General features: G+C 44.6%; 1 protein-coding gene and 1 long non-coding RNA gene across 2 annotated transcripts; one reads left to right on the top strand and one right to left on the bottom strand.

Moving 5' to 3' along the window:
• Positions 1–1,970: 1,970 nt before the first annotated feature.
• On the top strand, positions 1,971–29,584 carry LOC144678877 (nucleoporin NUP42-like). Its single transcript, XM_078538878.1, has 7 exons — positions 1,971–2,410; positions 6,105–6,336; positions 7,369–7,463; positions 7,701–7,777; positions 9,513–9,599; positions 26,591–26,672; positions 27,815–29,584. The coding sequence occupies exons 1-7, from the start codon at positions 2,311–2,313 to the stop codon at positions 28,426–28,428; spliced, it is 1,287 nt and encodes a 428-aa protein (XP_078395004.1). The 5' UTR covers positions 1,971–2,310; the 3' UTR covers positions 28,429–29,584.
• An 8,142-nt stretch (positions 29,585–37,726) lies between these two features.
• Positions 37,727–39,993, bottom strand: LOC144673189 (uncharacterized). Its single transcript, XR_013574270.1, has 2 exons — positions 39,713–39,993; positions 37,727–38,032 (listed from the first exon to the last, which is right to left on the bottom strand). It is a non-coding gene; the product is annotated as an uncharacterized LOC144673189 (long non-coding RNA).
• Between the last annotated feature and the right edge of the window lie 14,172 nt (positions 39,994–54,165).

Here is a 54,165-nt window from a genome sequence, read left to right on the forward strand (position 1 = left end):
ATAAGATCCTGAGGGGCCTTGACAGGGTGGATGTGGAACACCTTCGGTCTGTCCGCAAGCATGACCCAGACCTTTGTTGCTTGCCATTTCATCACACTGCCCTGCTCTCATGCCCACATGTCCGTCCTTGGCCTGCTGCAATGTTCCAGTGAAGCTCAACGCAAACTGGAGGAATAGCACCTCATCTTCCAATTAGGCGCTTTACAGCCTTCCAGACTCAACATTGTGTTCAACAACTTCAGATCATGAACTCTCTCCATCCTCATCCCCTTTTTTCTAATAATTATTTATTTTTAAATATATATATTCTTTTCCCACCTATTTCTATTGTTATTTTTACAATTTATTTCCATCCATTGTTTTATCTCCACCTTTTAGCCTATTTTGATCCCTTCCCCCCCACCTCACCCCCACTGGGGCCATCTGCTCATCCTGCTTTCTACCCTTAATGTCACCATTAGCACATCCTTTAGCTAATATTACTACCGTCAACACCCCTTTGTCCTTTTGTTTATGACATCTTTGGCAATCTCTCCTTTGCCTCCACCTATCACTGGCCCTCTTTCCAGCTCCACCTGTCCCACCCCCCTTAAACAGCTTATATTTCACCACATTTCTTATTCCTCTAGTTCTGATGAAGAGTCATACGGACTCAAAATGTTAACTCTGTCTTCCTTTCCACAGATGCTGTCAGACCTGCTGAGTTTTTCCAGCAATTTTTGTTTTTGTTTCAGATTTCCAGCATCCACATTATTTTGCTTTTATCTATGGATGTGGAAAGGATGTTTCTTCTTGTGGGAGAATCTAGAACTCGGGGTCACTTTAAAAATAATGGGTCACCCGTTTAAGACAGAGATGAGAAATATTTTCTGAAGTTCATGAGTCTTTGGAACTTTCTCCCTCAAAAGGTGGTGGAAGCAGAGTCTTTGAATATTTTTCAGGCAGTGGTAGATTTTTGATAAGCAAGGGGGAGAAAGGTTATCGGGGGTAGGCAGGAATGTGGAGTTGAGGTTGAAATCAGATCAGCCATGTTCTTGTTGAATGGCGGGGCAGGCTCAAGTGGCCCACTCCTGCTCCTAAATCGTATGTTCGTTTGTATGTAAGTGTATTCATAATTGCACTTGAGCGTACAGAGCAGATTTACGAGGATGTTGCCAGGACTGGAAAACAGTTACTGCTATGAGGAAAGATTGGATAGGCTGGGGTGGTTGTTCTTAGAACAGAGGAGGCTGAGGGGAGATTTAATTGAGATGTACAAAATTGAGGGACCTGGATAGAGTGGATGGGAAGGGTCTATTTACCTGAGCAGAGAGGGAGATAGATTTTAGATGATTGGGCAAAAGATTAGAGATGAGATGAGGAAAAACCTTTTTCACCCAGAGGGTAGTAAGTGTCTGGAACTCACTGCCTGAAAGGATAGTAGAGGCAGAAACCCTCAGTTCATTTAAAAGCATCTGGATGTGTACCTCAAGTGCCATAACCTGCAAGGGCTATGGACCAAATACGAGAAAGTGGGATAAAAGCAAAAAACTGCAGATGCTGGAAATCCAAAACAAAAATAAAAATACCTGGAAAAACTCAGCAGGTCTGGCAGCATCTGCAGAGAGGAACACCAGTTAACGTTTTGAGTCCAAATGACACTTCAACAGAACTAAGTAAAAGTAGAAAAGAGGTGAAATATAAGCTGGTTTAAGTAGTGGGGGGGGAGCTGGATTGAGGGCCAGTGATAGGTGGAGATAACCAAAAGTGGATAAGACTGGAAAGTGGGATTTGGCTGGGTGTCTCGTTTTTCAGCTGGCGCAGACCTGGGCAAGTGACCGCTTTTGGTGCCGTAAATTTTCTATGATTCAATGCCTTCATTGGGCGAAATGCTTCTGACTGGCCAAGCGACTGTTCCGTTCTGCTGCACAACAACAACAATTTGCAGAGCTCAGCATGGAAGCCCCGCCCTCTTCGCCTCCCTTGGCGACCGCCCTGACGTCATCAACGCGCGCCACCAATTTGCGATCCATTCGTCGCAGAACTGCAGAAGTTTTTCAATTTTGAAATTTAAACTCAAACGGAAAGTTTCATGATCGTGCATGTTCTAATTTTAAATCAAATCCCAAACTGCTCTACGCTAATGAAGTTGGCAGTCTAGGTTCAGAGGTCCATTTTCCAGCTATCAACAAAGCGCAGTGTCTCCCTCCCTCTGGCCTCGTCAGTGAGACCGCGCCGGCTCCAGGCACCGACCTCGCAGGCGGCTGCAAGTGTGGGGCAATATCGTAGAAGCCGCAGTAACGTCGGAGAGTTGGCCCTGAGATAGCCAGCATGCCGGTGTGCAAGTACTTCCTGGAGGGTCGCTGCCGCTTCGGGGACAACTGTTGGAATGAACATCCACGAGGTGCCGGGCGGGCACAACCCAACACAGGTAAGAGGGGGGCTGAGGGAGGGAGAGCGAGGGGGGAGGGGGGAGGGAGAGCGAGGGGGGAGGGAGAGCGAGGGGGGAGGGGGGAGGGAGAGCGAGGGGGGAGGGGGGAGGGAGAGCGAGGGGGGAGGGGGGAGGGAGAGCGAGGGGGGAGGGGGGAGGGAGAGCGAGGGGGGAGGGAGAGCGAGGGGGGAGGGGGAGCGAGGGGGGAGGGGGGAGGGAGAGCGAGGGGGGAGGGGGAGCGAGGGGGGAGGGGGAGCGAGGGGGGAGGGAGAGCGAGGGGGGAGGGGGAGCGAGGGGGGAGGGAGAGCGAGGGGGGAGGGGGAGCGAGGGGGGAGGTGGCTGGGGGAGGGGGAGCGAGGGGGAGGGGGGGAGGGAGAGCGAGGGGGAGGGAGAGCGAGGGGGAGGGAGAGCGAGGGGGAGGGAGAGCGAGGGGGGAGGGGGCTGGGGGAGGGAGAGCGAGGGGGCTGGGGGAGGGAGAGCGAGGGGGGAGGGGGCTGGGGGAGGGAGAGCGAGGGGGGCTGGGGGAGGGAGAGCGAGGGGGGCTGGGGGAGGGAGAGCGAGGGGGGCTGGGGGAGGGAGAGCGAGGGGGGCTGGGGGAGGGAGAGCGAGGGGGGCTGGGGGAGGGAGAGCGAGGGGGGCTGGGGGAGGGAGAGCGAGGGGGGCTGGGGGAGGGAGAGCGAGGGGGGCTGGGGGAGGGAGAGCGAGGGGGGCTGGGGGAGGGAGAGCGAGGGGGGCTGGGGGAGGGAGAGCGAGGGGGGCTGGGGGAGGGAGAGCGAGGGGGGCTGGGGGAGGGAGAGCGAGGGGGGCTGGGGGAGGGAGAGCGAGGGGGGCTGGGGGAGGGAGAGCGAGGGGGGCTGGGGGAGGGAGAGCGAGGGGGGCTGGGGGAGGGAGAGCGAGGGGGGCTGGGGGAGGGGGGGACTGGGGGAGGGGAGGACTGGGGGAGGGAGAGCGAGGGGGGGGACTGGGGGAGGGAGAGCGAGGGGGGAGGGGGGACTGGGGGAGGGAGAGCGAGGGGGGAGACTGGGGGAGGGAGAGCGAGGGGGGAGGGGGGACTGGGGGAGGGAGAGCGAGGGGGGAGGGGGGACTGGGGGAGGGAGAGCGAGGGGGGAGGGGGGACTGGGGGAGGGAGAGCGAGGGGGGAGGGGGGACTGGGGGAGGGAGAGCGAGGGGGGAGGGGGGACTGGGGGAGGGAGAGCGAGGGGGGAGGGGGGACTGGGGGAGGGAGAGCGAGGGGGGAGGGGGGACTGGGGGAGGGAGAGCGAGGGGGGAGGGGGGACTGGGGGAGGGAGAGCGAGGGGGGAGGGGGGACTGGGGGAGGGAGAGCGAGGGGGGAGGGGGGCCGAGGGAGGGAGAGCGAGGGGGGGTGGGGGCTGAGGGAGGGAGAGCGAGGGGGGAGGGGGGCTGAGGGAGGGAGAGCGAGGGGGGGTGGGGGCTGAGGGAGGGAGAGCGAGGGGGGAGGGGGGCTGAGGGAGGGAGAGCGAGGGGGGTGGGGGCTGAGGGAGGGAGAGCGAGGGGGGAGGTGGGCTGAGGGAGGGAGAGCGAGGGGGGAGGGGGGCTGAGGGAGGGGGGGCAGGGCTGAGGGAGGGAGGGGGAGGGGGCGGAGGGAGGGGGAGGGGGCGGAGGGAGGGGGGACAGGGCTGAGGGAGGGGGCTGAGGGAGGGAGAGCGAGGGGGGCTGGGGGAGGGAGAGCGAGGGGGGCTGGGGGAGGAAGGGGGGCTGGGGGAGGGAGAGCGAGGGGGAGGAGGGACTGGGGGAGGGAGAGCGAGGGGGGAGGGGGGGACTGGGGGAGGGAGAGCGAGGGGGAGGGGGGGACTGGGGGAGGGAGAGCGAGGGGGAGGGGGGACTGGGGGAGGGAGAGCGAGGGGGGAGGGGGGACTGGGGGAGGGAGAGCGAGGGGGGAGGGGGGGACTGGGGGAGCGAGAGCAAGGGGGAGGGGGGGACTGGGGGAGCGAGAGCGAGGGGGGAGGGGGGACTGGGGGAGGGAGAGCGAGGGGGGAGGGGGGACTGGGGGAGGGAGAGCAAGGGGGGAGGGGGGGACTGGGGGAGCAAGAGCGAGGGGGGAGGGGGGACTGGGGGAGGGAGAGCGAGGGGGGAGGGGGGACTGGGGGAGGGAGAGTGAGGGGGGACTGGGGGAGGGAGAGCGAGGGGGGAGGGGGGGACTGGGGGAGGGGGGGACTGGGGGAGGGAGAGCGAGGGGGGAGGGGGGGACTGGGGGAGGGAGAGCGAGGGGGGAGGGGGGACTGGGGGAGGGAGAGCGAGGGGGGTGGGGGCTGAGGGAGGGAGAGCGAGGGGGGCTGAGGGAGGGGGGCAGGGCTGAGGGAGGGAGGGGGCGGAGGGAGGGGGAGTGAGGGGGGATCTGAGTGATGTGGCTGAGGGAGGGGACGCTGAGGGGCTGAGGGGGAGGGGTTTGAGGGAGAGATCGAGGAGTTGAGGATAACTGAGGCTGGGGCTGCATTTGAGGGGGTAGAGGAATGTGGGAAGGCTGGGGAATGGAGCATGAGGGAACTGGATAGGGAAAATTATGAAAAGAGAAAATTATGTGAACAGGGGAAAATAGAAACAGGAGTCCACCATTAAGCCTCTTGAGCCTGTCCTGCGACCCTAAGTGATCTGTACCCAAACCCATTTAGAAGGGGCTGGGTTACAATGAAGGGGCCACTGAGCGGACTGCTAAGAAGAGAGTGGTGACATGAATGTGGGAAGAGTGAAGTAATGGGGTACGTAGCTGGGAGGAGAAGAGACGAACTGATTGGAGAAGAAAAAAATATTTAATTTTCTTCACGTGAATTGAGTCCCAGCGATCACATATTGCTCATTATTACTGTTATCACCATGACACATAACAGGAGGCTTGTTTTAATTTGAAGCTTTCAATTCATTGGGAAAAGTTACAAGTGGGCACAAATTTGGAGAACTGAAATGAGCTTTAATTAAATTTATTGATTTGTTTTTAGAGGGTTTTTGTATTTCATTCTTTTCCAGCTGCTCTTTTACATTATAAGTACATATTCCTATGCAATTGCTCTATCATGAATTATTTATGATTTTTAACTTTTTTGTTAATCTGTTTAAAAGAATGAAACATGTTTTTGCATAATAGCCACAAAATGGAACCTGTGTGAAATTCCTGATCTTGGTTGTGCCAAGGAATGGAGAAATTCAGTTTTAGAAAGGCTCTGTTTACTTCCCATTTATGCTGAGTAACTTCAATATATTAAAGGATTTCAGGAAATTTGTGTGTTTTTGTGTCAATATTCAGGTCAATCATGAATTATCATTGTTGTTGCAGCAAAATGTTTTGATCTTGTGCATTTTCCAGTAGTTCTGACAGGCATGTCATTTTTTAAATGGTGAATTTCTAGCTTATTAGATGTGTTGAATATAATAATTGTAAAATTGTAAATTGTAAAACAGAAAATGCTGGAAAAACTCAGCAGGCAGCATCTGTGGAGAGAAAAACAGAGTTAACATTTCAAGTCCGTATGACTCTTTTTCAATTGTAAAATTGTATTTATTTAAACTTGATTATTGAATGACTTGCATTCAGCAGTTTGAAAAATTGTACAATTACAAGGGTATTTCAATTCTGTGTAACCGAGATAAATGTTTAACTATTGCATTTGATAGTATTTTCTCAAGTTATCTGACTCAGCATTTGGATATTAAATTCAATCCATTCTTGGTGCATTTGCAGCTTACAGAGGAACCTGGGGAAATCAGTTCCAAAAACATCAATCTAGTTATATCCAGCCATCAAATTTCTACAGACCGGCAACATGGGGAGGTGGTGGCAGGGATGTTGACAGAAGAGGATTTGGATCTGGAGACACCGGGAAGAAAGCACCTTCGAGTTCTGGAAGCTTTCTGCATAATAGGTTTACAACTCTCTCCAGTGATGATCAAGATCGTGATGTGGAAAATTTATTGTGAGTGCAATTGTTTGTTTTATGCTAGGAAGGCAGAGAGGTTTAGATAAGTAGTTTGAATCTAGGGCCAATGGCTGAAGTTTCACTAAAGGTGGTGCGGGAAAGGGAATTATGCAAAGAAGTTGGGTGTGAGCTGACACATTGGGTTATAGTAGATTGCAGATGAGGGTTGAGGCATAGCTTTGGAAATAGATAGTCTTAGTGATGGATAGGTTATGGAGTTTGAAGAGGAATTCAAGGTCAGCCAGAACACCAAAGTTGTGCACTGTCGGGCTTGGTTTGAGCAAATATCCAGGAAGGGAAATGGAATCAAAGGCTGAAGTTGGAATTTTTGTTAAGAGTTAAGTAAGGTTGGATTCGGGTATTGCCAGTGTTAATTTGGAGAATGCTGTGCCTTATATGGCTGTTGGTGAGTAGTACATTTGCAAGATTTCTTCCTTGACTTAATCTCTGCAGTTGGGTGAAATTGAGCAGCTGTGAAACGTGACCTTGTGAGGAAAGGATTGAATCAGTCCGCATTACTCTTGTCTGCAGCTTAATGGTTTCTTCAATAACATACACTTTAATTATTTTACACTTTATTTCAAGTAAATTACAAATTGGAATAAGATTGCTTAAACATTTAGCTTTAAGCAAGGTAAAACATTTAAAATTTAATAAAAGATAATATTGTACATTAGTTTACATATAGCTCTAGTTGTAAAGTATTTTATATTGATCAGTTTTATTGTAAGATGATGTGTGACATAATCTTTAAACTACAGTTAGATGCCTTATCAATGACCATGATGTGCCATATCCTTTGCTAATTTTCTGCCTGTGCTTTACTGAAGAAATTGGCTGCTGCTGGCATACTGTTCCTTTGGTGTTTCTAAATTGCCACTCAGGTGCCTACTTTGCACATGAGTGTTGCTAGGCTATTTGACCACTGCAACTCACGACAAGGAGGAGATTTTGGTGGCATTCACTGTATAGTAGCTACTGATTATTTTGCGTAAATATGTATGTCTTATTGTTCTCAATTTATTGCAGAGAAATCGTAAGAAAAGACATTGAAGCATGGGAAATCTCTGGCCAATGGATATTTTCCTGCTATTCTGTTGCCAAAGAATATGCTTGTGTCTCAGGTATGAGGCTGGTTCTACTTCTGTCTTTCGTTTTTTCTGAAATCAGTTTATCCCAGCATGTTGTCTTTTTTCATTTATACTTTACCTTTGTTTTCTCTCTTTTTTAAAAACTTGCATCTCCAAACCAAAGCCATCTAGTAAAAATTTGTTGATGCAGTAAAAGACTCAAGAGAATTCATTGGGTACGTTTAATGATCTTACCTAAGAAGGCACTATATGTGTTTTATTCCTCTGAAGGTCTTGTGGACATCTCCCCTGAAGAATTGCGAATGGAATACTATAACAGTAGGACGGGAGGCAGCTTACAAAACTATGTAAGAACTATATGCTTTTGAAATCATTTTTATAGTTCCTGGATTGTAATTTTTCGGATATGAAGCGGAGGCATAGGACTATTCAGTCAAACAAGCTCACCCAATTTAAGTTTTTCTTCTACCTCTATATTCTGATAAAACAAAAAGGAGACTGCTGACCCTTCAGCTGAGTCTACAATCATTGCACAGTAGTAGCCTACTCAAGTTATGGTCTTCGAATGTGAATTTAATCCTTCAATGATGTATCATTTTAAATTCCTGTCTTAGTTCACTTGTTGAAAGATCGTCATAGCTAACATCTCCAAACCCTTTTTTTAAAAGGAAAGACAAATTCTGGTTTTGACGGATTTATTGATAGTTGGTAGTTGCAATTTGGTTGCCACAATTAAAGGGAGAATGGTGTAACCTGTAACTTGCTTGTTGATGTGAAGACACTTTCACTTTCCTAATCTGTAAAGATGTAAATGTGCTATCATTTGAAATGTCACATTTTCTTCTCCGCTGTAAATTAATTGAAATAAATTTGCATTAATTTTAATCATCATGATTGGGTGCACAAGGCCTCAAATTTCCTGCAACACCAAAATTGGTGATGTGCACCATTATTCTAGCTATTGACATGCCATGTTACTATTACTAACTTGCTCCAAATTCTTCATATTTTCTAATTATAATATGTTCTACTGATCTAAGACTGACATAAGAGCACACTCACCATCCTGAGTCATGGGAGGGTTTAAGTGAATTGAACTATAACCTTTTAGTAAATTTTAATCTGCAATTATTTCAATCTGAGCTGTTCTTTTTCAAGATGCTTGTTAGTTTCATTGTTGTATATGATCTGAGAATTCAGGCCACGACAAGTCACTGCATTATGAATGATTAATAATTAAGAAATAAAATAATGTCACTTCTATTTTCATGGATTACAAGAGCATAAATTAAACTAAACAATCTAACTTTGTATTTTGAACTTATTGAGAAGTTCTGGTTAATAGTTGTCTTGAATGACACTGCATCAAAATTTTACAGAATGACATATTGACTAAGTAGATGAGCTTAATAAAAACAAAAAGCTAAAAGCTACTGCGGATGCTGGAAATCCAAAACAAAAACAGAATTACCTGGAAAAACTCAGCAGGTCTGGCAGCATCGGTGGAGAAGAAAACAGTTGACGTTTCGAGTCCTCATGACCCTTCGGCAGAACTGAAGTATAGTTAGGAGAGAGGTGAAATATAAGCTGGTCTAAGGTGGGGGGCGGGGGGAGAGATCCTATCACTGCTTGCTTATCCCTACAACCACCCCACCCTCAATTTCTCTCTCCCCCTGCCCCCCACCTTAGACCAGATTATATTTCACCTCTCTGCTAACTATACTTCAGTTCTGCCGAAGAGTCATGAGGACTCGAAACGTCAACTGTTTTCTTCTCCACCGATGCTGCCAGACCTGCTGAGTTTTTCCAGGTAATTCTGTTTTTGTTTTAGATGCGCTTAATGTTTTGAGCTGTATGTATATCAATTTACTTTTCCTTGAAACAATAGTGATTAATTAAATCAACGTAAAGTAAAAATGGTTCAAATATTGCAGCTGAAGAAGAAAACATGCGCTCACATTGTCAGTCACTGAATCTAAACAGTAGTAATAATACAACTGTTTCATAATTCAATAAGTGATATGTATTAAGTTTCTAATTGTTACTCTGAAATGCTCATTAATTTTCTGAAATTTGATGCAGGCTGACTCCATTCAACAGTTATCAAATCAACAGAGAAACAGAATGCTTGAAATAAAGAAGCCAAATTCATCTGTAAGAAGTTCAATGGTAAGCTGTGATCAGGAAAAGACAATCAAAATTTGCATGTGTAAAGTTAAATAATCTGTCAGGAAAAATGTTGTGTACACAAAAAACTGTGGATTAATTTAGTTTGTCATATTAAAATGTTAAGATTGGCCTGGATTTTGCAGGAGAATTAATGCGGAGGTTATCAACCTCGTTGTTTAGTATGGAGTAGATCAAAGCAACTTCTGGTGCCTGCACATGTGCAATTGAACATGGAAATCAGGAAGTGGCTGTCTGAGTTACCCTGCTTCTCACAAGCTTTGCTCCAACAGTATCTTTCCAAGAAATGCAGCATTCATAGACATGGAAGTGCATGAATTGTGGTACTTATCCACTATTTATCACACTAAACATGTCAGAAAATGTTAGGGCTTTTGCATTGAAGTGCATGTGAATTTTTAACCGCATTGTAAGCCTTAACTGCTGCCAAACAATCTCTCTGACACTGAAAATTAAGGCTAATGTGGAGCCTTACCCCCTTCAGATTTTAATGAATTTTGGAAAAATAATTTTATTTTTACTTCGTGTCGCTTATCTCCCTTAATACCATCTTTCTGTTCTCTATTTTCCTTCCTGTTCAAGATTTTACATTGAATTGACTCTTCTAACTTACATTTCCTGCTTTGGACTCTATCTCAGTAAGGATTCAATCTGGCTGAGGAATTGACTCACACAGGCCCCAGATTCTCTGTCGAAGAGGCAACGTTGTTTTAACTCTAATCGCAAATTGCAGTATAAAAGCCCACAAAGTGGACTGCATTAAATGACAAGCACCATTCATTTACTGCCAACTGTAAAATCCAGGTCATTGTGTTTATATAACACTTGATCATGCCTTTCAAAAAGGACTCACATCACATATGGTTAATTGTTTTGAAATGGCGTCGCTGTTATGCAGACAAATGTAGTTTTACAGCAAGATTTCTCAAATAGTGATGAGCTGAATGACTAGTTAATAAGTTTGTAATGGTGCTTAATAAAGTAGAAATATTAGCCAGGATACTAGGAGAATTCAGTGTTCAAATACAGTGAATCTTCACTTAAAAGTTGTAGTTGTGTATCTTAAATTGCAACTTTACGTGAAACAGTTCTCAGTAAATCATTGATTCCTATGGGAATGTTAAAACTAGAATTGCATTCTTTTGGACATTTTGCACCCGGAAAAAACAATGCACAAGTTTGAGTATTGTACCATACATTAATGAAGAGGAAAAAAATAGAATGAGAAATTAGCAAGAAATATGAAAACAGATTTTAAGAGCTCTTATATGTAATAAAAAGAGACTAGAGAAAGTAAATTTGGTCCCTTAGAGAAAAAGGCAGGAGAAATTATAATGGGGAAATCACAGAGCTGTTAAACAAATATTTTGTATCTGTCTTCACAGTAGAAGACGCAAAGACCATGCTGGTAAAAGTGGAGAACCAAGTGTCTAATGAGAATGACGAACTAAGAAGTAGTTAATATTAGTATAAAAAATAATGGAAAAATCCCCTTGACCTAATGGTCTACATCCTAGGGTTTTAAAGGAGAGATTTGCAGAGATAGTGGATGCATTGCATTTAGTCTTCCAACATTCTCTAGATTCTGGAATGCCCCCCATGATAGCAAATGTCACCCCACTGTTCAATAAAGGAGGGAGAGAGAAGGAACTTTGGGCCAGATTTCCTGTCATCAGTAACCAGAAAATACTAGAATCTATTATTAAGGACAGAGTAAAAAGACACTTGGAAACTCTTAATGGATTTAGGCAGAATCAACGTTGTTTTTTGATAGGGAAATTGCATTTGACAAAAATCTGAGAGTTTTTTTTGAGGATGTAGCTCACAGGAAAGATAAGGGGGAATGTATAAAATAATTACGAGATTAGAAAGACTAGGGCAATGTTGTCATCAGGCACTTAGTGCTTTTGATCGGTTATATTATAGTGAAGGTAAAAAAAGGTACTGATGCATAGAAATATGGTTAACATTTGGGCCTAAAAAAATGTACGAATCATATGTAATTTTAAAGAAACAAAGGCACTAGGTGACACTGTTTTGTAAGTAAAGTGCAGACATTTAACAACTGGCTGAGTTTGCCATCTTCTTTCCAGTAACATTAGTAAACATAGCCAACAATGAGACTGTTGAGATTATTGCGTGGGGCCGATTTTAGATTATAGACCAAGCTTGACAGACTTTTTTTTAATATTCATTCATGGGATGTGGGTGTCACTGGCTAGGCCAGCATTTATTGCCCATCCCTAATTGCCCTTGAGAAGGTGGTGGTGAGCTGTCTTCTTGAACCACTGCAGTCCATGTGGTGTAGGTACACCCGCAGTGCTGTTAGGGAGGGATCTCCGTGAGTTTGACCCAGTGACAGTGAAGGAACAGCGATATATTTCCAAGTCAGGATGGTGAGTGGCTTGGAGGGAAACTCCCAGGTGGTGGTGGTGTTCCCATGTGTCTGCTGCTCTTGTCCTTCCAGATGGTAGTGATTGTGAGTTTGGAAGGTACTGTCGAAGGAGGCTTAGTGAGTTGCTGCACTGCATCATGTTGATGGTGCACACTGCTGCCACTGTGCGTTGATGGTGGAGGGCGTGAATGTTTGTGTATGGGTTGCCAATCAAGTGGGCTGCTTTGGCCTGGATGGTGCCGAGATTCTTGAGTGTTGTTGGAGCTGCACTCATCCAGGCAAGTGCAGAGTGTTACATCATATTCCTGACTTGTGCCTTGTGGATGGTGGGCAGGTTTTGGGGAGTCTGGAGGTTAGTTGCTCACTGCAGGATTCCTACGGCGGGATTTTCTGTGCCCGCCGCAAATCAATGGACTTCTAGCTGTGGCATTGCCTTCCTCGCGATGGGGCCAGAAAATCCGGGCCCTAGACTCTGACCTGCTGTTGTAGCCACAGTACTAATATGGCTAGTCCAATTCCATTTCTGCTCAATGGTAACCCTCAGGATGTTGATAGTGGAGGATTCAGGGTGGTAATGTCATTGAATGTCATGGGGTGATTTTCGCTTGTTGGAGATGGTCATTGCCTGGCGTGAATGGTACTTGTCACCCCAAGCCTGGATATTGCCCATGTCTTGCTGCATTTGGACGTGGACTGCTTCAGTACCTGAGGAGTCATGAATGATGCTGAACATTGTGCAATCATCAGCAAGCATCCTCAATTCTGACCTTATGATGGAAGGAAGGTCATTGATGAAGCAGCTGAAGATGGTTGAGCCTAGGATACTACCCTGGGGAACTCCTGCAGTGATGTCCTGAAACAAATGATTGATCTCCAACAACCACAACCATCTTCCTTTGTGCTAGGTATGACTCCAACCAGCGGAGAGCTTCCCCCCCAATTCCCATTGACTCCAGTTTTGCTAGAGTTCCTTGATGCCACACACTGTCAGATGCTGCCTTGATGTTGAGGCCAGTCACACTCACCTTACCTCTGGAGTTCAGCTCTTTTGACCACGTTTGAAGCAAGGTTGTAATGAGGTCAGGAGCTGAGTGGGCCTGACAGAACCCAAACTGTGCACCAGTGAGCAGATTATTGCTAAGCAAGTGCTGCTTGATAGCACTGTTGACGACCCCTTCCATCACATTACTGATGATTGAGAGTAGGCTGATGGGGCGGCGGCCGGGTTGGATTTGTCCTGCTTTGTGTGTATAGGACATACCTGAGCAATTTTCCACATTGCCGGGTAGATGCCAATGTTGTAGCTATACTGGAACGACTTGGCTAGGGATGCAGCAGGTTCTGGAGCACAAGTCTTCAATACTATTGCTGGAATATTGTCAGGGCCCATAGCCTTTGCAGTATCCAGTGCCTTTGGCCGTTTCTTGATGTCACATGGAGTGAATCAAATTGGCTGAAGACTGGCATCTGTGATGCTGGGGACCTCCAGAGGAGCTGAGATGGATCATCCACTTGGTACTTCTGGATGAAGATTGCAAATGCTGCTTCAGCCTTTTCTTTTACATTGATGAGCTGGGCTTCCCCCATCTTTGAGGATGGGGATATTTGTGGAGCCTCCTCCTTCAATGAGTTGTTTAATTGTCCACCACCATTCACGACTGGATGTGGCAGGACTGCACAGCTTAGATCTGATCCATTGGTTATGGGATCGCTTAGCTCTGTCTATCACTTGCTGCTTGTACTATTTGGCACGCAAGTAGCCCTGTGTTGTAGCTTCACCAGGTTGACACCTCATTTTTAGGTATGCCTGGTGCTGCCCCTGGCATGCCGTCCTGCACTCTTCATTGAATCAAGGTTGATCCCCTGGTTTGGTGGTTATGGTAGAATGGGAGATATGCTGGGCCATGTGGTTACACATTGTGGTTGAGTACAATTCTGCTGCTGCTACTGGCCCACAGCACCTCATGGATGCCCAGTCTTGAGTTGCTAGATCTGTTTGAAATCTATCCCATTTAGCATGGTGGTAGTGCCACACAACACGATGAAGAGCAATCTCAGTGTGAAGAGTGTAACCTTGTGTTGAACTTTTCACATCTTGGAAACTAAAGAGTTGAGTACTGTGAGTATGGGAAAGAGAAAAAGAGACCTGTAACATAAGGCAATGTGCACTAATGCAGCAAAGACCACCTACGTTTTATTAAAATCTGAGGACCTTCCCCTCTACCTTTACCTCCTCCACGGGTCGGGGCCCTGGAGTTCCAGCCATTGGGATTCCAGTGTCTGGCATCCCTGGGCCTGAGGAACAAGGAGCCAGTTACAAGAGCAAGGATGAGTACGAGACAGCAGGAAGGGATCAGCTCCAGGAACCAGCCAAGGTGGAGCAACAGGGCACTGTTTTGAGATGGTTCTCAACAAGAAGAAAGGCTTCATCATCAAAATGATGAAGGAGGGTGGCACCTGTATATTCCGAGCTGCCGCCATGGAGCTGCTATACCTGGGACTGGATCATATTGCTGCTCGCCTCCTGGGAGTTGTGGGAATGTGGAGGGGTGGGCAGGAGCTTCAGCATTGAGCAGTGTGAACCCATTGTGCATTCAGGATGGGGACTTGACGTGTGTTTGGCACTGAGTCTGATGTATGTTTGATGTTGTGAGGCTGCTGTAAATGTGACAGTGTCAAATGTCAAGCTGCAGTATGCCTAATGTTGTGTGATTAAAATGGTGCTGCACTGCAGCGACTTTGGATATTACATTGCTCATCATTTCAGCTTGCTTTCTTCAAGTTTTTCTACGGCTTTTGGGCATTTCTCCTGTGAGACAGTGATATTGGTGCATTTGTGAAGTTGATTGTGAAACTTGTGATTATTGTTTTTGGTTTGTTTGGTGTTGATGTAATATTTCTTTGTGATCATATGCAATTTTTAGTGAGTGACCAATGTACCCGCAGTGAATTTCCAAATGGGCAATGAGTCTCACTGTCCAGAGTCAATTCAATTCAAATTTCAAAGAGTAGCCTGATTACATTGGAATCAAATAATTAGATAATTATGGTTCAGGAAGCCACTTGGCCTATTTTTATTTTAGCTATCCAGGAAAGGACTTGTATTTACAAAACACCTTTGAAGACTTTAGGATGTGACAAAATGTCTTGTAGCCGTTTAAGTACTTTTGCATTACCGTTGTAATGTAGGAAAACAAGAGTCAGTTTGTGCGTGGCAAGGTCATACAGACAGGAATGAAGTACGTGATCCCTTAACCTGTTTTAGCATTGTTGGTTGAGGGATAAATATTGGTCAGGACTCTAGAAGAACACTTCTTCAAATTGTGCCGTGGAATCTTTTACGTTAACTTGAGTGGTCAGTTGGTTTCCATATTATAAAAAGGATATATAGGGTCTGGAGAGGCTGCAGAGAAGATTTACATGAATGATACCAGAAGTATACTAAATGATACCAGATACCTGGGTGTCCTCGTACACCAGTCGCTGAAGGTAAGCATGCAGGTGCAGCAGGCGGTAAAGAAGGCAAATGGTATGTTGGCCTTCATAGCCAGAGGATTTGAGTACAGGAATAGAGATGCCTTGCTGCAATTGTACAGGGCCTTGGTGAGACCACACCTGGAACACTGTGCAGTTTTGGTCTCCTTATCTGAGAAGGGATGCTCTTGCTATAGAGGGAATGCAGCGAAGGTTTACCCGACTGATTCCTGGGATGGTGGGACTGACATATGAGGAGAGATTGAGTCGGTTAGGATTATATTTGCTGGAGTTCTGAAGAATGATGGGGGATCTCATAGAAACCTATAAAATTCTAACAGGACTAGATAGGGTAGATGCAGAAAGGATGTTCTCGAGGGTGGGGGAGTCCAGAACCAGGGGTCACAGTCTGAGGATATGGGGTAGACCATTTAGGGCTGAGATGAGGAGAAATATCTTCACCGAGTGAGTGGTGAGCCTGTGGAATTCGTTACCACAGAAAGTAGTTGAGGCCAAAACATTGTATGTTTTCAAGAAGGAGTTAGATATAGCTCTTGGGGCGAAAGGGATCAAAGGATATGGGGAGAAAGCGGGAGCAGGCTAGTGAGTTGGATGATCAGCCATGATCATAATGAATGGCAGAGCAGGCTCAAAGGGCTGAATGGCCTACTGCTGCTATTTTCTATGTATGCGTGAGCATACATATCAGGAAAGGATTGATAGGCTGCGTCCCTTTTCTCTTGTAAAAAGGAGGCTGAGGAGGGGACCTAATAGAGATCTTTAAGATTCGGAAAGGTTTTGATAGAGTTGTTACAGAGAGGATGTTTCCTCTTGTGGAGAAGAACGTAACTAGAGGCCATCAATATAAGAGAGTTATCAAGAAACCCAACAGGGAATTCAGAAGAAACTTCTCTACCCAAAGAGGGGTGAGAATGTGGAGCTTGTTACCACAGGGAATGGTTGAAGTGTATAGCAGAGAAACGTTTAAGGGGAAGTCAGACAAGCATATGAGGGAGAAGGGAATAATGGTTATATTGATACATTTAGATGAGGAAAGATGGGAGAAGGCGCAAGTCGACTGGTTGAGCTAAATGGCCTGTTTCTGTGCCGTATATCTTATGTATATAAATGTAAAAAATATGCACTCACCAAAACAAAAACAGAATTACCTGGAAAAACTCAGCAGGTCTGGCAGCATCGGCGGAGAAGAAAAGAGTTGACGTTTCGAGTCCTCATGACCCTTCAGTAGAACTGAGTAAAGTTAGGAGAGGGGTGAAATATAAGCTGGTTTAAGGTGGGGGGAGAGAAGTTTGTGGGGCGGGGGGGGGGGGGGGTTGTATGGACAAGCAAGCAGTGATAGGAGCAGATAATCAAAAGATGTCACAGACAAAGGAACAAAGATGTGTAAAAGGTGGTGATATTATCTAAGAGAATGTGCTAATTAAGAATGGATGGCAGGACACTCAAGGTACAGCTCTAGTGGGGGTGGGGTGGAAAGACTGACAGGGCATTACAGTTATAGATTTAAAAATAATGGAAATAGGTGGGAAAAGAAAAATCTATATAAATTATTGGAAAAAACAAAAGGGATGGGGAAGAAACGGAAAGGGGGTGGGGATGGGGGAGGGAGTTCAAGATCTAAAGTTGTTGAATTCAATATTCAGCCCGGAAGGCTGTAAAGTGCCTAGTCGGAAGATGAGGTGCTGTTCCTCCAGTTTGCGCTGGGCTTCACTGGAACAATGCAGCAAACCAAGGACAGACATGTGGGCATGAGAGCAGGGTGGAGTGTTAAAATGGCAAGCGACAGGGAGGTTTGGGTCTTTCTTGCGGACAGACCGCAGGTGTTCTGCAAAGCGGTCGCCCAGTTTACGTTTGGTCTCTCCAATGTAGAGGAGACCGCATTGGGAGCAACGAATGCAGTAGACTAAGTTAGGGGAAATGCAAGTGAAATGCTGCTTCACTTGAAAGGAGTGTTTGGGCCCTTGGACGGTGAGGAGAGAGGAAGTGAAGGGGCAGGTGTTGCATCTTCTGCGTGGGCATGGGGAGGTGCCATAGGTGGGGGTTGAGGAGTAGAGGGTGGTGGAGGAGTGGACCAGGGTGTCCCGGAGGGAACGATCCCTACGGAATGCCGCCGGGGAGGCGGTGAAGGGAAGATGTGTTTGGTGGTGGCATCATGCTGGAGTTGGCGGAAAACAACTGCCTGATTTCAGATTGACCAGGCTCCATCTAGTGGCAGAAGTTCATCAGTGCAGAGAGTGATTGAAGATGCCCCAGGGCTTCAGTGAATGCTGAGAGCTGGAACAGGAGTGAGGGGGAAGAGGACAAAGCTAAAAAAGTCCCCAGTAGTGGTGCACTGACCCCAACAGCGCTAGGGAAAATGCCAGAATTTGCCATTTGCAGATGTGGGATATAGATAGGTTGAGTGAGTGGGCAAAGACCTGGCAAATGGATTTTAATGTGGGAAAATGTGAAGTTGCTCACTTTGGCAGGAAGAACTAAAAAGCAGAGTATTACTTCAATGGAGAACAGCTGCATAATTCTGAGGTGCAGTGGGATCTAGGTGTTCTAGTACATGAGTCACAAAAAGTTAGTATGCAAGTACAGCAAGTAGTTAAGGCTAATGAATGCTATCCTTTATTATGAGAGGGATTGAACATGAAAGTAAAAATGTTATGCTTCAGTTATACTTGGTGTTGGGGAGACCGCACCTCAAAACTGTGTGCAGTTTTGGTCTCCTAATTTAAAGGACATAAGACGTAGGAGCAGAAGTAGGCCATTTGGCCCATCTAGTCTGCTCCGCCATTCTATGAGATCATGGCTGATCTGATAATCCTCAACTCCACTTTCCTGCCTTTTCCCCATAACCCTTGATTCCCTTACTGATTAAAAATCTGTCCATCTCAACCTTGAATATACTTAACGACCCAGCCTTTACAGCTCTCTGCGGTAAACAATTCCACAGATTGACCACCCTCTGAGAGAAGAAATTTCTCCTCATCTCTGTTTTATATGGGCACCTCCTTAATATCCTCTGACCCTAGACTCTCCCACAGGGGAAACGACCTCTCAGCATCTACCCTGTCAAGCCCCCTAAGAATCTTATATGTTTTAATAAGGTCGCCTCTCATTCTTCTCCGATGAGTACAGGCCCAACCTACTCAACCGCTCCTCAAAAGAAAAACCCCGGGATCAACCTAGTGAACCTTCTCTCGACTGCCTCCAATGCTAGTATATCGTTCCTTAGATAAGGGAACCAAAATTGTTCACGGTACTCTAGGTGTGGTCTAACTAGTGCCTTGTATAGTTTTAGCAAGACTTCCCTATTTTTATGCTTCATTCCATTTGCCTTGCCTATTACCTGCTGAACATGTATGCTAGCTTTTTGAGATTCATGCACGAGGACCCCCAAATCCCTCTGTGCTCCAGCTTTCTTCAGCCTTTCTCCATTTAAGTAATATTCAGCTCCTCTATTCTTCCTGCCAAAGTGCATAACCTCACATTTTCCCACATTATATTCCATCTGCCACGTTTTTGCCCACTCTCTTAACCTGTCTCTATCCCTCTAGACTCGTTGTGTCATCCTCACCACTTGCCTTCCCACCTATTTTTGTATCATCCGCAAATTTGGCGGTAGTACATTCATTTCCCTCCAAGTCATTAATATATATTGTAAATAATTGTTTCCCCAGCACTGATCTCTGTAGCACTCCAGTAGTTACAGGTTGCCATCCTAAAAATGCCCCCTGTATCCCAACTCTTTGTCTTCTATTAGTTAGCCAGTCCTCTATCCAGGCTAATCTACCCCCAACATCATGGGCTATTATCTTATTAAGTAGCTTCATGTGTGGTACCTTCATAGCACCCTCGCCTTTGAATCAGAGGGTTGTGGGTTCATGTCCCACTCCCGGAAACCAAGAACTGTGATTGTACTCGAAAAGAGTTGCAATCTGTGACTGTTGATAACTCGAAAGAGTATCAAACGCCTTTTGGAAATCCAAATATATTACATCTACTGGTTTCCCCTTTATCCTGCTTGTTACCTCCTCAAAGAATTATAATAAATTTGTCAGGCATGATTTCCCCTTCATGAAGCCATGCTGACTCTGCTTGATTATATTATGCACTTCTAAATGCTTTGTTATTACATTCTTTATAATAGACTCTAACATTTTTCCAATGACAGACATTAAGCTAACTGACCTGTTTTTGTCTCCCTCCCTTTTTGAATAAGGGTGTTACATTGGCAGTTTTCCAATCCTCTGGGACTTTTCCAGAATCTAAGGATACTTGGAAGATTACTACCAGTGCATCCTTAATATCCTAGGATGCAACCCATCAGGTCCAGGTGACTTACTGGCCTTTAACCCTGTTAGTTTCCCTAGTACTTTTTCTCTAGTGATAGTTATTGTATTTATTTCCTCCCCCGCCCCCCCCCCACCCAGTTTTTGCCCCATGATTATTTAGTACTTATGGTAATGCTATTAGTGTCTTCTACCATGAAGACTGATGCAAAGTATTTATTCAACTCCTCTGCCATTTCCTGATTCCCCGTTATTATTTCCCCAGCCTCATTCCCTAAGGGGCCTATATTGACTTTGACCTTTCTCTTCCTTATATATTTAAAGAAACTCTTACTGTCCATTTTTATATTACTTGCTAGTTTACCCTCAAAGTTTATTTTCTCCCTCCTTATATTTTTTGGTCATCTTCTGTTGCTTTTTAAAACTTTCCCAATCCTCTGGCTTACCACTAATCTTTGCCACATTGTATGTTTTTTCTTTCACTTTGATACTATCCTTAACTTCCTTGGTTAACTATGGTTGGTTTATCCCCTTGCTACAATCCTTCTTCCTCACTGGGATATATCTTTGTTGTGAGTCAGGAACTATTTTCTTACATATCTGCCATTGTTCATCAACCGTCTTTTCTCCTTTCCCAGCCAACTCTGCCCTCATTCCTTTGTAATTACCCTTATTAAAGTTTAGCACAGCTGTTTCCGAACTAAGTTTCTCACTCTCAAACTGAATGCTAAATTCCACTATGTTATGGTCACTGTTTCCGACGGGATCTTTTACTCTGAGCCCAATTATTAAACCTGCCTCATTACACATTACCAGATCCAAAATACCCTGGTTAGATCCACAACATATTGTCCTGGGAAACTGTCCCGAATACACACTATGAAATCTTGCTCATGGCTACCTCTGCCAATTTGATTTTCCCAATCTACATGAAGATTAAAGTCACCCATGATTAATATACTGCTTTTTTTTACATGCCCTCATCTCCTGATTTATCCTCTGTCCTACAGCATAGCAACTGTTAGGGGGCCTGTAGACTACTCCCACCAGTGTCTACTTCCCCTTGTTATTTCTTACCTCCGCCCATGTGGATTCCACATCTTCTGATCCAAGATCATTTCTTGCTATCGTAGTTATTCCATCTCGTACGAACAAAGCTACCCCACCACCCTTTCCTTCCTGCCTGTCCTTTTGAAAAGTCACATACCCCTGAATATTTAGTTTCCAGCTTCCTTGGATGCATTGGAGGCGGTTTAAAGGAGGTTTACTAGATTGATACCTGGAATGAGTGGGCTGTCTTTTGAGGGAAGGTTGGACAGACTGGGCTTGTTTCCACTGTAGTTTAGAAGAGTGAGGGGTGATTTGATTGAAGTATACAAGATCCTGAACGGCCTTGACCAGGTGGACGTCGAAAGGACGCTTGTGGGTGAGCCCAGAACACGGGGGGGCACTGTTTTAAAATTAGGGGTCGCCCTTTTAGGGCAGAAATGAGAATTTTTTTCTGAGGGTTGTGCGACTTTGGAACTCTCTGCCTCAGAAGGTGGTGGAGGCGGGGTCATTGAATATTTTAAAGGCAGAGGTAGATAGATTCTTGTTAGGCAAGGGAATCAAAGGTTATCGGGGTTAGATGGGAATGTGGAAATTGAAATACAAGAAGATCAGCCATGATCTTATTGAATGGCGGACAGGCTCGAGGGGCCGAATGGTCTACCCCTGTTCCTATTTCTTATGGGATGTACAGGCCACAGAACAGGAAGTCTGTGACAAATGACATTATAGTGAATGTTGCAACATTAAACAGATATATAGTTCCTATTTCATGAATGACATTGAAACGAAACAATGTTGACTCAGTCAACGTTAAGTGGGAACTTACTGTAATGCCAGTGGTACTTTTTAACATCTACTTGGAGCAGGCACTGCCTCATTCAAAGGATAGCACCTCTAATAATGCAGTACTTGCTCACTGCTAGAGTGTAAACCTAGATTATATGCTTAAATCTTAGGGTGGGTCTTGAACCTAGATCTTTTTGATAGGTGGAAATGCTACCAATTGGTTTGGCATGTAAGTTTTCTTGAAGTCAGTGTATAATTGTGCAAAGATGAGTGGTATGTCAGAAGATTGGACAGAATATAAAGAACAGCAATGAATAACTAAAAGATTAATAAGGAGGGAGAAATTAGAGTACGGGAGGAAGCTAGCTAGACATATAAAAACAGATAGCAAGAGTTTCTACAGGTATTTAAAAAGGAAAAGAGTAAGTAAAGTGAGTGTTGGTCCTCTAGAGAGTGAGAATGTAAAATTAGTATTGGAAATTAAGGAAATAACAGATGAATTGAAAATGTATTTTATATCTGTCTTCACTGTAGAGCATAGAAGTAACATCCCAGAAATAATTGTGAATCAGGAGGTGAAAGGAAGGGAGGAATTTAAAACATTTACAATCACTAGGGAAAGGGTACTGAGAAAATTATTAGAACTAAAAGCTGACATGTCCCCAGACCCTAATGGACTTTATTCTATAGTCTTAAAAGAAGTGGCTTCTGAGATAGTAGATGCATTGGTTTTAATTTTCCAAAATTCCCTAGATTCTGGAAAGGTCCCATCAAATTGGAAAATAGCGAATGTAACTCCTCTATTCAAGAAAGGAGGGAGACAGAAAGCAGGAGACTTAAGGCCAGTCGGCTTAACGTCTGTTGTAGGGAAATTGCTGGAATCTATTATTCTATTATATATTATTAAGACTGAAGGTATGGTTGCTGAATTTGCTGACGATACAAAGATAGGTAGGAAAGTTAAGTTGTGAAGAGGGCATAAGGAGGCTACAAAGGGACATAGGTTAAGTAAGTGAGCAAAGATTATAATGTGAGCAAATGTGAAATTGTCCATTTTGGCAGGAAGAACAAAACGAAAAACATATTATCTAAATGGTGTGAAATTGTAGAGCTCTGAGATTCAGAAAGATCTGGGTGTCCTAGTGCATGAATCACAAAAGGCTCAAATGCAGGTACAGCAAGCAATTAGGAAAGCTAATAGAATGTTATCATTTATTGTGAAGGGAATTGATTACAAAAGTAGGAAGCTTATGCTTCAGTTGTATGGGACACTGGTGAGACCACATTTGCAATACTATGTACAGTACTGGTCTCCTTATTTAAGGAAGGATGTAAATGCATTAGAAGCAGTTCAGAGAAGGTTTACTAGACTAATACCAGGATTGGGTGGATTGTTTTATGAGGAAAGGTTGGACAGGTTAGGCTTGTAACCACTGGAGTTTAGAAGAGTAAGGGGCGGCTTGATTGAAACCTTAAAGACCCTGAGTGGTCCTGACGGGGCCGATGTGGAAAGGATATTTCGTCCTGTGGGAGAATCTAAAATGAGGAGTCACTGATTAAAAATGAGTCGCTCATTTAAGAGAGAGATGCGGAGAAATTTTTTCTGAGGGCCCTGAGTTTTTGGAACTCTCCTCCTCAAAAGACAGTGGAAGCAGAGTCTTTGAATATTTTTAAAGCAGAGGTAGATGGATTCTTGATTAACAAGGGGGTGAAAGGTTATCAGGCATAGGCAGGAATGTTGGGTTGAGGTTGAAATCAGATCAGCCATGTTCCTGTTGAATGGTGGAGCAGGCTCGAAGGGTTGAGTAGCCTACTCCTCCTAATTCATATGTTTGTATTATTGAGGAGGATATAGGGCACTTAGAAAATCTAAATGCAATTGGGCAGAGTCAACATGTTTTTGTGAAAGGGAAATCGCATTTGACTAATTTATTGGAGTTCTTTGAGGAAATAATAAGCAACGTGGATAAAGAGGAACCTGTGGATTGAGAAACCCGCAATTCATTTAAAAGGTACCTGGAGCTGCACTTAAAGTGCTGTAACCTGCAAGGCTACGGACCGGGTGCTGGAAGGTGGAATTAGAATGGGCAGCTAGTTTTTTTATTTTGACTTTTATGGCCAGTGCAGACACGATGGGCTGAATGTACTTAGATTTTCAGAAGGCATTTGACAAGGTGCCACATCAAAGGTCATTACACAAAATAAGAGCTCATGGCGTAGGAGGTAACGTATTAGCATGGATAGAGGATTGGCTAACCAACAGGAAGTCAAGAGTAGGCATAAATGGGTTATTTTCGAGTTAGAACCATAGAAAAGTTATGGCACAGAAAGAGACCGTTCAGCCCAGCCAATTTTAAAGGTATATCAATAGAATTTAACTTTGTTTTGCACGATTCCTCTTCAATGTTCTAAAGTTATTTAACAAGATGAATTTTAGAAGCATAAGTACATAGGAATTGCTTGACAGTAAAAGACCAAGGTCTATCTACTTCACCTTCTACCAACGTGATAATCGTATGGTACCATATTTGAGCTTGTTAACTATAAAACAAATTACTGGGATTAGTCAAATTATAAGCAGAAGTAGACTTTCTAATACTGGAGATGATCTGGTCACTAGCAGATTTGGTCCCTTAAAAGGTATTTTTAATCAATACATTCTTCTTTGTAGATGAGGTGTATATATGTAGATAATTACAATTCATATCAAATTAATCTAATACTGAGTTAATCAACTGCTCTCAAAGCAAAGTTGAGAAGAAAAAAAATTCCCTTTCTTCCAGTGGAAAAGTGTTTCATGTCTAACAATTGTGCTGGGATCAGGAACTTTTCATATGTGGCTTAGATGAATGAGCGTACTTTTAACTATTTTATGATTAGCACATTGAAGTACGAAATCATTGCTTTCCTAGTTTGGAATAATCAACTCTCTACTCTTTTTCGCATCAAGATACAAACACTCACTATTGTGTAATGGAACATTTTTCTGCTTTTCTCACACACTGACTGTTCCTGGGTCTGATATTGCATGGGCCAAATGCAGAGTTAAACTCCTGTCTACTGTGTAGATTCTGCTGTATTCCCACCCTTAGAAGAGGTTTCCCAACCACCGTATTGTGAGCTTTTTACTTCCCACATGCATCACTTTATGACTGTCATGAAGTGGTATTAATATCCATAATGTTATTGGAAATTATTTTTAAATTGAAATTGTGGTAGGTGTGTGTCTATGGGCAGAACTTAGCCCTTGTCGGGCAGGCTCGGCAGGGGTGGTCAGGAAGCCAAGCACTGCCCACGATCTTGGCTGGACTGTGATTTCACGCTGGCGGGCCAATTAAGACCCGCTTAGCATGAAATGCGTGCAAGTGCACACTTGCACATAAGCTATGTGCAGAGCTGCCTCAGGAAGGTGAAGAGTTTTCAAAATAAACAAAGGCACATAAAATGTTGTAAAACATGTCCCTTCATGTGACAGAGTCACATGAGCAAGGGCATGTTATGAATTAAGTCTTAAAATTTTTATTTTATTTTTATTTGCTTTTGGAAACCTCATCCCGCCAGTGGATGAGATTTCCTAAAAAGTGCAAAGGCAGCTTGGCCTTTTCGCCTGCCCGCCAACTGTAAGGTTGGACGAGCAGCGAAAAATGTAAGTTAATTACGACTTTAATGGCTTTAACAGGCCTTTTAATTATCAGCGGTCGCGCTGCTGATTCCCGCGGACGCCTACCGGCCAAAATATCGCGTGACTGCGTGTTGACGTCGGGGTACTCGCCCGAAGTCAACGCGCGTCATTTTACCCTTGAGCAGGTCGGGCGCGCACCCGCCCACCGCAGTAAAAATTTTGCCCTGTGTGTGACTTAATTAGATTAAAGCCAGCTAGCCTGGGTGCTTTGATGTATGGCAGTTTTGAATTGTTAATTAGATAAATGTAAATTAGTTAGAAGGTAAAGAGTACATTTGCATTTGTTGAATAAACCATTCAGAAGAATGGGTAAAATCTTGCACCTAGCTGGGAGACACCAAGCAATGTGTTTATATTACTAATAAAATGAGTGAGATGAAAATGTTATTGTTAAAAGATGTGACGTTAAAAGCCTAGGATACAATGGAAAATTTACATTCCAAGGGGAAGCTAGGTATAAACAGAAAGGAGTTTTGTGTGTGCAGGGCAGAGGCATGTAAGATCTAACTAGCCTGTAAACCTACAACTGCAAAGGAACCAAATTGAAAGGAAACTCATTTTGAATTTGTACAGTCAAATGTGCTTTGCCTGGTGTCTGTTTAAAGTCTATGGGTTATTGTTGCCTTAGTGAAGATTTACCTGGGAGTGATTAATTTGAAGATTTATTTAGCAGTTATTATGATACTAATTTGTAGACTTGTGTATGTGTTTAATTTGTTGCTAAGTTAATAAATCTTTAATTTAGTTTTATATAAAAAAGATCTCTTGAGGTTTGGTGGTTTTATTTATGAATTCAGAGCTGCATCTCAAACATACCAATTGAAAATATAGGTTATGACAGTTGTTCAAGCTTCCCTCTGGGATTTAAACAACTCAGCATTTACCAACTGCTGTGTCATAACAATGACCTTTCATGGTTTTTAGCCTTCTACTGAATTGAGAGGCTCATTCTTCAGGCTGCTTAACCACTGGAATTGAGTTGGACCTGCAAACTCATTTCATGTTAGATCTTTACACAAGCATCATTAATAGAGGCTGGATAATCAATAATCAAGCAGCTAATAGATTACCCATGTTTTTGTTGGCTTATTACTAACCTATGTGCTAATTTTTATAACTCTGTCCTTTCGTAATATCCAATTGCCTGCACTGTGATGTATAGGAAAATAATTGACCTGCTGCCAGCAGTTCCCCACTACAGCACAAGTGGAGTCTGTTATAATGATTTCTTCTATTTTAGGAACTTCTAAAATATAACCTGTGTTTTCTTTCTCTGCTTCTCCAGAGTACTGAATTGAGGAAACCTAACCAACAGAAACCTGCAACAGGATTTGGTGGGATGCAAATTTCAACTTTTGGCTCATCAGGTAAGTGTTAATGTGCAATTCCTATAGGAAAGTACGAAATATAAATGTACTTCTCTAAAATGGAAATCCCTCTGGTTTTTTTAATTGCTGAAAAGTGATGGTGGTAATTTATTTCCTGTGTCTTTTTACAGGCTGTCACTTGCTTAAAAAGCCAGAAAATTGATGTATGTCTCTGGTCACCAAGCTAATGCTTCTTTAATCTGCTTTGAGTAAATGTTTTTTAAGAAGTTTGTTGTACTAAAAAACAATAGAGTCACAGTTAAACCCTTAAGCAATGCAATAATATTTTTGCAGTAAAATTTTAAAAATAACCTAATACAAGGGGCCTGTGGTGTTTGGAGTTGTGTGAGGGCCTATCCTGAATCTGTGCTGCTTCGTGTTGATATATGACAAAGGGGAAATGCCTCTTGTATATAAGGACTTGGCACCAAACTGTGTGACCCCTGATGGGAAGAATATATTTCAAGGAGATCAGGGTAGATTAAACCAAGACGTTAAAGAATTATAAATGGATTGTAATGTGGATATTAGCGTTCAGTTAATTGTTTGCTCGAGAAAGAGAGCCTCCATATCAATTTACTCATCGGTGCTCCAAAGCTTAACAGTGCTAACACGAGTAAACTAATTTACAGTGGAAGTATAGAATAGAATTTTACAACAGAGAAGTAGGTCCCATCCCTTATGTGGCATTGCTCAAAGCTATTCATTCAGTTTTATTTCCTATACATGTTTATAAAATATATTTAAAAATATTTATCCACCTCTTATCAAAGCTATAACAGATTACACCTCTGTTTACGTATATAAAATTTTATCATTCAGTTCTTTGCAATTGTAGATTAGGTTACTCATCTTAGTGCTGTACTGGAGGGCTTAATTCACCATCTGTGAGTGGTTCTTAATTGTTTAAGAAAAGGGAAGATTTTAGACTAATTGAGTGAACTGCAGCAAGTATTGTTAAAGTAAATAAAACCTCTGAAACTTGAATTTCTGAAACACCCTAATTTTTCCCTTGCTTGGGTTCCCAAGCCAATTTAACACTAATGAATAGTAATTGTGCGCTTGTATCTGATTTGTGAGAACTATTTCCCTGGTGGTTTATGGAAACTATGCATCTTACTTAGATTTGTTTCTTTCCAAAGGTTTTGCCTCCAGCTCTGTAAACACCAACACATTTAGTTTCAAACCCAGTGCTGGATTAAGCAATACCACAGCATCATCAGGGTTTGGAAGCTCCTCAACACCTCTGGTTCCTCCTCTGTCAGGATTTGAAACCAAACCAGCTTCTTCCTCTTCTGTATTTGGAAACACATCTACATTTGGAGCTCCCGCTTCCACTTCAGCTTCAGCCTCTGGTGCATTTGGTATTTCCACAACCGGTCCTACTCCTGGTACCTCTGTGTTTGGAAGTTCTGCTCCATTTGGAAGCAACTCAACAACAGCTCCCACTGGGTTTGGGAGTTCTGCATCTACCTGTGCACCGACACCCTCAGCATTTGGAAGCACTGTAACAACAACAACAAATGCTTTTGGGGGCAATGTAACAACAACAACAAATGTTTTTGGGAGCACTGCAGTGTCAGTATCTCAGTCCCAAAATATTTCTTTAAGCAATAATTCAGTCAGTGGATATGATAAGTTGTATACACCACGGACTGCGCTCTCAGCAGATGACCTACAAGAATTTGAAGCAAAGAAGTTCACGCTAGGAAGAATCCCTTTAAGGCCACCACCCATTGAACTTCTTAATGTGTAAATCTGACTGACATTAAATGTAGTTGCATTGATTAATTGCCATGACACTTCATTGAACAATGTGCTAACTGAGGCTACAAATTAATGAATTTGTTTTAATTATTGGTAAATTTGCTGCTATTATAAGCAATCGTAGGGATTTAACATTGTAATATTTTATTGGATAAATTATTACTTTCCATCCTTTTTCCATCTCTTCACCACCTCCATCCCAAAATTGACAAATATGTCAACTTCTAATTGGAAAAGTCAAAATAAACACACCTGTCGTTATTTCTATATCAGAAATATATGCTGACCAGGGTGAGATGTGCAGCCTAATAACTGGTTCATTTGTACCAGTATCTGGGAAAAAAATGAATAAATCGATGACCGAAGACTGTTGAATGCTGCTGGAACCTGGAGCAGTAACTGCAAGATGCTGAGTTTTCACTGGAAACAGAGAACATTTTCACCTTTATTAACTTTGTCAAAACTTCTCTTGAATGACCCATAGGATGAATTATTTCAACTGGACAAAAACGATTTATATTCTGTATACAACTTTATGTAAAAAAAAGCATATAAATGCACTGTATATTTTTATTCTTAAACTATATGTACAATATCCATTGTAATTATTCCAGTAAGAATTTGCATAACATTTTACAACAATTTCTTTTAAATTTCATTTATAAAAATGTACATTAGGGGTGATTCCACATTTTGATGCTTCCTACTAGGAACACTGGTTTGTGTAATTACCCCTACTAAGATGTATAACATTTGCTAATGGTATCCTTTATATCTAACAAAACCTGATAATCATCCATTCCCAGAGTTTGCTGCATTTTTGTTTCCTTTGAGTGTTTTATGATTGTGAATTTGAAGCATATATAGTTTTAAATATTCATTCTTGTGATTTTAATTATTGCATGGCATTGATTCTAGACCTGTGCAGTCAGAAAGGAAAACATATTTCTTTTTTTTAGAGTAGTTTAACATATTAGGAAGTATCAAAGCCTTTCACACTCGGTGAATTACTGTTAATGATAGATAAATAGTTTATAGTTCATCTACAATTGTATGCAGATAGTTTTGCTTACTTTTCTGCTTTTAATATCTTTATATGTACAAACTGCTATTTAGCAAATCAGAATAAAGTGCCAAGTACAGAATTTTACAGTGCTTGTTTTATACAAAAATATTTATGAATGGAGTTGGACCAAGTTGTTGGTAATTTCAGGTGAGTGACCTTGGAGAGGAGAAACACAAAAATATTCCTCATTCACCTTAAGATGGTAGAAAAGATCTGTAAGCGTGCGGTTCACTTTGTTTTATGTAAGGCTACAAATTTCCAGATTTTGATTAATTAGGGAATTTGTTTCTCCCTTATGTACAAACCAAAATATCAACTGTGATAGCACTTGCAAGGAATTATATATGTGCATCCCTAGGTGTCTCTGTTCATCTACATCCTTCAGCATCTTTCCATTGAGTACTGTACTGGACTCCAAAAAGTGACATCCAGAAAAGAAAATGTCAGTATTTTGGCCATTTGATCAGAGCTGAAAAGCTTCAGAGATATCTTCTAGAGGGCAAATTGGAGGGCAGCAGAAAGAGGGGTTGATCTAGGTGTAGTTGGATGTCGGACGTACAAAAGATGACATAAAACAGATGAGCATGATGTACAAATGACCATTAAATGTCTGGTAGGAGTAACGATGAGTAGGAGCCTAATGGGCTTCTTTTATACATCAGGAGCAAAAGTGGATCTAGCACTGGCCCTGATGCTACATTGCTTTATCTTCCCTATGCTTGTATTTTGATATCTGGTCTTCAGTGAGATATCTTAGTGAATTCTTCCAAAAATCTGTACACAACATTTTCTGCATTACTTTTAACTCAAAATCTGTACACAACATTTTCTGCATTACTTTTAACTATCCAATCTTCAAATTCTTAAAAAAAAAATTTTGAAGAGTATGGCTGGCTTTCACCAAATTACCTACTGATTTATCCCTTGCATTTCTAAAAAAATAATTAATTTGATTTCAGATCATGGATTCCAATTGTATACAGATCTCCACTGTCCACTCTTCATCATCTTTTAAGTGTGAGTAACTCAAAAGTTTTACAGTCTTTCCTAATGACAGCTCAATCTTCTAATGCCAGTGATCAACTTTGTGACGCAAGTCTCGGAAGAGGTGCAGACAAGCATCTCTTATTTTGTTGATCAAAGTTGGACGTTTTGGTCAAGTTATAATTTGACCAGAGGATTGCATTATGTGTGTGTGGCATCCTATGATTGGTGATCCATTGGCCTGTTTATACAGCTGAGTATATTTGCTGCTTTTATTACTGTTGCACACTGAATTTATTAAGCACAGTCTACTAACTAGGTAGAAATGGAACCAAAATGAGCATTTAGTGCTGCAGTTTCTGTCATGGGCTTTAAAAAAAGACTAAAGGGGGAGGAATTTGAAGCAAGGCAAGTGTGGGTTTAGAAGTTTAAAAGGGCTGAAACTGATAGTGTGCAAGAAAGCCAACTGCCATCTACCTTTAACATCAGTGTGTTTGGCTGCGTATGAGAAACCTCAGGTGAAGCAGGTTGCCAATTTAAATATGTTAAAAGGCAATTAGCTGTTTTTACTTCACTTTTCCAGTTTAACTCTGAGTGCATGGGTTTCCTGGAACTCTGCAGTGAAAGTAAGGGGAGAGGACTGGGAATTGAGGGGGCTGAACAAATGGCACGCTGTAAATCCTGTAAGTATCAGATCTCAGTTGCTTCCTTGAATAAGTGAAAGACTTTAACTTTCAGGAATTGCCCTGAGATTGTGCTTTCACTGTCTTGGAGGTGATTTCCAATATTTCAGAGATCATTACTGCTTTGGAGTTGCGTGTGTTTGATGTACACAGCCCATCTTGTCAAACATCAGTTCAGGAAGGGTGTCACTTATGCAGCTTTGGCTTGGACCTCAGTTGAGGACCTAGATGAGCAGCAGCATGAGAAGCACCAGCAGGAACAACAGCAGCCTTCTCACCGACCTGCCGTTTTGCAGCAGAGCACAGATGAGCAGAGAGGTGCAGTTCCCAAGAGATTGTACCCCCCTTCCAAATACAGGGTTTATAGGCAGAGGATCGGGTTCCTGGACATGGTTGAGCATCAATGTCTCAGGAGGCTCGGTATTGCTGACATTTATGGCCGCCTGGAAGATTTCCTGCCAGATTGACTGGCTGGACAGACATTGTCAAAGTTACTACCACCCCAAATTTCTTGCTCTGGCCCCTTCCAGCGATTTACAGGTACGAACATATGAACAAGGAGCAGGAGTAGGCCATTCGGCACCTCGATCCTGCTCCGCCATTCAATAAGATCATGGCTGATCTGATAGTAACCTCAAATCTGCATCCCACCTCCCCCGATAACCTATCACCCCATTGCTTAGCAAGAACCTCTGCCTTAAAAATATTCAAAGACTGCTTCCACCGCCTCTTCAGGAAGAGTCCCAAAGACTCAATTCTCTGAGAAAAAATTTCTCCATTTTAAATGGGTGACCCCTTATTTTTAAACAGTGACCCCTAGTTCTAGATTCTCCCACAAGAGGAAAAATCCTCTCCACATCCACCCTGTCAAGATCCCCCAGGATCTTATATATTCCAATCGAGTTGCCTCTTACTCTTCTAAATTCCAGCAGATACAAGCCTAGTCTGTCCAACCTTTTCTCATAAAACAATCCATCCATTCCAGGTATTAGTCTAGTAAAGCTTCTCTGAACTGCTTCCAATGCATTTACATTCTTAAATAAGATGACCAATACCGTACACAGTACTCCCTATGTAGTCTCACTAGTGCTCTGTATAACTGAAGCATAACCTCCTTACTTCTGTATTCAATTCCCCTCGCAATAAATGATAACATTCTATTAGCTTTCCTGATTACTTGCTGTACCTGCATATTAGCCTTTTGAGATTCATGCACTTAGACACCCAGATCCCCCTGCATCTCCGGGATAATGCTTCTCTTTTAGTCCTGCCCAAATGGATAATTTCACATTTTCCCATATTATACACTTTTCCCACATTTGCCAGATCTTTGCCTGCTCACTTAACCTATCTATATCTTTTTGTAGCCTTATATCCTATTCACAACTTACTTTCCTACCCATCTTTGTGTCATCAGCAAATTTGGCAACCATCCAAGTCATTTATATAAATTGTAAACAGTTGAGGTCCCAGCGCTGATCCCTCTGGCACACAACTCGTTAATTGGAAGAATCTTGCAACCTTGCTAAGATGTATTTGTGGGCAGCAGGTTGCAAGATTCTTCCAATTAACAAGTGGTGTGTCACAGGGATCAGCGCTGGGACCTCAACTATAAATGTTGAAACTTCCTTTTTCTGCTACTCCTACATAGTGCAATTTCTATGGTTTGAGCGACTGCTCATATCCCTGCTATGACTGCTGAGATGTCCTTACCCATGTCCTCTGTATTTTGGAGCCCATGAGAGCCCCACCAATGACTACTCCACCTGTATCTCTGTGGGCAGACTTGGTCATCAGGACACTAAGGTAGTGTGGATCAGGGGTGCAAAGAGTGAGAAGTGCTTTGAGCAGTGTCCCCACTTCTATGTCTCCTTTCTTCATCTTCCCCCTTGGCCCACCTACACTTCTCTGCTAGCAATGAGCTAGGGAGCACTTTATTCCTTCAGCACCACATTAATGTGCAACTATGCTAGGTTTTTATCAATCCTGTTTAAGGTGGCATTCAACATAAGAAATAGGAGCAGGGGGGTCGCTCGAGGGCTTCATCATTCATTATGATCAGGTTGATATTCTGCCTCGACTCCACTTTCTTGCCTGCTCCTGATATTCCTTGACTCCCTGAGACCAAAAATTTGTCTATCTCAGCCTTAAATACACTCAACAATGGAGTATCCACCACCTAACCTGCTAGGTTTTTATTCGTTAACAGGATGTGGGCATCGCTGGCTAGGCCAACATTTTTATTGCCCATCCCTAACTGCCCTCGAGAAGGTGTTGGTGAACTGCCTCCTTGAATTGCTGCATTCCATGCGGTTTAGATACACCTATAATGCTGATAGGCAGGGAGTTCCTTCATTGTCACTGGATCAAAATCCTGGAACGGTGATGTAGTTCCAAGTGAGGATGCTGTGTGACTTGGAGGGGAACTTCCAGGTGGTGGTGTTCCCACGCATCTGCCACCCTTGTCCTTCGAGGTGGTAGAGGCTATGGGTTTGGAAGGTGCTGCCAAAGGTTCCTTAGTGAGTTGCTACAGTGCATCTTGTAGATGGTCACACTGTTGCCACTCTGTGTTGGTGGTGGAGGCAATGAATGTTAAAAGTGGTGGATGGGGTACCAATCAAGCAGGTCTAACAGCACCTGTGGAGAGAAAGAGAGAGTTAACATTTTGAGTCCATATGACTTCTTCAGAGCTAAAGAGAAGTAAAAATGTGATGAAATTTATACTGTTTGAGGGGTGGAGCAGGTGAAGCTGGATAGAAGGCCAGTATTTTTACTTCTCTTTAGCTCTGAAGAAGTCATACAGACTCTCAACGTTAACTCTGTCTTTCTCTCCACAGATGCTATTAGACCTCCTGAGTTTTTCCAGCATTTTCTGTTTTTGTTTCAGATTTCCAGCATCCGCAGTATTTTGCTTTTACCAATCAAGCGGGCTGCTTTATCCTGGATGGTGTCGAGCTTCTTGAGTGTTGTTGGAGCTGCGCTCATCTAGGCAAGTGGAGAGTATTCCGTCACACTCCTGACTTGTGCCTTGTAGATAGTGGACAGGCTTTGGGGAGTCAGGAGGTGAGTTACTCACTACAAGATTCCTAGCCTCTGACCTGCTTTTGTAGCCACAGTATTTATATGGCCATTCCAGTTCAGTTTCTGGTCAATGGTAACCCTCAGAATGTTAATAGTGGTGGTTTCAGTGATGGTAATGCCTTTGAATGTCAAAGATGGTTGGACTCTCTGTTGGAGATGGTCATTGCTTGGCACTTATCAGCTCAAGCCTGAATGTCGTCCAGGTCTCGCTGCATTTGGACATGGACTGCATCAGTATCTGAGGAGTCTCGAATGGTGCTGAACGTTGTGCAATCATTAGCGAACATCCCCACTTTTGGCCTTATAATGGAAGGAAGGTCATTGCTGAAGCAGCTGAAGGTGGTTGAGCCTAGTACACTACCCTGAGGAACTCCAGCAGTGATGTCCTGGAGCTGAGATGACTGACCTCCAATAGCCACAACCATCTTCCTTCATGCTAGGTATGACTCCAACCAGTTGAGTTTTCCCCTTGATTCCCATTGATTCCAATTTTGCTGGGACTCCTTGATGCCACACTCAGTCAAATGCTGCCTTGATGTCAAGGGCCATCACTCTCACCTCACCTCAGAAGTTCAGCTCTTTGTCTGTGTTTAGACTAAGGCTGTAATGAGGTCAGGAGCTGACTGGCGCTGGCAGACCCAAACTGAGTGCCAGTGAGCAGTTTAATGCTGAGTAATTACTGCTTGACAGTACTGTCAATGACCCTTTCCATCACACTACTTGCTGATGATCAATAGTAGACTGATGGGGGCGGTAATTGGCTGGGTTGGATTTGTCCTGCTTTTTGTGGACACGACAAACCTGGGCAATTTTCCACATAGCCGGGTAGATACCAGTGTTGTAGCTGTACTGGAAAAATTTGGCTAGGGTACGGCTAGTTCTACAGCACAAGTCTTCAGTACTATTGCCAGAATATCGTCAGGGCCCATAGCCTTTGCAGTATCCAGTGTCTTCAGCCATTTCTTGATGTCATGTGAAATGAATTGAATTGGCTGAAGACTGGCATCTGTGATGCTGGGGACCTCTGGAGGAGGCTGAGATGGATCATCCACTTGGCACTTCTGGCTGAAGATTGTTGAAAATTCTAAAGGTTTGTAACTGTCTGAGTGAAGAAATTTCTTCCCATCTCAGTCCTAAATGATCCATTATCCTGAGACTGTGGCCAGAATTTTCTGGGCCCTTTGGTAACGAAGGTAGGGAGGAGAATGAAATCGGGACAGACGATGTCTGGAAGTTTGACATCTTCACATTATTTCCAAATTTTCCTGAGGTGGTTGGCATATCAGGAGGACATTGTGCATGGATGTAGTGGGGAAAAAATTAAGGCAATTAATTGAGAACTATTTTATGTTTTTTAAAATTTTACTAACAGTGCACAGGAATGATTAACTTCAAAACCTTGCCCAATTAAAGGAGGCAGCAAGCAAGCAGGAGCTCAGTGTTTGTTCACGCTGGCAGCCATTGCGAGCCAGCATGGAGTGCCAGGGAAGGTAAGCAGCGCAGGCACTGGCAATTGAAACCTGAGCTGGTGGGGTGTGATGGGGAATGAGGTGCCAGTACTGTCGGGGCATGTTGCCAGGGCTCCATCTAGGCAGTGGCACTTGAGCAGAAGAAATGGCGAGAAAGGGGAGGCATCATTTGCTTAAAAAGCCTTGCACCCTGAGAGAAGCTACATGCCATGGACTTCATTCACCCAAGCTTTGAGCCACCGGTTAAGGAGGAGAAGCAGAGAGGGTGGGAGGCCCAGTCACAGGCAGTGGGACATCAGCAACCTTAGGGCCAACAGGAGGACCTGCCTCGAGTTAGCAAGTTGGAATAGGGGAAAGCGGGTACATGAACAGTCTCCTGTGCACAGAAGAGGCTACCCTCCAGAGAGGATCTACCCTCCAAGGTTCAACTACCTTCAGATGTCCGAGCGGCAGTGTCATCGAAGATTTACATCTCCAGTGGGGCTTCTCTAAGCAATGATGCTGAATGAGCTGAGCCCCATGGGAGTTGGTGGTCACCCAATTTCAGTGGCTCTGAAGGTCACTGTGGCACTAAACTTCTACATCTCTGGATCTTTCTAAGGATCCACTGGAGATTTGTGTGGGATCCTGCAGTCTGCTGCTCATCTATGCAATAGGGTGGTGACCAATGATGTATAAGAGGACTGGCTAATATGTGCGTGTCCAGACTAATACGGAAGTCAAGCTGAGGTAACCATTAGGTTTGGGACCATTGCTGGATTCCCGCAGCTGCAGGGTGTAATTGTACGAAGGGCTTTCACTTGCTTAATGTACACTGCTCTGTGACCATCTCAGACAGATCCATCAACTGTGTGCATGGTTCGCAAGAAGCAGCCATGATGCATACATACCGTAAACTGTGCATATATGTCAAACCAGCATATAAGACGACCCCCATTTTCCCAGTCCAAATCTGATGTTTTTGCATATACTCGGCATAAAAGTCTACAACCACATCCTCCCCCCACCCTTTCAGCCATGATATGCTATACTCGCATTCATAGTCAGCTTCAATTTTTCACCCCATAAATACACTATTACTTACGGTACTTTATAACTGGGCGCAAGGGAGCAAGCAGGCGATACAGGCTGTGTGTGATGATATGTGGGAGTTTAAGACATGCCCACTCTCTGCATCAGATGCCAATGACATTGCAAAATGGTGACAACCCACATCGATGCTGACGGCTCACTTTTATATTTGGTGTATAAATCAACTCCTGCTTTTGGATGGATTTTTCGAGGCTTCAAGGGTCGATTTATACACCATCATCTATTGTACTTTGGCAGTCCCAAGCACTACAGCTTTTCCTGCACCCTCTCCCCGTGCATCTTCAGGGATGGATTTTAGTGACAAGGTTTACTCACTGAGGACACGGCTACTAATGCCTGTGAGGAATCCACCCATGAATGCAGAGGAGGGGTACACAGGGCAACCTGAGTGACTATCGAGCAGGCATGGAACCTCTGAAGGTGCGATTCAGGTGCCTTGATTGATCCAGCAGAGCCCTTGAATATGCCCTAGTGAGGGTCTTGCATATCATGGTGACCTGCTATGCACTACAGAACCTGGCATTGCAGAAAGGGAAGCATTAAACAATGAGGATCTTGTAGACCTGGTGATGAGGGTGTGGAGGAGGCTGCTGACCAGGTGGTACAAAGTGAAGGCCCCAGGGACCACAAGCAAGGCGCAGTGAGATAGTCTAAGGGAGACTTGAGAAGTTCTAATACACAGATGTTTCATGTGACCCTTACTATCTATTGGATTCATACCAATAAAGCTTTACCTTGTTACAACCCTGCTGTCACCTCCTTCGTTGTTCCTTCCATTGCTCTGCACCTGGATGCACATTGCACAATGGTAAGGGGAACGCATATTTACATGCGGCATGAAACAGCATGGTCAGCCCCTTGAGGATGCTAGGCTGTAACTGAAGTCCCAAAGGATAGCAAGAGTTGGGAAGATTAAGTGCAAAGTACATTAATCCTTTATTGAGCGGCACAACATGTGGTACCCTGCATGGTGAGAGGCTCCTATGCAGGTACAGGACCCTCCTCTGTTGTCGCAGTCACTTGAGGCGATGGGGTTATCTGGGATATCTCTTCTGCCATTCTGGCTGCAGGTTTCCTTTCACCTCTGAGTTTTCCCGGCAGACGGCCCTCATTAAATGCAGTCCTGGCAGCCCTTTAAATGTGGCGCATCACCTGCCATGATGTCACCTGATGTTGTCTGGTTTCACACAATTTCTGCGATGTAATTTGTGTCTTCTACTGTGAAGCCAGACACAAAGTATTTGTTCAATGTCTCTGCCATTTCCTCATTGCTCATGATAATGTCTCTTGTCACCCCCCCCCCCCCCCCCCCCCCCCACCCCACCCCGTCTAAAGGACCAATGTTTACTTTTTATACACTTAAAAACTCATACATCTCATACTTTTTTATATTCCTGGCTAGTTTATTCTCACATTCTCATTTTCCTTTTTTTATTCACTTTTTGGTCACCCTTTTCTGGTTTCTATAGCTCTCCCAATCCTCAGACTTACCATACTATTTCACAGCATTATATGCCTTTTTTCCTAATCTAATAATATCCTTAATTTCCCTGCCAAGCCACAGATGCATCTTTCTCACTGAGTTTGTTTTTTTTAATGGAATGCATTTTTGTTGAAAATTTTGAATTATTTCTTTAAATGTTTCCCATATTTATTTATTACCATACCTTTCAATACATTTGGTTAATCAACTGTAGTTAGATTCCTACTCGTACCTATGTAATTGGCTTTAGTTAAGTTTAAAGTTCTTGTTTTGGAGTTGAATATGCCTCTCTCAAGCTTAATGTGGAATTCAATAGTTTTATGATAACTTTTTCCCCAGAAGATCTTATACAATGATATGGCATATTAACCTTGCCTTGTAACACAATACTAGATCTAAAATAGCTTTATCCCTAATTGGCTCCTTTCCATATTATTCCTGGAAACTGTCATGCAAACTTTCTGCAAATTTGCCTTCCAAAGTAATTTTGCCAATTTGATGGTCTTTTCTATATGTAGACTAATGCCACCACCACCCGCCCCCCCCTCCACCATTTTGTTACAAGCTGCAATTATTTTTTGCTTAGTGCTCCGTCCAACAGTATAGCTATTGTTAAGAGGGCTAGAAAATACTCGCACCAGCATTTTTTGACCCTTGTTATTGCTAATCTCCACCCATACCAATTCTACTTCCTGATCTTCTGAACCAAGATCCATTTATTACTATTGTCCTTATGTTGTTATTTTACTATCAGGGCCACCCCTCCTCCTATTCCATTTTCCTGCCTTTTTAAAATGTTGTGCACCGTGCAGTATTTCCCAACCTTGTTCATCTTATAATCCTGGCCTGGATTTAACTGGGTGGCAGTGGACCCACCCACAGGTTGAAAGGTTTGGGGCAGGCCTACCTCCATTAGCCCTGAAAGCTATGACAAGGGGCTGCGTTTTATGTGCCCCCTTGCCGAGTATGTTTTTGGTGGGGGGGGGGGGGGGGCATGTAAAATAGGGCAGGTACCCACCACCCCCCCCCGAGCTCACCCCCACAATGCAAGAGGTGAGCAGACTCCGAAATCAGCAGCCCACCCACCATATTTAAATAAAAAGATCAAGATTCAATTGGGCTTGTTAACAAGCCAATTGACCCCGATAATATGCTGTCCATGCCATAAAATGTTTGGTGGTGGGCAGTCGGGCGGGAATGGGCAGGACGCTTTTTAAAGAAACCTTTTTTGAAAGGCGGGAAGGAAGGGGATTATTATCTTCTGGGGGTGCTCTTTGCGCATCAGGGGGGCAACACCCCTAAGATAGTGCCCCCCTTTCTTCCTACGCATCTGCTCCATTAAAACACATCAGCCCACCCCCGCACCCACCTCCCTAAACTGCCCAAACCCTCCCTGTCCAAGACCCCAGACTTACCTGGCTCTGGGTTCCATGGGCCTTCTTCTTGGGCCTGCTTGCAGTGCCAGCAGCGCCCACTAATGCGATCTTAGTACTGCTGGGACAGATGGAACTTCCAGAAAATCGGATTGACAGACAGATCCCAAAGGCAGGAGCTCCTCCCCGGTGAGGGGCGGAAGTTCCACACTGCGTGTGTGGCTGTGGGGTGGGCTGGCATGGAGTGGGGCCGTGGAGTGGGGTTGCTTTGCTTCCAGCGGGGTGGCAATTCATCCACCATCACCTCCCCACAATCCCTGTAATGTTCTGCCCAAAACTTAACAATTAATTTCCTGCAGTTGTTCGAACATCACACCTCCAGGAGCTGCCAGCCAATTAGATGTCTGGCAGCTCTTCAATCTCAGGAGCACCACCAGGAGCAGTGGCCACTGCTGGGGCTGCAGCAGGCCCCAGGTCAGGGGCTATCAAGGATGCCAGGAGTGAAGGTAAGCGGTGTCGGTGTTTGCCGGGGCCTACCAGGTAGGCCGCAGCAACAAGGAAGGGAAGGACCTCTTCAGCAGAGACGGTCCTTGCCACTGGGAATGGGATGGGGTGTGTCTCCCTGGGCCACAGAGTGCCCGATCAGGAGGCACCCACCCACTCTCAAACCCACAGAATGACCACTCAATTTTATTGGGCTGTTTCCCCAGGTGGCAAAGTAAAATACCAGCAATGGCAGGCAGAGGCCCTTAAGTGGCCATTAAATGATTACTTAAGGGCCTCAACTAGCCTAAGGGAGAGCATGTCACCCATCACCTACCCCGCTGTTGGTAAAATGCCAGCATCTGCAGGAAGGTGATGGACAATGGCACCTCTCTGCCATCCCACCCAACATTGTGCCACCCCTGCACCTCCCAGCCCACTCCAGAGTAAGATGGGGATGTGAGAAGATATATTGACAGCAAGAAATGGTTATACTTGCTGGGTAAGTTGGTATGAGGAATGCAGTGCAGGAGTAGGTTTGGGAAGGCACAGTGTCTTCGAATTTACTTCTCCCATATATAAAAATCTTTTATGTTGTCATTATGGTCAGTACTTTTGGGAATAATCAATGTAATAACCATCTCTTTGAAAATCCAACAACTTTTCCGCTTATCTAAAAATGCAAATTTCATTCACACCCTATCTGCTGACTTTACCCTAGCTCACTCATTAGCATTTCAAATGCCTTTTTACACCTAACTCTTCTGATAATTTCAACCTTGCAGTCTACCTGTCTCAAATTTAATTAAATCAGCCATACACAGGACCACACACACACATACAGGCCTATTTTAGAATATCCCACAATAATATTATGAAAAATATGATAGTTTTGTGACATTATGATAGTATTGTCAATGTTAATATCAAGCAACATAGTAACAGTTTTTGATACTGTTGCTGGTCTTCCACTGATGTTCAGAACTACTTCTTCAAAATCATGGCTTTCTACTAGAGCATTGTTAAATATTATTTGGGGGGAAAAGTCCCAATTTATATCAGGATTTAATATAACATAATACTTGACAATAATGTTATAAATATCTGACTAATGTAACCACAATATTGTAATTTATGCAGATAATAAAACATGCCAGTGGATTCAAATTAGAAAAGCCACTGGATACAATTAAATTATCTGCCCATTTGTCTGACCATGTGATTTTTATATGCTTTACGTCTTAATGTTCACATGATGGTTAAGGGAAACAAGCAACAGTTGGATATATCATGTGGATATAGTATGACTTACTTCCTCACGTTAGTTGAGCCAGGACCTTCCCTCCCTCCCTCAATCATAAGTTCACTTATCTATAATTTCCTGTGGTTGGTGCTTTGTGCGTATAAAAGGTCTCCTCGGTATGATACTTTTTGTTATGCAGTTTGTTATTTACAACTTTACAATTAATAAATAAACCATATAAAATCCTCTCTGTGTAACGCAGTCGCCATAATACATTTTTGTACGATTTACAAAGACAATCTTTTACAGAGGACCTATTGTGCTTATTAGCTTGCGTTAACTAATACTGCTTCATTTGACCTCTTTCTACATCAGACATATAATCATGGAATGGTTATAGCATAGAAGGAGACATTGGAACTGTTGTATTCATGCCAGTTCTCTGCAAATCTCTGTCCCCCACCCTCTCATGAAGCCCTGCAAATCTTTGCTTTTCAGGTGCTTATCCAAATCCCTTTTGCAAGCCACGACTCAATCTGCCTCCACCATTCTTTCAGGCAGTGCCTTCCAAATCCTAAGCATCTGCTGCACAAAAAATGTTTTTCCACATGTTGCCTCTGTTTTTCTTTTGCCAATCACTTCAAATCTGTGCCCTCTGGCTCTCAATACATCTGCCAGTGGGAACAATATTGTTATCTACTCTGTCTAGACCCCTCATGGTTTTGAACACCTCGATCAAATCTCCTCTCAACCTTCTTTTTTCTAGGAAGAACAATTCCAGCTTCTCCAATCTATCCATGTAACTGAAGTTCCTCATCCCTGGAACCCTTCTTGCCAAACTTTTCCACACCTTCTCTAAAGCCTTCATGTCCTTCCTGAAGTGTGGTACCCAGAATTGGAAACAATACTCCAGCTGAGACTAAGCCAATGTTCTATGGTGCTTTATCATAACTTCCTTGCTTTTGAACTCTATTCCTTTATTAATAAAGCTCAGGATCCCACATGCCCTTCTTTTTTTACTGCTTTCTGCCATCTTCAGTGATTTGTGTGTATATATCCTAAGTCTAAATCATTAATACATATCAAGAAAAGCAATGGTCCAGGTACCAACTCCTGGGAAACTCCACTGTATATTTTCCTCCATTCTGAAAAAACAACTGTTCACCATAACTTTCCATTGCACGTCATTCAGTGACCTTTATATCCATGCTGCCACTGCCGAGTTTATTCCATGGGTTTCAACCTTTCTGGTAAACCTAATATGTTGCATATGCCTTTTGGAAGCCCATATGCACCACATCAACTGCATTACCCTCTCTGTTACCTCATCAAAAAACTCAATCAAGTTAGTTAAACACAAGTTGCCTTGAACAAATCCATGCTGGCGTTCCTTAATTAATCCACACTGGTCTAGTTGACAGCAAATTTTGTCCTGGATTACTGGGCGGACGTTTCCCAGAATTGCACTAAGTGCGGTGGCAGGCAGGTAAAATGGAGCCCTACCCGCTGACGAAAATCATAGGTTTTCACGCCACATCTTCCTAAGCCCGCCTCATTATTTATTTATTCCTGGGAAACATGCAGTTTCCATGGCTGGCAGGCTCTCATTCGCCTGTTCACCATCACCTGGCTGTTGCATCACAACGGCCACCATCTTTAAAAGGCAGCCGTCAGCAAAGAGCTCATCGCCACCAGCTCACCACTGCTGCCTGGGAGATATGGTCAGCAAAGGAAAAAAGACCGCAGCCCCCTACTTCTACGATGGGTCCCTTGAGCGACTGCTGGGTACTGTGGAGGCCCACTGTGATGTGCTCTACCCCAGCTCTGGCCACAGGATGGGCTGCAGAGTTACCAACCTGGCTTGGGAGGCAGTGGCAGAAGTGGTCAGCATGAACACTCTGCAGAAGAGGACAGTCACCCAGTGCCGCAAAAGGATGAATGATCTCCTCCGTTCCGCCGGGGTAAGTAACTCTTTTCATCACTCCCAACTCTCACTCTCACAAACCCATCACACATCTACAGGGCCCTCACTCACTGCTAGTACAAGGGACATCACCATTCACTCTTTCACACACACCGTCATTGTCCTCATCCCATCCATGGGACCACTCACCACCCACACAGGCCAGGCAAACTTATCAGCTGACCCAGCAGGTGTCCTGATACACTCTTCCCATTTCTATCCATGCAGGACAAACTGGCTCACAACAGGAGGGAAAGGTCGCAGACAGGTGGAGGGACGCTGGAGATCAAAGTTCTGACAGAATTTGAAAACAGCTACCCAGCTGGCTGACGATGACCGGGACTGGTCCTGTGCTGACAGTGAGGCCAGTGCTGCTCTACCAAGTGAGGATCCAGCAGTGCAACATCCATCAGACAACCATGCTGGGAGTGATGTGTCCTCTTTCACAGGCCACTGCCATGCAATAATTATCTCCCCTTGCTTTCACAGGCACATCTGGGAAGCAGCAGGAAAAATCCATGACCCAGGACCCCCAATTAAGCCCTGAAGAAACCTCTGAAGAGGAATCTGAAGGCAGCCCCCCAAAGTCCCGTCACAGCGCTCACCCACACCCTCCACCAGTGCAGATACACACGCCCCGGTGGGACCTAGCTTTAGAATAGCCTCGAGATCACAATCTGGTGAGCACATCGCACTTTCTGATCCACAGCAGGCGGAGGCAGGGAATTTCCAAGTCCCCGACACTCAGAGGACTGCTGGAGGCCAGAACGTTGCTCAGTCCGAGTCAGATGACAAGCCTCTGGACTCGGTCATGTCACAGTTGCTGGAGCTGCAAAGGCAAGCTTGGGAACATCAGGAAGGGATGTCCGCTGCACTCCTCAGATTGCAAGGCACGATGGAGGAGTCCATCCATCTTCAGGCTGAGGTGATAGCGCCAGCATTGTAACTCAGCAAGGCCAACACTGGTAGGATGGCAGCTGCCATGGAGACCTTGGTCCAGGGTGTCACTCCTGTACTGCTTGGTAGGCTTAACTCCATCGCTGATGCCATAGTTGGGCTCCAACAGTGCGTACGTGAGAGAGGTGCTGGGCAGCTTGATCTCACTCCAGCAACCCGCTGGTCATGGAGTCAGCCTGGGCCCTCAGGCACCCATAAGGAGGAGGATCAGCAGGTGTACACTTTGGGGCCATCCACCCAGGTGACTCTGGGAGCGACCGGCCCATCCAAATCCCCTCTTCCTGTGGCCTCAGCAGCTCCAGCTTCACAGGCCGGGGAGGGTGCCATGGCCACACAGCAGGACCCTGAAAGCAGGCTGGGGCCCACCAAGTCTCGGCCCTCCAGAGGACATCTGCCAAGGTCATCACAGACAGGGTGTCACAGTCAGCAGGCTGCCTCCACCTCCGCTGTGGGTGTCCGGGGAGCACCAAGACGTAGAGGCAGGGTTAGGAAAGTTAGGTAAAAGTAGTTGCACAGCCTGGGCACGGGTGTTGATTACTTGTACACACTGTTCATTACTGTCAATAAACTCCTAAGAATATCTCCCTGCCTGTGACTTCTTGTTCTGATGAACAGTGTTCTTGTCACTCAGATGTGAAAACTTTCTGCACAAGATAAAGGCAAGTATCTCAGTCCAGGGCCTCTTCCCTGTGCTCTGTGCGGCCTTCAAACCACAGCGATGGTCCAGCCTCACACTCCCTGGAAAAATTACTGATATCTACACCTCGGTGGTGCTGGTCATTGCTGCCAGAATGTAGTGGGCAGGCGTCACAGAGTTCTCTCATTCTGTGTGTGCTCTCAGTACCTTTAGGGTGGGGCTGGCCCCCATCACACCAGCATCCGCGACCAGTGATGCTGTGCACCAGCTCCTGAAGGGCTCAGGTGCTGAAGGCGGACATAGCATCAGATGCGTCTAAAGTTTTATGGCTGTGTCTCTGAGATGGCCCTGATCATGGAGCACAAGTGAGCTGCCCTCGGCCAGACAGGAGTCAGACATTCTCAGAGGCTATGTTAAGATTTATGGAGTGTCTTCACTGCATGTTGTCATCATCTTCCTGCGATCGAGCGACTATTAGGGCATCTATTGCATCTCCATGACAGGAGCATTCTCTCAGAGGATATTGGCGCTGCCATTAGCCAGACTGGAGTCAAACATTCACAACTGCGATGTAAGGATCTATGGGGACACCTCACTACATGTTGTCATCATCGTCCACAAATCTGGCAGCTATGAGGGCCTCCCGAGTGCGCCTGCCTTGCCTAGCCAGTATAAGAGCCTCATCCCCGTCGTCGTCACCACCGAGGACCCCCTCGCCCTCATCCCGTCAGCGTTCTCCTCATTGGAGGAAATGTGCAGCTCCTCCATCTCCTCCTCAACCAGCTCCTCTCCCTGTTGCAGCACCAGGTTATAAAGGCCGCAGCAGACGATGATGATGCGTGACACCCTCTGTGGACTGTATTGCAGGGCCCCACCAGACTGATCCAGGCACTGGAACCACATCTTCAGCATCCTGAATGTCTGCTCCACCAAGTTGTGAGCTGCTGCGTGAGCCTCATTATAGCGTCGCTCTGCTGTATTCTGAGGCTGTCGCATGGGTGTCATCAGCCACAGCCTCTGCCCTTGTCCCCAAGGAGCCATCTCTGCAGCTTCTGTGGACCCTAGAAGACTGCAGGGATCTGCGAGTGACTCAGGATGTAAGTGTCGTGCACAATCCCTGGAAACTGTGCGCATACCTGCAGGATGCGTTTCTGGTGATCGCACACCAGCTGCACATTCAGTGAGTGGAAGCCCTTGCGGTTGATGAAGTCCATTGAGTGTAGCAAAAGAGACCTGAGCGCCACATGAGTGCAGTCCATCACACCTTTCACCTGTGGGAATCCTGAGATCAGGGCAATCCAATGGCCCTTGCTTCCTGGCTGTCCCGGTCCCGGACGAAATGCACAAAGTTGTGTGCCATGGAGAAGATGGCATCTGTGACCTCATGAATACGTTTGTGGGTGGTGGATTGTGAAATCCCACAGGGATCACCTGCGGAGCCCTGAAAGGAGCCACTGGCATGGAAATTGAGTGCCGTGGTCACTTTCGCAGCCACTGGCAGTGGATGCCCTCCATGTCCCCTTGGCGCCAAATCCTGCAGTAGGTTGCAGATGTGAGCCACCAGGTCCCTTGACATGCACAGTCGTCGGCGACACTGGTTCTCAGTCAGTTACAGGAATGGCAGGCAGTGTCTATAGACCCTGGGTGTCGCTAGGTGCCGACCAGCCACGGCTCGCTGTTGCTCCTGGGCATCGTGTCTGAGATACCCTGCTGCCCCTTCTTCATGAGGTTGCTGCTCCTGTCTTTGCACAGCCAGGTGCCTCAGTCGCTCTCTCCTCCGTCTTCTACACTCTCTGTTGGCCATCAGGCAAACAGCTAGGTCACCAGGATCCATGATCCTAACATGGTCCTCCTGCAGCATGAAAGAGAGAGAGAGACGTGGTTATCATGGCTGTATCAGCACCTTTCCTGGCCCTGTGTAACCACCCCTTAATGCTTCCCGGAGAGTGCTGGTCACCCCTCGGATGGCCAGAGATGAGTGCGCTGCATGGCTGCCCTGCCAGCCTGAGACATGGAGGACACTGGACCAAATCAGGATGCTGAGATTGCAAGGGGCTGTGAGCACCTCCAGCAGTGACTGCTCCATGGCCAGTGTTGGGGAGTAGATTGTACAATGTGTGCAGTTCAACTGCTCCGCGGTCCAATAAAGTGGTGGCGGACTTGAAGTCTGTGCCGGGCAGGGTGGGGGGGTGGTTGTTGGGGATGAAATGTATGAAGCACTTGGAGGCCCTTTGGTGCCTCTGCGTTGCTTGCATGGGCGGCAGGCTGGGAGCCCGACGCCAATCATATCACTGTGGCTGCGCCTGATCTGTCTCAGTTGCAGAGGCATGGTCAGTTTGTATGGGTGTCCCTAATGCGTGGCCACTCCCCTCGCTTACCCTGTCCCCCCACCTCGATTGCCTGTGCACAGGATGCAGTGCCACCAAGCAGCACTTGACCCCCACCCCCCCTCAGCAGTCGCCTCCGAGGCTGGCCAGCACTTGCCCCCAGACATCACCCCCTCAGTCACCTCTGGGGCCAGGTATCAGTTGCCTCCCACCCCTGGCACCCCTGAGGACTGTAAACAACAGGTGAGCTGTGGAGAACGCTGCTGCTCACTCACCTCAGTTCCCCTAAAGTGAAGGCCGCTAAGTGCACGTCGCCTGCGTGCTGTTGTGAAACACGTCGATGTGCTTTCCCGCCCAAGTGGATGGACGTTACGGCGGGTTCCAAGAGCCTGGTGGGATGGCCTTTTAATTATATGCTGATGTATTACAATTAGCTCCCCGCTGACCGATGGCGGGAAATGTGGCCCGCCATTGGCGGACTGAGCAGACGATCGCGATCTGCCATCCCACCGTCGTGAAGCAGGCCACGTTGTATTTTTCACGCCACCTATCATGCCCACCGCCAGCGGGCTTGGAAAATTCTGCCCACTATCTCTAAAAGCTTCATTTCCCACCACCGAGGTAAAATTGCAGGGTTTATCCTTACATTTCTTTTTGAACAAAGGTGTAACCTTTGGATTCTCCAGCCCTCTGGTACCAGCTCTTTACCTAAGGAGGATTGGGAGATTATGGTCAGTCCTCCTGCAATTTCCACCCTTACTTCCCTTAGCATCTTCGGATGCACTTAATTCCATTCTAGTGATTTACCAACGTTAAGTTCAGCCAGCCTTTCTAGTATCTCTTCTTCATCAATTTTTACCCATTCAGTATCCCAACTACCTCCTCTTTTGGCAGCATCTTCTTCCTTGGTAAAGACAGAGGCAAAATACTCATTTATCATCCTTTCTTTGAAAATTACAATTGGCCGTCATATTTTTTCATTGTATAAACTAAAAATGGGCCAATGTTTTAGAGTGGAGGGAAATTAGCTTTAAATAATGGCTTATAGGCTTCCTTAGGATTGATTCTGGTGAATAGTTTTAGAGTTTAGAAACATTGATGTGACTAATGTTGTGTCAAAGTCCACGACTGGATTTTTAGATTGTATTGTCATAGTTTCCATAAATCGGTGAATTGATAAAATGCCCACCTCGTGTGGAGCCTGGAAGATATAGAGCGTGTTCCTGTTGAGCCAGCCAGCATTGGTAGTAGACCAAGAATGTGAACCAGATTTTGGAGAATTTTTTTCTGAATTCCAATGCATGCATAATTTCCTCACTCCAAACAAGTTCTTAAACAATACAGCAGCATTGCTTGATTGTATACTTGTGATTTTTTTTGTTGGTTGAGCTCAATCTTCAAAAATCATAAAATATTGTGAAAGATTGTCCCCTTCCAAACACACTCTGTATATTGTCCAGTATAACTCTGGAGCTTGGAGTTCCATTTCTGGGAGCAGGAGAGAGCTATAAAATTCCCACAAGCTAGTTTTAATTTACCCTTTCAAATTATTGCAGGTTGAGTCTGTGTTCACTGCTTCACAAATAATTAAGCAACCAGTTCTATTTTGTAATCTTCTGAGTTCTGACATTCTATTTTATTGGGATTCTCTTTTTATGTTTTGCTCCTTCCTCTTTGGGTCCTATGCTTAACATGCCATCTCTGGTTGCTAGAAGATACCAAAAATGAGTCAAGGGGTCCCTCTTCCACAGATTTTAAAAAATTACTTCCCTGGACCCCTGCACCTCTCCTCCAGTGACATGATTTAGATAAGAAAACCAAAATGTGTATTGGGGAAACGCTGACTCTTTAGCCGGAATTTTACACAGAGGTGGTGTCTCCGCCCCTGGCTGAAAAGTCGGAGTGAGCCACTTGCGCTTGGCTGGCTTATCCACAGCGATTGAATGGCTGTTAGCCTGCTAAACGACTCAGAGCAAGACTTCCTCCCCATCTGGGAGAACGTCCTGCCTCTGAGAACTGCTAGCCAATCAAATCACTGACAGCTCTCTAGTCCCAGCAGCATTACCAGGAGTGGTGACCACTGTTGGGACTAAAAGTAGTCCCCACTGAAGGGAAGCCATGGAGCCCGATAATGAGGTAAGTCTGGGGTTTTGCTGGGGCCAGGAGGAGTGTGGAGGACTGGGTTTGGGAGAGCAGGGAAAAACATGCAGTGGAGTGGGGGGGGGCAGCTCCTCCAATGGGCACAGAATGCCTGAACAGGAGGTAATGTCAGCCCACAAAACGTTGCTAGGTGAAAACTGAGAGCCTGGCCTAGTGGTGTCGATGCTTCTTGTAATTAATTCAGGGCCTTACCGAAGGTGGTGGGCAGGTGACGGGCACTTGCCGCCACCTTGGCACCTAATTTTACAGCCCTACCACCTGCCAGCCAGTTCCCATTGGGTTGGGGGGGTGGGGGAGAGCGGGGGGTGGGGGGTGCAGATGGGCATTATATTCCTGCGTTTAAATCTGCACCTAAAAATATTCTTTATTTAAATATTTGCATGTGATGTCTTTCTTACAAATGAAAATAGCCAATTAAATTGTTATAACTTATTTTTGACTGGCCAACCGAAGTGTCCACCTTCATGCCTGTGGATCGAGCTCAGTAGGACAATTTTCAGACAACTGTATAAAATCAATTCTGATAGGAAAAAAACCATGGGTGCAAAATTCAATTGCCCCAATTTTTTGGGCATAGGATTTGTGATTCATTGATCCATGATGTGCTCATGCTCATTCAGCTGGAGCTGGATAAGATACAAAATTCATCTAGCCACCGCATCTGAAATGATTTTAGCACAAGTTCCTTTGCCTCCAGTGCTGTTCTCATCTTCTCAACATTGCTGACAAAGTTCTGCACACAGCAAGAAGCCCAGGCAGCGTTGTTACAGACCACATGATATAGGCAACATGCTCTTTTTCTTAAAGGCAAAAGAAAGCTGGAAACAAGGACTTCCTGCCTTATGCCCCTCACAACTCCCAGCTCACCTTCATCCTGCTATCTGACATGATGAGCAAGCTGCTAATGGTGTGGCCATGGATTTCTTGCTTCCCACCTCACCCCTGCCACTCCCCCCCGCCACCTGTCACTGCCCTCAACACATCATTCCCTTTCTGAGTCCCTGTTTCTTATCCATCCAAGAACTGTTGCCGACCCGGCCATGGAAGACCCAGGAAGAGGAAAGAGAACAAAGCACAGCAACTGATAGAGGTGCCATCACTTCACCTGATACACACAGTCATCAGCTCAAACATTGGCATTGCATTTACCATGGAGGGTAGCATAAAGTTGCGATTAGCATATGGTAAGTCACTGGGCATGAGTGAGCTGCAGCCAGCCAGAGGGAAAGAATAGTTTGTTTGCCAGCTCACTCGAGGGCATGGCCGTAGATGAGTGCTGCTGCAGAAAACTCAGCTGAGAACGTAGATGGGACAGTATGCAGGACAGTGCTGAATTGCCATACATAATAGATGCTGGATGCATTGGCTGGCCTGACAGACAGCCTCCTATCACTGTCAAGCAGGATGTAGGAGTTCGGATCCGAGTCGGCAGAGGGCATGGCTTGGAGGTTGGTTTCTCCACAACCAATGCTCCATCTCCCCATCCTGCTGCAGTTCCAGAGGCAATGCAATTGCAGCCCCCATGCCCATTGCAGCCTTGGCTCTCTGTCAAATGCACCAAAATGCCTCCAAAAACACTCTAGAGCGCTTTCAGATAATTTCTAATAAAAAAAGGTCCAAAAGTGAAACTTACCTGCAATCAGAGTGCCCAGCCCTTTACGTAAAGCTACTACTGGTGTTATGATCCCAGCTGAGGTTACCCCTGGGCACGTCTGATCCCAGAGTGGAATCCAGCTTGCTAGATCCTAACTTTATTTGTTTATGCAGATACGTGGAGAGTAGCTACTGAATAGAGACACAGGAGTCAGCTGAGGAACTTGTAACAAAAGAATAAAACATTTATTCAACAAGAAATATGAACTACATTACAACACTCCTTTACCCACATCTATACCTTTGCAGATGTATGCATATTTGTAAGGATAACACAAGTCACAAAAGCTACCTTATACTCTAATGTACACAATAAGTACACAGTCCATGTACACCTATGGCATGCTGTGGTCAGACACACCACACTCTGAAACAAAGTGACAGATGTCACCTCAAACAGGTGCTATGGATCTCTCCTCAACTCCCCCCAGATTCTTGTCACACTGTAAGTCAGCCAGTCTCACTGAATTCCGTCCTTCACATGAGAGTTTCCAAACTCCACTCTCCAAAACCTCACCTTGGAATCTTCTCTCCAAAACCTCACCTTGGAATCTTCTCTCCAAAACCTCACCTTGGAATCTTCTCCCAAACCAATGTTTTCTCTCAAATGCCTTCCACAAGGGTTCGCCTCCAGGATTTTGAACTCTCCATCCGATGTTCCTCTCCCCTGGGTCACCACATGCATTCAAGCTGTCTTCCATTCACTCTCTCTCACCAACTCAGCCTTAACAGTACACCACTGCTTCACATGCCCATAGCAAAGAATTACAGACCTTCAGTTGTCTCTTTGAAACTTCTTGCTTCTTGCAAACTGTTCTCACTTTAAATCTGAAGCTTGGAGCCTTTCTCTTTGCCCCTCACTCTTAACTTCACTTAATGGGATCTTTTCCCAGGTTCCTGTCCTTCCTTTGAATACAAGGTCTCCTTTGGACTTCCCCCTCTTCCACTCTCCCGGATTTTTGGGATTTTTCTTCACTTGGGGCCTTTTTGATCTTGTTGGAAATCTGTAGTGGCCTCTCCCAGTGTCCAATCTCTCTGGGGTCCTGGCTTCAACTGAACTTAAAACTGAGGTTTCTTTAGTTCTGTGTGTATGTCTGTGGGAGGAACCTGCCTATCTGCGTCCCACCTTTTGCTAGGCCACAGCACTATTCTTTCTACTCTTGTGTGTTTACTTTTACTTTATAGGGGTCATAAACTTCTCATTAGAAATGCAAGCAGCCTTTTAAAGTGAAACTAAAACTCCATTTGACCTTTCTTAACACACAGATACAGAAATACGAATCAAACTTAAACTTCAAAGCTAAAACTCATTCCTAACCCCCACAAATACAAATATAACATACTTAAACTATCTCTATTTCCTAACAACTGGATTTGTCTTGCTGTTTCATGCTTCTTTTATCAAGAACAGACAACTTAGGCATGGCTAGGACCTATATTGTCCAAATTTGGAATTCTTGCATCACATCAGCTTGCTCTGGGTTGTGTGATGACAGGACAGCATCAAGTCAACATATTTGGGTACGTGCAGAGACGCACCTAAGTGTGCCATACCATTGAAAAATGCCACCGTGCATACAGCAGCTAGTGGTGCTGCCTGCCTCCAGGGAAGCAAGGTAGGCCTTTGTAGCACTGCTAGAAGTGGTACTACGCAATTCAATTTTATGTCCCAAACGTTTCTATAGATAGACCATTGCACATAACATTGCACATATGAATAAAAACAAAAACTTATTTTACAACTTCTTTGTTCTGATTTTTGGATTCAAAAGGGTTAATGCAACCTCCAGTGTTGAAGGATTAATTTAATAAAGCAGTAACCTAAAAAGTATCATTGGTCAGCTGAGGGTGATTATTACTTCACGAGGATTCCATCAAGCAACTACTTACGCATGTTTTAAAATGTTAGATAATCAAATGAGCCTGTATCTAGAAAAACAAAACACTGAATGCAATAAAACATGACTGCGAACATTCCAAAGTTGTTTGATAATCCCCAGGATTTTTTTTTGTTTTCCAACTAAAAGAAAACACAATTTTCATGTGTTGAAACCTTAGCTGGTATTCAATTATACACTTCTTCATTTAACTTCACAATGACTGTTAAAGTGCAACTATTTAATTTTCCTCCTAGGATGTTACATGATTCAGAAATGGGATTTTTCAAATGAGATGAATAGAACACAAAATAGACATTGTGCTGCAAGTTGTAAAAGGGGATGCATCAAAGAATAAATTTCCAAAGATGAATAGAAAGATTCAAACTAAGGTGAAACTTAAGAGGTTAAAATATTATAAAACTAGGTGGAAGAAAATCATAGGGAGTTTAGAACTTGTAGTGAGTTGTAAGATAGACTGGAATGAAATATGAAGAAAACAGCTCTCAGATAATATTGCTGAAAAGAGAGACATGTTGCTGAAGCTTTTCTTCTTGCACGCATCAGGCCAAATGCAAGATTGGCAAATTTCAAACAATCACAATTTATACTACAGCAGGAAACGGTGATGATTGGTTGGCAAGTTGACTCTGATTGGCTGAGGCGTTGCCATGGAGAAAGCAACAGAAAACTTTAGGCCCCCCAAGCTCCTGGGTAATTCAAAAAAAGTACAAGGCTTGAACATATTCCTTTTAATTGTAGAGAATGGATCCCTGTGCATGAATGTATGCTGCTTCTAGCAAGTTTCAACGAATTACATAATGAGCTCAACTGATTGTCTTAAATTGGTTGTTAGTGTAGCTATTAGTGCACTCAGGATTGTTTAGCAAGTGCTGCCCAATTGCAGGATCACATCTAACAGTGGATGTTTTGTTTTGGTTTTTGCAAGCATGGGCTGGTTGAGTGCACTCTGTATATTCAAACTCTTTACTATCAAACAACTGCTCTCAGATAATGTAAAAGTAAAGACTATTATAATCATCTATAAATCAAAAGGATAGTTAGCAACTGCCCAGAAACAAAAGGGAAATTCTAGTTGTGGAGGTTGGAGGTATGAGAGGGCTATTCGATATTTTTGCTAGTTTTTACAATTGCTATTAGAATTGAGACTGTAGGTGTACTAGAAGAGGATGTG

This window comes from Cetorhinus maximus, chromosome 3, assembly GCF_964194155.1.
Source record: "Cetorhinus maximus chromosome 3, sCetMax3.hap1.1, whole genome shotgun sequence".
Classification (NCBI taxonomy): Eukaryota; Metazoa; Chordata; class Chondrichthyes; order Lamniformes; family Cetorhinidae; genus Cetorhinus; species Cetorhinus maximus.

What these genes read in the sequence shown, in the direction of transcription:
- LOC144678877 (XM_078538878.1), top strand. Translation starts at nt 2,311, where the DNA reads ATGCCGGTGTGCAAGTACTTCCTGGAGGGTCGCTGCCGCTTCGGGGAC. An exon ending in GCGGGCACAACCCAACACAG is followed by an intron (nt 2,411 to 6,104) that starts GTAAGAGGGGGG and finishes GTGCATTTGCAG; the next exon opens with CTTACAGAGGAACCTGGGGA. An exon ending in AGAATATGCTTGTGTCTCAG is followed by an intron (nt 7,464 to 7,700) that starts GTATGAGGCTGG and finishes ATTCCTCTGAAG; the next exon opens with GTCTTGTGGACATCTCCCCT.